General features: G+C 36.2%; 6 protein-coding genes across 6 annotated transcripts; 3 read left to right on the top strand and 3 right to left on the bottom strand.

Annotated features, from left to right (window-relative positions):
* Window positions 1–14131: 14131 nt before the first annotated feature.
* Window positions 14132–21490, top strand: LOC111022528 (uncharacterized). Its single transcript, XM_022299691.2, has 4 exons — window positions 14132–14287; window positions 14419–14669; window positions 14946–15096; window positions 21170–21490. The coding sequence occupies exons 2-3, from the start codon at window positions 14508–14510 to the stop codon at window positions 15093–15095; spliced, it is 312 nt and encodes a 103-aa protein (XP_022155383.1). The 5' UTR covers window positions 14132–14287; window positions 14419–14507; the 3' UTR covers window position 15096; window positions 21170–21490.
* Window positions 21491–26846: 5356 nt separating this feature from the next.
* LOC111022504 (transmembrane protein (Protein of unknown function DUF2359, transmembrane)) lies at window positions 26847–31471 on the top strand. The gene is made up of 10 exons (XM_022299671.2): window positions 26847–27497; window positions 27613–27750; window positions 28588–28776; window positions 29376–29513; window positions 29594–29712; window positions 29836–29968; window positions 30049–30178; window positions 30277–30356; window positions 30461–30595; window positions 30697–31471. Exons 1-10 carry the CDS (start codon window positions 26985–26987, stop codon window positions 30928–30930), a joined length of 1809 nt encoding a protein of 602 aa, XP_022155363.1. The 5' UTR covers window positions 26847–26984; the 3' UTR covers window positions 30931–31471.
* Window positions 31472–40599: 9128 nt separating this feature from the next.
* Window positions 40600–41394, bottom strand: LOC148209221 (protein FAR-RED IMPAIRED RESPONSE 1-like). The gene has a single exon (XM_088117457.1). The coding sequence runs from the start codon at window positions 41392–41394 to the stop codon at window positions 40600–40602; it is 795 nt and encodes a 264-aa protein (XP_087973583.1).
* Window positions 41395–43670: 2276 nt separating this feature from the next.
* Window positions 43671–44129, bottom strand: LOC111022515 (uncharacterized). The gene has a single exon (XM_022299679.2). The coding sequence runs from the start codon at window positions 44127–44129 to the stop codon at window positions 43671–43673; it is 459 nt and encodes a 152-aa protein (XP_022155371.2).
* Window positions 44130–49580: 5451 nt separating this feature from the next.
* On the bottom strand, window positions 49581–50756 carry LOC111022516 (F-box protein SKIP23-like). Its single transcript, XM_022299680.1, has one exon. It carries the CDS (start codon window positions 50754–50756, stop codon window positions 49581–49583), a length of 1176 nt encoding a protein of 391 aa, XP_022155372.1.
* A 6830-nt stretch (window positions 50757–57586) lies between these two features.
* Window positions 57587–70569, top strand: CPSF73-II (cleavage and polyadenylation specificity factor 73 kDa subunit-II). The gene is made up of 14 exons (XM_022299666.2): window positions 57587–57753; window positions 57857–57933; window positions 58021–58198; window positions 58292–58364; window positions 58608–58725; window positions 60395–60468; window positions 61660–61796; window positions 64548–64611; window positions 65180–65245; window positions 65374–65443; window positions 67455–67559; window positions 68239–68380; window positions 68664–68760; window positions 69339–70569. The coding sequence occupies exons 2-14, from the start codon at window positions 57909–57911 to the stop codon at window positions 70218–70220; spliced, it is 2031 nt and encodes a 676-aa protein (XP_022155358.1). The 5' UTR covers window positions 57587–57753; window positions 57857–57908; the 3' UTR covers window positions 70221–70569.
* The last annotated feature ends 1520 nt before the right edge of the window (window positions 70570–72089 follow it).

The raw sequence follows: 72089 nt of genomic DNA, 5'->3' as shown, positions 1-72089 counted from the left end.
AAGGAAACAAAACTAAAGAAGGAAAAACAATAAAGTACGATAATGTACGATAATGTACAATATAAAATCATACCAGGGTTTGAATCACCACTCTCAAATGTTATTATACTAAAAGATAATAAATTTATATTTAAAATTTGGTTAAAATATTAGTTTGGTCCCTAGCTCATTTTGGTCCTTTGACTTTTAATTTTAGTTCGTTTTAGTCCTTGTACTTTCAAAATGTTCATTTTGATCCCTTAATTTTATTCTCGATCTCATTTTTTTCTATCACAATTTCAACATGACACTAGCATCAATATATTTCTTAAAATGTAAACATTATTTTAAACTAAAGAGTTTTCGTTATGTGTAAAATTTGTGTTAAAATTTTGCAAAAAGAGTGACTAAAATGATTATTTTTTAAAAGTACAGGGACCAAAATGAACATTTTCAAAGTATCGAGACTAAAATAAATCAAAGTTTAAAGTACATTGATCAAAATTAACATTTTAAAAGTACAAGACTTAAATGAACTAGACCAAAATAGTATTTTAACTTTAAATTTTTATAGAATTTATAGATCTTATTCGGGGATAAAATATCTGATTGCCACGTGGAGGACAGAGATTGACTGTCAGAAGAGATGGTTTGAAAGAATTATTCTCCTCCTCGGAAAATTCATTACCCCTAATTGTACTACAACCTCGAAAGTATCCGAGTTTGATCTACTCGAACTCGACATGTCCGACCTCAAAACCGACCAGATCGTGACCCCTATCGGGACCTAAACCTATAAATAGAGGGCCTCATTTCACCATCAGGTATCGATTTTCTCCTCGAACTTAATATTGAGTTCGAGCTGCTTACTGACTTGAGCGTTGGAGATTTTGCAATCTTGTGCAGGTCTTCCCTTCGTCTTTCAGGTCGGAGCGACGACTGGGTTCGAGCTCAAGAACCGTTGTGCAAATTCTTGCATAAACATTTGGCGTCGTCTGTGGGAAGGACATTTCAAGTCATCCCAACAACTAAAAAGTGATCCTAGAATGGTGCAGCCAGCGAACTCTGCCAGTACGACAGAACGGAGAGGTTTGCACGCTGACAATGGCATTGAGCGTGACCTCGACGCCAGAATAGTCGAGGACCAAGTCCGAGCAGGGCAAGAGGGAGATCTGCTACGAAGATCTACTCGCCATGCGAATCATGAATTACCTCTTGCTCACCCTAGACTTCCAAAAGCCAACCGAGGTTGAGGTGGGACCTCAAAAAAGACCTCTCGAAGGGCGGCCCCAGGCGCGGACCCTGAAGTTCTGGCTACCCTTCAGCGGGAGTTGGACGACATGCGCAATCAAGTGCGCACCATGGAGGAGATCTATACCGAGATGACACGGGCCAACCAAACAGGATCTCCCTCCAAAGTCCCAAGCGGGGACGACATGCCTGAAGATGGAGGGGATCATGATCCGGCTCTCCACCCTGATTATCGTGAGCCCATTGCCAATAACGAAGGGATTGACTATAGCCTGAGAGATCACGATTTCAGGAAGCACCTCGTCGACAAGAAGAGGAAGGCATCAAGAGGTCCCGGGGTGTCTCTGTCCTGCTCTTGAGGATACTCAAACTCTGACCTCAAAGCTCAGTCGAAGTACACACCTGTGACACTGGAGGCCGTGATTACGAGGGAAGAGTTTGACCTGATGAAGCACAGGTTTGATGAGCAGGTCGAGGCATTGAAGGCTAAATGCGAGAGAAAGGAGAGTCCATTCGATGATGGCGAGATAGGCGAGTCGCCATTCACCTCAGACGTCTTGGAGGCCCCTATTCCTCCAAAGTTCAAAACGCCCACTATGAAGCCTTATGACGAGTCTAAGGATCAAAAGGACTATGTACACTTCGAAGGCCTCATGGATTTTCAAGCAGCCTCAGACGCCATTAAGTGTCGAGCTTTCCAGATCGCTCTCATAGGGAGCACTCGAATCTGGTATCGAAGGCTGCCGGTAAGGTCGATCTCAACCTACAGTCAGCTGAGGAAAGAGTTCATCAGTCAATTCTCTTCTCGTTACTATGACAGGAAAACAACCACTCATCTCGCCACCATCCGACAGAAAGAAGGCAAGACTCTAAGAGAATACGTGACTCGTTTCCAAGAGGAGCAGCTCAAGGTCGCGCATTACTCCAATGATTCGGCCATGTGCTACTTCCTCACTAGGCTGGCCGACGAGACTCTGACGGTCAAGTTGGGCGAGGAAGCACCATCAACCTTCGCTGAGGTCTTGCAGAAGGCTAAGAAGGTTATAGACGGGCAGGAACTGCTCAGAACCAAGCTAGCACTATAACAAATCTGCTATTACATGACGGGCATTGCCCGCCATTAAAAGGTAATCATGACGGTCGCTGACCGACATCTATACGAGTGTCCTTGTTTCTCTTTCATGTCGGACAGTTTTAAGGTCGGGCATTGCCCGTCATGTATATTCTCTTTCCATCCGGACATGGCCGTCATGAAACGACCCTTTTAAGGTCGGGCAGTGCCCGTCATGTATAACATTTTACATGACGGACATGTCCGTCATGAAAGAATAACCATGTCGGTTGACAACCGACATCTTTACGATTGTCTTTGTTTTGTGGCTGTCATTGTATGTGCGTCATTGTTTGTACGCCATTGTTTGTACACCATTGTTTGTTCGTCATCTTTTGTGTGACATTCTTTGTACGTCATTGTATCTACATCGAAATGCGGGTCATGGAATGACTATATTTCGTGACAGATATTGACCGTCATTATTTTGTGAATAAATTAATTAAAAAAATAGTTGATTGCCCAGACGTGGCTAACCAACTATATATATTTCCTTCAAACCTATGATAATATCTCAATATGCAACTAAAACTTTTAACACATTCATCCATTATAAAACAATATCTATTCTAAAACTTAACTAAAAAACTAACCTTAGACTCAAAACACAAATAATCAAAAGTACAAATTTCAACATAACCTCTCCACTTTTAGAATAACTCAAAACTAGCCAACAACATATCTCTCCCTTCCAACCTATTCTATAAAAGCTTAACAAAAACACAAACAATCAAGAGTAAGTACAAATTTCATCATGACCTCTCCTCTCCACTTTAGAATATATAACTCAAAACTAACCAACTAATATATCTCCTTCCAACCTATTCTCACAAAATAATTCTCAATATTATTGAAACTCAAAAGTTATTATGCAAGTAAAACTAATTTCAAACATTATGATATTCTAAAACTTAACTCAAGAACTAACCTTAAACTCAAAACACAGATAATCAAAAAGTACAAATTTCAACATAACCTCTCCACTTTTAGAATAACTCAAAACTAGCCAACAACATATCTCTCCCTTCCAACCTATCTAATATTCAATTCGACCAAATCTAGACGAGCTTGTAATCCATCCTTTGATTTTCCTGGAATATCAAGTAATGTGCAAATAAGATTTGAGCACACATTCTTTTCAATGTGCATCACATCTAAACAATGCCGCACATGAAGATGCTTCCAGTACTCCAACTCAAAAAAAATAGACTTATTCTTCCAATAACTATATGAAAGATCTCCATCATTTTTTTCCTTTTTTCCTTCCTTTTTTCCTTTCTTACCAAATGAATATTGGAGTCCATTTGCTTTTGCAAGAATTTCTACTCCACTTAATGGTTCAGGAGCGAATCCCAATTCTGGTTTACCATTAAATGCTTTCTTCTGCTTCCTATATGGATGATTACGAGGTAAAAACTTACGATGCCCGAGATACGCCATCTTCCTCCCTTTTGGCAAATAAATGGATGAAGTTTTCTCCCCACAAATTGGACATGCGTGATATCCTTTTACCGTACAACCACACAAATTTCCATACGCAGGAAAATCATTAATAGTCCACAGTAAAATAGCTTTAAGTGTAAAACACCGCTCTTGATATGCATCAAAACATTCAACTCCATCATTCCAAAGCTTCTTCAAATCATCAACTAATGGAGCTAAATAAACATCTATGTCATTTCCTGGTTGTTTGGGACCAGATATTAATGCAGTCAACATCAGAAATTTTCGTTTCATGCACAACCACGGGGGTAGATTGTACGTCACCAACATAACTGGCCAACAACTATATTTACTATTTTGTTCACCATGTGGATTGACCCCATCTGTTGAAAGAGCAAGACGAAGGTTTCTAGGCTCTAGACCAAACTCTGGCCACAATTTGTCTACTTCTTTCCACGAAATTGAGTCTGCTGGATGTCGTATATATCCATCACTTACTCTTTTTTGGCATGCCAAGTCAATAAACTTGATATTTCTTTACTTCGAAACATTCGTTCAAATCTTGGAATTGGAGAGAAGTACCACATGACTTTGGCCGGAACATTTTTCATTGCTTCCTTTGAATCTTTACGAAGCTTCCATCTTGATGTTCCGCAAATGGGGCATTCATCTTCATCTGAGAGTTCTTTTCTAAACAAGCAACAATCCTTGCGGCAAGCATGAATCTTTTCATACTTCATCCCAAGAATACATAAAGTTTTTTTTGCTTGATACATAGAATTTGGAATTTCATTAGGACTTGGTAACATATCACGAACTAATGCCAACAACTCAGTAAAACTTCTATCGCTCCATCCAAATTTCGCTTTCAAATTATATAACTTCAATAATGCAGATATTTTGGTAAAGTTCTTACAATTTGGATATAATGGTTTCTTCGCATCACCTAGTAGCTCCTCGAAATTTTGTGGATTATCGTCAAAGTAATCATATGCAGCCTCAAACATCCCGATTGTGTCATCAAAATCGTCATCATCAACTTCTTCTTGTGCACTAGTAGACATACTTTCGATGTTTCTCTTAATCGATATTGATTCACCATGTCAAATCCATGTCTTATAGCTTTGATCAATACCATAAACAAATAAGTGATCTCTTACTACATTCAAATGTTGAGACTTTGCATTTACACACTTTAAACATGGGCAACAAATGACATTTGATCTTTTTGAATGTCGTAATCCATTTTCAATGAACATCACAACCCCTAAACTATACTCGGTTGACATTCTATTTTTTGTCATCCACGACTTATCACTAATTAAATCCCCACAGAGACCTTCAATATTCTCCATCAATTTGCTTTCAGAAAACTATAAACCTGTGAGTCCGCAGAGTTAAAGAGAATAATCAAAATTAGATGGACAGTCTGCAGCTTGGCCTCAAGAGTCAGTAACCGTTAATATCAGAACAAATCAGAATCCCCAGCCAACATTATAAGTAAAAATATATTTCCTAACATGCCTAAACACTAGGTAAGCTCTCTTTGGAGGATTTGTTGGGTCTTAATTTCCTGTTTCTTGGCAATTAAAAGGCTTTTTGGAAAATGAAACAAATGTATTTAAGAACCTGTGTATTTTCTTGACCAAAACTCGACGGTGTAAGACAAATGTCTATTCCTCCAACATGTTCCCAAAAGTCTCTTTCGCCTAAAAGATGCCTCCACCTATTTCCAAATATTATCTGTAGTACAAGTAAAACTGAATTCATTCAATAAAGGAAAAACTTGTCGACTATGAAGCGAACTTAGCAGTGAATGAGATAGATAAACAAGTATTTATCATTCAGGCTCTTACAATTATGAAACTTACATTGTTAGTTAATGTTTGAAAATTTGCCCACACAGAATGAACTAGATGAGGGCTACTTCGTGCGCCACCATTTTTCCATAAAAACTGTCATTCGGCACATTAAAGTAAAACGTAAATAGAAATCTTACTAATGCTATCTGTATCTTACCTGAAAACATATATAACTAAATCAATTGCAGTTTCTCTAGGACCTTAGGCAATGGACTAACTTAACACCAATCGAGTAGTTAGCTTGTAACCATTTCTGTATCTTTCTGAGGAAGGAAGCGACGTGCTATATGTCGTTACAGCCATCTGCACAAAAATCATTTTTGAATTTTCCATTAGCATCACCATTAAACAAAAAAATTTGACTGCCCTATATTAATTTGAGGATCATTGTACTAGTAACCTGAACATATCGGAGATCACCACTCCCCTGATCTTCATCATAAGGCTCTATGTTTAATTCAGTGATACCTACACATAACAACGAAAAAAATATTCAAATAATTCGGCCCCCATATGAAAGCCCCTAACTCCATCAATGTGATGTGAGATGATTCGCTCCCTGCCACCGAATCGAAGCTCATCGCTGCTGATTTTGTCGCTCTCTGCCGCCGGAACTTACTCCTAATCGTTTGGTCTCGCTCGCGCCTCTTGTACGTGGTCGTCTGCTCCCCTTCCCCCGACAATGGAGCAAGGTTTGCGCCGGTTTCACGAGAGGGTAGAGAGGGTTCGCGCGGCAAAGAGAACTGGGGGGGCAAAAAAATTTCGTGTGTAAAAATTTTGGGTGAAATTTTTAATTTAGGGTTAAAATTGGGCACTTTTCATGGCAGGCCTGGCCCGCCACTAAAACTAAAACTACAATGGCGGGCTAGGCCCGACATGGATACTTAAAAAAAATAAAATAAAAAATTCGGCGTGTTTTTTAGCGTGTCCGACATGGTTGCCTCCGTGTTTTTCTTGTCCGACATCGTTTCCTCCGTATTTTTTTTGTCTGACATTGAAACTAAGATTTGTTGTAGCGTAGACCAAACCGACAAGCGGTCCGACCAGAAAAAGTTAGGAGCCCAAGAGAAGGGGAAGTTCGACTCTAAGTCTAAGGACAAGGGGTCATCTTCTTAAGGACGAACTGACTACAGGAGGTCTGATTCGGATTCGAGCCAGAGGGGGCCGTATGAGCGGTACACCCCAACCACCATTTCGATCTCCAAGATTTTAACCAATATCGAGGAGAATGGTTTGGAGAAACTTCTCAAGCGGCTTGATAAACTCAGAGGAGACCCGAAAAAGCACAATAAGGACAGGTACTGCCGTTTTCATCGCGATCACGGCCATGATACCTCGAATTGCTGGGAGTTAAAGCGTCAAATTGAAGACCTGATTCAAGATGGCTACTTCAAAAAGTACATCGTCAAGTCAGGCTTGAGCTCGGCAGGCAAAAAAGAAGAGAGGAAGCGTTCAAGAACGCCACCTCAGCGAGATGACCGACCTGCGTCATCAACACCATTTTTGGCTGTTCTAGTGGGGCCAGTATGGAAACAAAAGGAAGGAGCTTGCTAGGGAGGCTCGTTGGGAAGCTTGTGCCATTCAGGAGTAGAAGCCGACCTGCCTTATCTCTTTCTCCGATTCCGATCTCGAAGGGGTACACTTGCCCCACAACGATGCCTTGGTAATAGCACCACTCATAGACCATGTTCAGGTCAGAAGAGTGCTAGTGGATGAGGGTGCTTCTGCCAACATTTTGTCTCTCACTACTTACCTGGCGTTGGGATGGACCATGGCACAGTTGAAAAAGAGCCCAACCTCCTTAGTGGGATTTGCGGGTGAATCTGTCACCCCAGAAGGTTGCACAGATCTTCTAATCACCATTAGTCAAGGCGACACTCAAATCACTCAGATGGCCGAGTTCGTGGTAATAGATGGTAGGTTGGCCTACAACGCCATATTCGGACGACCTATCATCCATTCACTGCGTGCCATCCCGTCGACCTTGCACCAAGTCATGAAATACTCTACGATCAATGGGGTTGGCATAATCCGAGGTGAACAGAAAGCATCCTGGGAGTGCTATACCTCGGCTTTAATAGGATCAGCAGTCTGCGCCCAGGAAGAAGTGGAAAAACTTCCAGGTCCGGTAACTCAAGCTTCCGAAGACGAGCAGCCCAAGACCAACCAGTGCGAAGTAGCTGCGCCCACTGAAGAGTTGGAGCTTGTCCCCTTGCTCAGCCCAGAGAAACAAGTGAGCATAGGCACCAAGCTGGGCGCTGCGGACAGGGAGGAGTTCATCTCCTTCCTTAGGGCGAATTCCGACGTGTTCGCGTGGTCGCACGAGGACATGTCGGGCGTTGATCCAAAAATAATGGTTCACCGCCTCAACATAGATCCGTCATTCCGACCTGTCAAGCAAAAAAGAACACTTGTAAATAGGGAAATGAGTGATGTAATTGTTGAGGAAGTAAGCAAACTCTTAAAAGCCGAATATATAAAAGAAATTTTGTATCCTGAGTGGCTCTCTAACGTCGTCCTAGTTAAAAAATCTAACGAAAAGTGGAGAATGTGCGTAGATTTCACCAATCTTAACAAGGCATGTCCAAAAGATTGTTTTCCACTACCGAGGATTGACTAGCTCGTGGACGCTACGGACAGGCACGAGCTGCTCACATTTATGGATGTTTACTCAAGGTACAACCAAATCAAGATGCATGAGCCAGATCAAGCCCACACTTCTTTCATAACCGATCAAGGTTTATACTGTTACAAGGTTATGCCCTTCGGATTGAAAAATGCAGGGGCAACTGACCAAAGAATGGTGAATAAGATGTTTGCTAGCCAGATCGAACGAAATATGGAAGTCTATGTGGATGACATGCTTGTCAAAAGCAAGCAGTCCAGGTCGCACCTGGCTGACCTGACTGAAACCCAGATGAAGCTGAATCCCGCCAAGTATGCCTTTGGAGTTTCATCTGGCAAGTTCCTTGGATTCATGGTTAATAACCGTGGAATTGAGGCCAACCCAGAGAAGATAAAGGTCGTTCTCGAGATGCAGGCGCCGAGGACCCTCAAGCAGCTACAATGCCTTAATGGGAGAATCGCCGCTCTCAACCGGTTCGTCTCTAGGTCTACCGACAAATGCATTCCCTTCTTCAAAGTGTTAAGGACGAAGGGGCCATTCGAGTGGGCAGGCGAGTGTGAGGCCACTTTTGAAAGACTCAAAGGCTACTCCTTGGCACCATTGCTTGCAAAGCCAACGCCAGAAGACAAACTACACTTGTACTTGGCTGTTTCAAAGAACGCGGTAAGCTCGGTCCTGATTAGACAAGATGGAGTACAGCAGAGCCCTATCTATTACACGAGTAAAGCCATGACCGAGGCCGAAACGAGGTATCCCCAGATGGAGAAGCTTGCCCTCGCCTTGGTCACCTCGGCACGGAGACTAAGACCATACTTCTAATCCGATACCGTGACCGTACTCACTAACTTGCCTTTAAAGGAGGTTTTTCACAAACCAGAAACGTCTGGACGATTAATGAAGTGGGCGGTGGAATTTAGCAAGTACGACATCCAGTTCGAGCCCCGAACGGCTGTAAAGAGACAAGTCGTCGCGGACTTTATAGCCTAACTCACTCCTCCACTAGCTCGAACCTCCGGGCCCGACCAGTCGTGGACGATGTACGTGGATGGATCTTCGAATGAGGAAGGGTGCGGAGCAGGTGTGCTTCTCCTCGCCCCGGATGGCATGCTTTTTGAGTACGCCCTGCGCTTCAACTTTCGCACTTCGAACAATGAGGCCGAGTACGAAGCCTTGTTGGCCGGACTGCGCATGGCAAGAGGGCTAGGGGCCACCCATCTTCTAATTTTCAGTGATTCACAATTGATAGTGAATCAGATCAAAGAAGAATATCAGACGAAAGACCCTCGGATGGAGAAATATCTGGAAAAGGTCAGGTCGCACCTCGCCTACTTCCAAGCCTGTGAAATTAGTCAGATTCTGAGGTCACAAAACTCCAATGCAGACGTCTTGGCCAAATTAGCGTCAGCATACGAGACCGATATGGCGAGGTCGGTCCCCGTGGAGATTTTGGACAATCCTTCTATCTTGGAGCCAGACATGATGGAGGTCGACTCTCACCCCCCGTCGTGGATGGATCCGATAAAGGATTTCCTGGAGGGAAAGGTCTCGACAGACTCAAAGGAGACCAAGAGGATGACAAGGAAAGCAGCTCGGTACGTGCTCCGAGATGAAACACTATACCGGCGTTGTTTTTCCCTACCCTCCTTAAGTGTATTTCCAAGGAGGATGAAGAATATGTTCTTAGGGAAGTTCATGAAGGCATCTGCGATAACCATTCAGGAGCTAGGTCTTTGTCAGTGAAAGTCGTTCGTCAAGGATACTACTGGCCCACGATTGATCGAGATGAAAAGGAATTTGTGAAAGCATGTGACAACTGTCAGCGCTTTGCAAACCTCGTCCACCAACCTGTCGAGCTGCTGACTCCGATCTCGGCACCATGACCCTTTGTGCAATGGGGAGTTAACCTTATTGGACCTTTCCCGTTGGGCAAGGGACAGACCAAGTACGCAGTCGTTACAGTAGATTACTTCACCAAATAGGTTGAGGCTGAAGCACTTTCAACAATCACGGAGGCTAGGGTCACAAGCTTTATTTGGACAAACATTATGTGTCGCTTCGGCATACCCAACGCCATTGTGACAGATAATGGCAAACAATTCGACAACGCCAAGTTTAAAGACTTTTGCCGCAAGCTCAGAATTAGTCACCTCTGCTTATCCCCAACTCATCCCAAGGTCAACGGACAAGTAGAGGCAATCAACAAAATCATCAAGCGCGGGCTTAAGCTAAGGTTAGACGCAAGGAAATGACGGTGGGCGGAGGAGCTACCTGAAGTACTCTGGTCCTATCAGACTACGCCGCAGGAGTCAACTGGCGAAACCCCATTCGGTATGGCCTTTGGCTTCGAGGCCATAGTGCTCGTCGAGATTGGTATGCCAATCGAAAGGGTTGAGTACTACGAACATGTTAGGAACAAAGAGGAGCTACTCTTGAACCTCGACCTCGTCGAGGAGAAAAGGGAAGTAGCCCAGCTACGCTTGGCCGAGTACCAAAACCGAATGGCAAGGCATTATAACTCGAGAGTTCGACCTCGGAGTTTCCAGATCGGACATCTAGTCCTTCGCAAGGTACAGAAGCACGTCGAGGTGTTGGAACCGAGCTAGGAGGGGCCATTCAAAGTCAAAGGCATTGTCCGACCTGGAACATACATGCTTGCCGACTTCGAAGGAAAGTTACTGTCGCATCCATGGAATGCAGAACACTTGAAGAGATATTACCCTTGAAATGTAAAATGGTCTAAAGATGAATTGAACTCGTAAAAATTTTCAAGGGCTAATCCCAGTAAAAGACTCCGTATTATTAATTTCATGTCTCCTAAAGGATCAAGTTCGATGTGAAATTAAATGGGGGTTAGAGGTGAGGATTAAAACTTAGTAAGACTTAAAATCTCTAGAAAGAACTTACGAGTTCGAGGTAAGAGACGAGCTAAAATAATTCAATAATTATTTTGTTATTAAGAATTTATCTGAACCCTAATAGATTCGCAAGTACGGAATGAGTAACATAGTCAAAAATTGATTCGAAATTGTATTAGCAAAGAGAAGTGTTGGCCGAGGTGTATAGGCCTCGCGACCAAGTACAAAAAGAAAAAAAATTAAAAATAACACAAGAAAGGCTGTGAAAGAGGAGGAGCTTTAGCTGCTTCCGAGGTGTGATCCGAGCTTTCCCTGGGACCCAAGGATGTCAACCTCCTGGGAGTCTATCACCCCAGCTTCTTAGGAGGAGTTTACACCGGCAGCAGAAGGAATAGTCTCGTCAGCGTCTTGGGAAGAAGAGTCATCGGCCTCTTCCTCGTCGAGCTCGGCATCGGAATCAAGCTTCTTCAAGCATTGATCGACGCGGTGCTGGGAGCCAGGGGTCCATTAGGACTCGAAGCCCACTTCTCTGCATATCGCAGTTTGATGGGTGTAAGGTCGAGCTCGGGGGCCACTTTTTGGACTCCCTTCATCAGGAATTTGAAGCTAGCCTCGCTAAAATCCTTGGCAAACCCATCAAAATCAGGATTCAGGCGAAAAGCTTCCTCCAGCAGAACTCTGTTGCTAAGCTTGGACTCTGATAGCTCAAGCTTGGCCTTCAGATCTACCATCTCGAGCCTTCAGTTTGCCCTCCAGGTCATCTCGGAGGCGTTCGAGGTTGTCGTTATGCTTCATCAGCACGAACTTCTCCTTCTCCAGGCACTTGGCCACGGTGTGCGTGCCTCTCAAGTTCTCCAGGTGTCGAGCAACTTCTACTTGAGCACTTTTGAGCTTAGCCTTATCGGCATCAGAAGTAGATTTCCACACCTGAGCCTCAGCACGAGCCTCTTTGAGTTCCCCCTCCAGGGCAGCAGCAGCCTCCAAAGCAGTAGAGGAGACCTCTCGCTCCTTCACAGTGAGCAGGTCGCACCTTTCTAGTTCGGCTTTCACCATGAGGGCTGTCTGGCAAGCTACAGCGTGAGTCTGCCGGAGTGGGCAAACAAACAAAAAAAAAAAGAAAGTTAAAAGGATAGCTTCTAGGGTAAGGCCATAAAAGCTTAAAGAAAAGAAAGAAGCAAGTTCGTACCTCGGTAGTGTAATCCAACAATCGTTGGATGGCTGATCCCGGACAGCTTACAAACTTAGAAGCTCTCCTCCAGCAGCAGTCGAAGCAAGAGCCTGAAATCTCCATGGCTCTCTCCCTCACCCCAACACTGGATGGTTCGATCTTGAACCTCATCTTGAGGTCGGAGGTGCCACCCATCCTGGCCTGAAGATCATCCACCAGGTCCTCAAAGGGACTGACCCGCCGGCCAGCACCCATCTCCCTCACTTCATCCCCAGAGTGGTGGGTCATTCTCTTCTTCTTCTTGGACTTCTTGGGAGAAGCCCTCTTCCTAATCTCCCTAAAGGGAGAGACCTCAAGGATCTCCTGATCCTGCGAGGTCCCAGCCGCAACTGCTCCCTAAAGATGAAGCAGCAGCAAGGCCATCCTCGACCACCTCAACCTCGGCAGGAAGGTCGGCTACCATAGGGTTGGGCGCCTCAATGTTTTTAGCAGATTTTTTAACGCTCGAGCGTTTGTGCTTCACGCTTTGAGAAAAGCCACAAACCATCGTTGCAAAGGGAAACAATCACGAGTTAGAACCGAAGGGTGCAAAAAGTGTCTGATAAGGACATCAAGCAAAGGCGACTCATCTAGTTCGGAGTTCGGCCTCTGAGCTTCAGGCGGAGATAAGCGAGGGTTGTAGTCTAGGAGTCTCGAGGCAAGGAGAATTTTATCTGTTATAAGGGTGCTGATCTGCTTTCCACTCTTGAATTTACCTTTGAAAAATTTCAAGGCGTTGAAGGTCGGCTTAGAGAGTAGAGGAATCCGCCGAATAGCAACTGAAAGTGACAAGGATATAGGTTAGACCATGAAGAAAAGAAACTAAAAACGAGGAAAGACTCAACCCTTTACCTAAGTTCCCGAACCTACAGGGGACGCTGTGGAAGGGCAAGTTGAACTCGTTCTTAGCCAGCCACGATCCGGAGGCGAATAACCACTTCCCAACCCACTTCTTTATGGAGTTTGGTCCTTTCAAAATGCCTCCTACGCCCTTCCTAGCGCACATATAGTATCTTCCTGGCTTTCTAAAAATTCGCTTAACTTCGAAGCAAGCCAAAAGTTGATCAACTCCGAGGAGGTCCAGGTCGTCCACTTCTCTGCATCTAAGCCAGAATAACACGGCGAGACCAAAGACAACTCCCCATCCGTTGGGGGCCACTTGCGTAGGAGCTAGTCCGGTTCGGAACAAAAACTCCTACACTAAAGGGTGGACGGGAAGACGGAACCCATACTCGAACATTTTCAAGTAAAGGGTTACGCACCCATCTGGAGGATTATCAGCTCTCTCTCCTTCCCTAGGAAGCCTAAGGGTTATGTCATCCGGTATGCTATATCTCCTACGAAGAGGGCCAAGGTAGTTCCCAGGCATCTGGGAAGGATATTCTAAACCTTGACCTGAGGTGGACGTGTAACTATCATCCCCGTCATCATCAGAAAACCTAAAGTTTTCTATCTCTTCCTCCTCCAGTTCGGAATCTAACCTACTAGCGAACTCTTCTACGGAATCGGCTTTCTTAGGCGAAGAAAAAATTCTATCACTTTCAAACTTCGCTAATGAGAAGAAAAAATTTTGGTTGGATTCGAAAGAGAAAGAATTAGAGATCGAGTCTTCTTTTTAGACAATAAAAAAAGACTTAAATAACAAACTCGAGTAGACTTATTAAACACAAAATTAAAAGTTAAAAAATTTATTAAACACTTCTTAATAATAACATTTCTTATTTTTATCAAAATAATAATAATAATATTAATAATAATGACAACAACATTTCTACTGAATATGTAATTAAACTAATTTAGAATTACATCCCCAGCCCTCACGGCTCACAGTCACGGTGAGGCTTTGAATTTCATATTGTTCTTCAGCCGCCCGCCCCTCTCACAGTCACCATCTCCATTCTCCTCCGATTCTCCACTCTACGCTCGCTTTCTATCTCTTTAATCAGAATCACTGTAAGTTCCATTTCACTCTTTAGCGAATTTTTTTCTTCATAATTTTAGCAACCCAATTGGTTCAATTGGCTGTTGCATTCGGTTTGAATTTGGTCCACAAAATGTCTCTGAACCGACCCAATCCTGTACAGCCCTTGTCAAAACCTCGGGTTTTGGCAAAGTTTGTAGCAGCTTAAAGGGTTTTTGTATTGGGGGTTTTTGGATCGAAGGAGGGGGTGAGATGAAGCAGGTAGTGGGAATGGTGGTCTCGAACAAAATGCAGAAATCGGTGGTAGTTGCGGTGGATAGGTTGTTCTATCACAAACTCTACAATCGCTACGTCAAGCGCACTTCCAAGTTCATGGCTCATGATGAGAACAACCAGTGCAATATTGGTGATCGAGTGAGAAATCCATCTTTACCCCCACTCAGTTTTTTTGCTCTCGATTTAATCACTCTGGCTGTGTAATTTTTTTCTTTTCAAGTATTACTGTTTACCAGAAATCTGGGGACTCGAGTTTCAATGGAAATTTGTTCGAGAAAAATGTAATATTGGACGAAGTGATCGCTTAGGAAATGGCAAATATTATTTGTATTTCGAAAAATCGCATGTTTCTTTAATGTATTTACGTCTATCGTTTCTAATTCACAGATGGAAATTGAATTTTCTTTTATTCAGGTTAAATTAGACCCGTCTAGGCCATTAAGCAAGCATAAACATTGGATGGTTGCTGAAATTTTGAGGAAAGCACGAATTTACGTACCACCATCACAAGATAGCCAGACTTCTTCAGACAAAAGCAAAGCAGCAGCTCCTTCAACCACTTAAGGTTTGTTTGAGATATAATCTGCTCTTTGCTTTACAGTAAGCAAAACTTGTAATACTCATTGATTTTTTCTAGTCATGCCTCATGGGCAATCATAATCACTTGAATTCCATGATTATTTGTATGATCTTGTGGTTTAGACTTTAAACATTGTTTTGCTTCCATTTAGAGCATGTTGGGGACTTGGAGTTGATTTTCATTTATAATAAACTTTGAAAGAGTAACGTCTTTATTGTTTTGTGAACAATATTTGAAACTTAACGCTTTTCTATCTTCCTTGATGGCTTGATAGGTGCACTGAGTAGTTCATGCTTTTGCTATGATATCATTGTGCACATCATGCTGACAAGAATAAGAGTAACAAAAATTAAAAGGATGTATCTTGATATTTTTTAAACCAGTGTGTTCGTGCTTTTCTGTCTCCTTGAATTGGTGGCGCAATCATGCTCTTCCCGAGTTCAATTCCTACAATGGGCAATTCTCTATGTGAAAATGGTTTTATGTGCTACATTGACACATAAGGTTTTACCCCCTATTGTTTTATGGGAATTCAAGATGCCCTTCCCATGGTATTTGGATTCCCTTATTTGGCATTAGATGTTTATTTTATCTTATTTTTGTTAAATGTTAATGACTTAATGTTCGTAGTGAACTATGAAGTACCTTGAGTTTCGAGAAGTGAAAACAATAGATAAGAAAATTTGCTAGAGAAAAAGAGAGCAAAGGGTTCGTATTTCCCTAAAGCAAAGGTTATTTTGTTAATGGGAGGCCTTTGAAAACAAACGTAAAAGATAAAGATGGCTTAATGGAGCTAGGAGAGGGTGATGAGGAACAAATAAATTGGAACGTAATGATAATAGTCCACAGGAGGTTCTTTCATAATGATTGATTTTATGTTTCATTCTGTCCTCCAAGAGGAGTTGATCATTTTTGTTCTTTGACCCCCTTTTATCTAGAATATGCATTGCTTAGAGTTCAGGATTTAAATTAGCCAGATTGGTCTGCCTCTGTCTTTAAACCTTTTTTGGGTTGGTGTTCAATATTTTTATTTGAAGTTTGAGAGATGGGGGATACTTTGTCTCACAGAAAGTCCTATTTTGTTCCTAACTATGGTGGTTGGATTAAGGTTCGATACATTCTCTTACACTTTTAGTTTTAGGATACTAAAATATTTAATACCAATGGGGAATTCTTGTGGAGGTTTTAAGGGTGTGGCAATCAAAATTGTGAGAAGGCTTGATCTTGTGGTGGAAGTCAAAGTTAAGGGAAGCTGTAGTGACTTTCTTTTAGTGGAAATAGGCTTTACGAGGGTGCTGGTCCCAGTCACAGTGTCCTTTAATCTAGAGACTACATGGCTAGTATTAGGCGATGGATCTTTCTTAACAGATACAACCTTATTGTTTAATGAGTTCAATATGCTCAGGAGACCTTTCAAAGGCATAGAAGAAAGTTTCTTGGTCACCAAAAGTTTCTTGAAAAAATAAGAAAAAGGAAATTATTGATTCTATGAAGTCGAGTAAGTTAGCAGACTCCTCAACTTTTTACCATGTTTTCGTGAAGGAAGGGATGCAAGCACCTGTAGCACCTTGAATTCTAAAAATTTGGAGGGTACAAACATTTTTTATCAAATGAGGCTAAGAGGTACTGATGAAGATATTTTCCAAATCATGGGACATCTACTCAACATACCAATAGTGACCCATTTTCTTCCTCTCTTTTATAGATAACAGTGTGATATAAATGGCATAAAGGTCTTTTTCAAGAAAGTGTTGCTCATCAACTCCTTTCTTGAAAAAAGTCCAATTTTGGGTCTAGTAGAATAGTCAAATATTGATTATCGGTTATTATCATAAACCTTTGAGGGAAGTTGCTTTAACCAGCCGGCCCAACTGTATATTTAAGACTCGGGTCCTATAGAAGATAATCATTTCCTGATAAGGCTTCTTTAAGCACGGATGAAGTTGGAGGTTTGGTTCAGCTTTCTTGAAGAAGATTATAATTCAAATATTATGATGGATTGAGTTTTAAATCAACCCGATGTGTCAAATGGAAACTTGAATACATACAGGACAAGAGGTTTTGGTCTTGAATGGATTACAGGAAATTGTTGCAAGTAATGAGGAGGTATATGGTGCCTAAGGGGGTTTCATTTGGACCTGGATTAATGATTTTGTTGAATACCTACATCAATGTAATTTTTGCTTGGCTCCAATTCTTGTTAAATCACGAACGGAAAGTAAGCGCTCTATTGGTGTGATTTGTGAAACCCTATCTTCTTTTTCTTTTCTTTTATTTTTTTTCTTGTTTGATAGGAAAGAAAACAAAAATTCATTAAAAGTGAAGAAGATATACAAAAAGGGAGACCAAGGTATCCCAACCCGCCAAGGGGATCAGAAAAAAGATACCCAATTGGCAATAATTTGTGTTAAGCTATAATTATAACTAGAAAAGTCAATATGAGGGGAGCACCAAATAGAAGAAAACAATCTGACTTTATCCCAAAAATCATCGCAACAAGTTTTTGTTAGATAAGAAACCTTGTATTAGAGCAACTCAAAAGAGGAACAACCTAAGGGCTGGGGTAGAGGAAACCCCACCCAAAGAAGATATACAAAAGCTTTCCAATTGTGTAAGAACATGGAAAGATTGTAATTACAAAAAAATTGACTATAGCTAAGACACCACCAAAAAGTAGTGTGCTGTACACATCTACAAAAATAATCAAAAGTGGAGCTTTTATCTTCAAAAATACGACGATTTCGTTCTCCCCATAAGTGCCATAGAAGAGTCCTTGTAGCATAATTCCAAATTACCCTGGCTTTTTTGGGCAGAAACCAACCCGTGAGTAATTCATGGAGCCATCCATCAATCTGCTGAGGAAAGCAAAGAGAAATGCCAAAAGATTCCAGAATAAAAGAGCAACATCTTGTTGCAAAAGGACAGTGAATGAAAAGGTGGTCAATGGTCTCATCACTGCTAAGGCAGAGGCTGCAAACCGAAGGGGAGAGTGTCCAGCTTGTGCATTTTTTTTGGATAACCACAACAAGAACAAGAATCACTCCCCTGAAACAGCCTCTTGTTCCTTTCATGACAAAGTTTCCACAAAAGCACCACACAGACACCTAGCTTTTTCCAAAGAGAGTTCTGAAATAAGCTGGGTGAAGGTCTCCAAGCAGCAGCTCGTAGGGAACACCCAGCAAAGATTGAAAGTTCTGAAAATCCTAGACCAACTAGAAGCTGCAAAAGTGCAAAGAAAGAACGAATGTAGTGTGAAACCTTATCTCTTCCCTTAATTGTGACACAAGTGTTCTCGTGTGCTTTCTATGGGTAACAACGTTAAATGAAAGATTTGGAACTGGAATACGAGATGATGGTTGAGGGATACAACTAAACATGGTTTGGTCAAACACTCTATTTTGAAGTCTAATCCTAATATTATGATTATTCAAGAAACAAGAAAGTTAATAGAAGGCTGGTTAGATCTTTACGGAGTTCCAAGAACATTGAAATGGCTTCTTTGGATGAATTGGGATCTTTCTGAGGCATTCTGGTCTTATTGAATTACCGGTATTTATGTTTTAATAAGATGGCTTCCCCCTTGATCAAGGTGATTTGGAAATTTAATGTTCCAAAGAAGACAAAAGTTTTCTTATAGGTCTTGCGTGTAGAAGTCTCAACACACATGAAAATTTGCAAAAAAAAAAAATTAGTTCAGTGGTTGGTCTTGGTCCTTATCTCCTTCGATTTGCTGTCTGTGCTATAAGGATGAAGAAAGCCTCAACTACAATTTTTTGCACGGTAAGTTTACTACAAAATTCTGGATTTTTCTGTATGACATCTTTGATTTTCATTGTTGTAAGCCAAAGTCTATAGATGGTTGGCTTAACAAAGTTCTGAACGGATGGCCACTTAAAGGAAAAGCTAGAATCCTTTGGGGATATACTGTGAGGGCTTTTTTGTGGATTCTCTGGAGAGAAAGGAACAATAGTCTTGATTTTCTTCTGACGTAGGTTCTTTTACTAATGGTGTACAGTTTACGACTTGGTGGCTCGATCACAAGAAATTCTTTTGTAATTATAGCTTATTATCGATCCTTCGAGATTCGAAGCGATAATGCATGAGGGGGTTTTCTCTACTCTGCCCTTAGGTTGTTGTGCCTGTTTAATATATTTGTCTCTTATGATCTTATCCAAAATTGGATAAGAAAGTAATTGGGCCATTGGGAGTAATTTTAATGTGATAAGATGATCGAGATAATAATCTCTAGTAGTAACAGATTTACTTCCAGCACGAAGAACTTAATACACTTGTTCAAGATATCTCGCTCTCTTTGACCCTCTACAAAATGGACCCTTCACATGGTCAAACATGAGAGAAAGATTGTCTTCCTTGTTTGGTTAGATTCTTTTTCCTATTCTTGTTGTGAAAATTTCAAGACTTCGTACAAGAGGGTTCAATAGGCTCACATCTGACCATTTGTCCAATTCTCCTTGAAGCTGGCAATTTGCACCGGGGGCCAACTCCCTTTTTCCTTTCATTTTGATTACATTTGGTAGGTCCATCATGAATTCCTTCATGTATGAAAAACTCGGTGGAACTTTTTATTAGATGTAGGTTATTTGGGCCATTCTTTTATCTTGAAGCTGAAAGAATTAAGAGGAAAAATTAGAATTTTTTTGGAAATGTATATTGTCTTGCTACTCTGGATGCATTAGATGAGGAAAGATGCTTATCTCAAAATAGAAGGAGCTCGAGAACATCAACGAAAACAAATTTCAGGAGATTATCCTTGAAGTGGATATGTTATGGAGATCAACGTGTCAATTAAAGTGGCATGAGGAGGGTGATGAAAACTCTAACTTCTTTTGCACAACAACTTGGCTTGAAATAAAAAGGGTTCTCTTTTGGAAATTCTTTTGGAGGATGGAACTTCCTGTAGGTGGATTTGTTGGTTTTGTTCCACAACTTTATGCCTAAAGGTATTATAAACTCTAGCAATAATGTGACTTTTGTCGCTTTAATTCCTACAAATCTAATGGCAAGGGTGTTTGAACTCGAGTCAATTAGCCTCATTTTTTGTTCAGGAAATTTTGGCTAGTAGACGTTAAAGAAGGTACTTTCAGTTACCTTTTGTGGAACACAAGTGGCTTTTATTGAGGGAAGATATTTAGTCATGGGTTGGAGTTGGGTGGAGCGGGGTGAACACAAATTGTTTGATCCAGAAAAGACGCCTCCAAGCCGATATACCTTGGCCTAAAATTAGGGAGGTTACTTTTCCCAGTGGGGACCCGCCTTAAATGGGGTCTCCCCCGTTTAGGCTCCCCGTGGGGTAGGGGTGGGGGACAATTTGTCCCTGGCATCTGGGGGGGGATGCATTCCATATTCCTGCCCTGCTTAGGTAGAGTTAGGAGAAAAGCCTCACTAGAGACTTTTTAATATATATATATATATATATATAAAGGTCTCTAATGAAGGTCTTGTCCTATATTTTCTTCACATCCTTCACAGTTCTCTGTCCTCGCCCGTTTCTTTTTTATAATTTATCTTCTGAATTATGAGACGTATCTAGGAAATTTAACAATTTTCCTTTTCAAATGGAAAATCCTCACAGAAATTAATCATTCAAATGAAGATTTACCCCGAAGAATTAACTTTTGATTTAGAATTTCTTAAAAAATAATAAATAGAGAATAATTCACTAGGGGAAACCCAATCCCAATAACAGTCCTACCTAGAATGTTACATCTTGTCAAGAAAAAACGTGGAATTCCAGACTTCCTGTAATGCAGAATCTTTGCAGAAATTATAGGTTCAAATGGAAAAACCTAAGATACTTTGCATCAGTGGTTTTTGTGTTATCCTGAATGAAATAGGAGAATCTTTAAAGATGTGGAGAGATGGTTGGATGATCGTGTAGTACGTTATTATTTGTCTCTTCTGGCTCTTTGTCATTCTCTTTCGATAATTTTTCGGTTTTTATGATTTGATCTAATAGGAGATGCATATATTATGATAAAATAAAAAACATGAATCTGTCTCGTGTTTATGTAAAGACTCTTACAATGATTGAATATAGGGGTAACTACTCCAGACCACATCCGAGAAGATACAAGATCAAGCAGTTTGCTACACATTGGAAACCGAAGACCGAAAGCTCTCGAAAAACGACTATTGTAAACAGTATGTTTCTCTTGTCAAGGATTTGAATTTGAAGTAGTTGCATTACCATTATGTTTTATTCTGTTTAGTGTAAACCTTTTTGTTCCTATGAGCACAATCTTTTGTGAGCTGGGAAGTGCACAATAACATATCCAAAAGCTTTCTTCCACAAGTAGGTATAGGCACTCAGAATATATTATTTAAGATTCTGTTATATAAAGATTTTATTTTTAGTTTATTTTTTGTGATTATATTTTCTTCCTGACTATTTCTTTGTTTCTTTTTAAATACTTGTGGTGTTAGCCAAATTTATTTTTAAACTAAGCAAAAAAAAAATTATTGTTAAATAAGTACAACTTTTATTATTTAAAATTATGATCAAATATGGCCTAATTTCTAATATGTTCAAACATATCGAAGGCCAAATATTTTGGTGTAAATACTATTTTGGTTTCTGCATTGTTAAAATGTCTAGGTTGGTTTATTTACTTTCAACTTTTGTTTATTTAAATCAATGTATTTTCAAAATGTATGTTCTATTTTTTACTTTAAAAAAGTGATTACTTTAGTTTCTATTTCTAAAATTCTATACCTAATGAAACTATTTTAACACAAAACTATGATTACATTTCAAGAAATTTATTGAGTTAGTGTCGCAATGAAATTTTGATTGAAAAATAATGGATCAATATAAAATAATCAAAATGAACAAAACTAGACTAAAATAGTATTGAAATCTAATATTTTCATAATTTTAATTTTATGATGGTTAGTCTATAGCAAGAATAAAATTATGAAAATGTAAGCCATCTAGATCATAATAAAACTAAATATAAATATGCTCATTTTTCTTACTAAAATTTTGCATCATTATTTTGCACTCATTTGCTCATTTTTCTTTTTCTATGTCAAATCACTTGGCATTTTTGGCAGAAGTACCTAATTTAGAAAAATAAATACATTAGTGACAGAGATTGAAAATTTTAAGGAAAAATTATAAAAATCACTCCTATATAAAGAGTTGTTATAGTCACACTATCTAATTTTTTTACTTGATAAATATCTCTAAATTATGTGTTATTATAATCAAACTCTTGAATTATATAGCGTTACAACCAAATTCAAGTCTTTTACATCAAATTTTCATTTTCTTCAATCAAAATGTTGGCTAATCATTGGTCTACAAATAAATTTTTTTATGGTCAATATTATAATTTCAAATTTTATAGAATTAAAAAATTGGATAAAATTGTAACAATTTTATGGTTCAAGAGTTTAATTGTATTAACCTTGTCGCCCTCAGGTAGCTGTCATGGTTTTGAGTCTCTTGGTCATAGCGATTGTCTAGGTATAAGTTCCCAGTTATTAAAAAAAAAAATTAATCGTAACAATTTTGTAAGTTTATGAAGTGATAGGTCAAATTGAAATGTAACAACCCAGGATTTTATGGGTGGTTTTCACAATTTTCTCACGTCTCAAGGTAATAAAGATAAAGTTGAAAGAGTTTTAAATCATTAAAATGTATAATTGAGAATTGACTAAAATATTTTGTACTATTTAGTATTTTTATCTCTTTTTTAGTATTATAAAATCAGTTTAAATCTCATTTTAGTCTAAGTTTGATCTATCAGCTTTCAATGTTTAATAAAAAAGATTTAAAAAGTTTTTCAGTACAACAAGTGTAGGTGACCTCTAGGTCGGAGACATGTACTAATTAAATAATTTTAGGCCATAAAAGCATGAAGAAATATATCAAATTTTAAATGTCAATGTTGATGGAAACCTTGAAACCTTAATTTTCTTGAAATATTAAAATTTTTTTTTTGATGTGAATGATATTTCTATAAAAATTATAAAAATAAAAAGATTCATTTTTAGATAAGTTAAAATTTATTAATATTAATATTATGGTCCATAATAGTGATATTTTTTTAACTATTTTTTTAATAAATCAATTCATCTCTCACGTAGATGTCGAACCTATGAAGTTATAGAATTATCGACGAAAATTTAATACCCGAATAAATTAGAAAACTCCAAAATCAAATTTGTTTCACTTTCTCACATATTTCAAAGCCAAGGGAAAGAACAGAAACCCCAAAAATCAAAAGTCATGTGAATTAGAACAAACAAAATTTTCTTGTAGATTTGGATTTGAGTTGCCTCAAAAATTGAAATGATTTTGGATTTGCTTTTGGTTGAAGAATTTCTACCGCCGAACTTCTCCACAATGTCCACTACCACTTGGCCTTCCAAATAAGCAATTGATCTACACACGTAATACACCTTTTTTTTTTTAATCTTTTAGGACATTGGAAAATCCACCCACTCCTCTTGGTGTCCGTGTTAGAGTGTGTTTGACATGTCTTTTAAAAGTATCTAGAAAAGTTTTAAAATCTTCCAACTAAAATTACAAATATATGTTCACTATGATTTGGGTGTTTCAAAATGGATTATTTTTTTACTCATTCGAAAAACCCATCTATTTTCTTCTAACTAATAAGGTTAGCTTAATAGAAAACGCTAACTCATTGTCACGTAACAAAATGTGTCAATATTTGGTGATGACATGAGCGATTTGTGAGGTTGGACTAAACTATAGAGACTAAATTAAAAATTTTGAAATCATAAAGACCCAAATAAAAGTAAGAGCCAGCGATAAGAATAGATTGATTAACTTTTAAAACTAATAACCTAATTGAAACTAAGGCCAAAGACTAAATTGAAACTTTGACTAAATTGATAATTTAACCAAATTTAAAAAGAGATAAAAAGGAAATATGTGAATTTAGATGAGTATTGTTAAGAACTATTTCTTTTTAATGGTAAGAATATAATAGTTTTCAAACTATTTGTAATTGAAAGGTAAATTTTAAAACTATTTTGTAAATTTGTGGTAGTTTTTGTGCATTTCACAATGGAAAATAGTAGATTGGTGAGGACCAATATTGTGCTACATTGGTGAAGACCAATATTGTGTTGACCACCCTATTTTGACCATGAGAGAGAAATTAAAAAAATATAAAATTAAAAAAAATGGTCATTTTTTCAATCATGGTCCAAATTATCATTATTTTTTTAATTACCTTCTCCAAAATTTTTAAAAATCTTATTAAAATATAAAATATTAATTAAAAAAAATCTGAATTGGGATTGCCACTCAAGTCTAAAGTTTGAGAAGACTTGCAAAATCCAAACAATAAGGTTAAAATAGTGGGAAAGATTTTCTTAATAATGATTGTGCTCAATTTTTTTTTATTGATAATCTCAATGGAGTGATTAAATTTTTTTTTTTTTTCAATTTGATTCTTCAATTTTATTGAATATTTTTTAAGAGGTAACCTATTCAAATATTTATAAAATTTGTTTGTGACTACATTGAAAAATAGAAAGTGAGAAATACTTTTGGATTTAAATTTCATTTTAGTCGGATGTGTTCTACTTCTCCTTACACTTTTAAAATAATCATTTTGGTCTTTTAACTTTCAAAATTTCTATTTTAATACCTAAAAAATCATTAACTAGAGGTAATTTTTTTTTTACACGACTCACTATTTTTTTTCTTTTTTCTTTATTAATATAATAATATATTTTTTTTACAACATGGGGTGGGGAATTGAACTTAAACCTTTGGTTGGAGATATATGTCAATTACCGCTTTCAGGATTATCCATATTAATAACCGATATACATATAAAGAAACTATACATATAAAGAAACTGCTCCACATTAAATTAAAAAGAAAAAGACTGCTTTTCCTTTCATTAATTTATTACATATTTTCCTAAATTTCAAAACCATCCCTTTTTATTTCTTTTGGGAAGATATTCAGTTTTGGTATTTGAATTTTCATATTTTCAATTCTAGTCCCCGAACTTTTAAAAAATAATTTTTAAGAGGTTCATTTATCTTTAAATTTTCAACCTAGTTGTTTTAGTCCGTTCTTATTATTATTACATGTCGTATATTTGATTTCAACTTTCAAAAGATTTGTTTTGATGCGTTGTTATCATTATTTTGTTCTGTATACATGTTCATCAACTCTCATACTTGTTCAAGTTAAGACACTAATACACATTTTTTAAACTCGAAATAATGACCATAATAGAGACAGTTTTTTTTAGGACTAAAATAGAACAAATATTAAAGTTAAAAGATTAAAATACACTTTTTCAGTTCAAAATCTTGAAAGTGAAAATACAAAACAATATATATATATATATATATTTTTTTTTAATCAAACCAATTCTTATTGGAATTTGTTGGCATCTACTAGACTATTAAAATTTTAAATTATTTTACAAAGGGAAATCATTATTAGTTGAAAGTAGTTTTTAAATTGAAATATAGCAAAATCCACTAATTTTAAAAAGTAAAAAGTTAAATCAATGAATCCATCTATTTTTAAAAATTGAAGCCAACAAATTAGAAAATAAGAACTACCAAATTAGAAGATTGTCCGGCGGATATCTTTCATTGAAAGTTCATCTTTTATGGTTGTTTGTTTCTTGTTTAGGATTTTGACTTACGAAAATTACTAATTAGCCTTATCATATTTTAATATTTTATTACTAGATCATAACTATTATACTGGTAAATTGTTTTTTCCCAAATGTGAATGGGCAATTTATAAAAAATAACTTCATTCATTTTAAATTAGAAAAAAAAAATTAAACCATTGAATTGCTACGTTGAACAAGATACATATTACTATTTCAAAAGTCGATAATTTTATTTCTATGGTTGAAGTAAATAAACTTAAAACCGTTATTCTAATTATTTATTCAACTTAATTTGTTGCAAATCAGGAGAAAGGGAATATTGTCTTTCAATTTCAAAATCAAAATAAAAAAAGTTTAAATGCTATTTTGGTTGCTGTATTTTTCAACTTGTGTTTATTTTAATCTATGTACAACATCTGTTATAGTTCTTATATTTCTAAAAAGTTGTCACTTTGGTTCTTATGTGCAAAGTTTAAAAAAAAAAATTATACATAATGAAAACACTTTAATACAAATTTATGACTACATTTTAAAAAATTTAACGACTTAAGTCCTATGTAAAGATTTTGATTAAAATAAACAAGATAAAAAATAAAAATAAAATATTAAAATAATCACTTTCTTTTTAAGTTCAACAACCACCCAAATAAATTTGGAATACCTAAAGCCTGCTTGTTGTACTACAAACAAACTTGAAATAAATAAAAGTTAAAAGTATAAGAGGTAAGACAAATGAATTTTCAAATAAAAGATTTTTAACTTTAAAAAAATAATTATTTAAATCCTTTACTGATTAAAAAAGATATAGGAACATTATCTTTTAATTGAAAAAAACGATGCAAAAAAAGAGAAAAAAAAAATCAGAGGATTTGGGTGGAGGAAGAGGAATACGGTTAAAGATAAAAAAGAAAAAAAGAGAGAAAAATTGAAAATTGTGTGGATCCCAGTGGTGGGCCCCACCAGGTGGTAAACGTGTGAAGTATTCACTCGCCGGAACCCGAAATATCGGCGTGGCAATCCTGTAAATTCGGCGATACACAAAGGGCATTTCCCGCAAGTCAACGCCCTTTATAATTGTTTTTCTTCCCCCACTCCCAAATTCCCCGACTTTGAATCCCGTTTGTCGATTCAATCCATCTCCCTCTCCCTCTCCGCAGAAATTCAATTCTTTCTTTTGGATTCCCACTCGAATTTCAAGCCCTTAATCTTCTTCTAAATCCACCGCCGGCCATGGAGGACAATCACCACCTACCTCTCGATTCCACTGCTGGTACTGAAGATCACCACACCACCGCCATTTCTCACCCCACCAACGGCCATGTCGACCACGGATGGCAGAAGGTTACCTACGCCAAGCGCCAGAGGAAGACATCCAAACCCTTGCCCTCGCAGGCCGATGCAGGGGTTAACAAGATCGTCGCTAATGGTGCGGTCTCCGGCGGGGACAATGTTTTCCGCTCCTTGGAGCAGAAATCCGAGGAGCGCCGCCGCAGAATTGAGGAGCAGAAGGCGGCGGCGGCGGCAGCTTATGACGCCGATGAAGCTGTGCCGGTTAGATCCAAGATCAGGTCCGACGATGAGGATGGCGAGGATAGTGATGGAGATGTTGCGGAGAATGGGAAGCATAACGAGGAGGCCAAGAAGGTGAAGCAGAAGAAGCCGAAGAAGCCTAAGATTTCGGTGGCCGAGGCGGCCGCGAAGATTGACGTCAACGATCTGTTGGCATTTTTGGACGATGTATCGGTAGGGCTTTGTGTTTTATTGATGCATTCTTGGTTTTTATCTGATCTGTTTTGATCTGCTTGTTTGTTAGATAAGAATCGGCTGTCGATTGATCGCTATTTGCGTTTGGTGATAGGACTCGTACGAGACTCAGCAGGATATACAGCTGATGAGATTTGCAGATTATTTTGGACGAGCATTCTCGGGCGTGATTGCTTCTCAATTTCCTTGGGTGAGAATGTTTAGGGAATCTCCCGTCGCGAAGATTGTTGATGTGAGTTTGACGATCTTTTCTTTGTTATATTTCTCTGAAATTTGCCTTTTTGCGGAGAAAATGAATTGTTTTCCTCTGAATTCTCTTAGATCTGTGCATGCCTTTTTCTGGTAGGCTGTGCTTAATCCTTCAGGTCCCTTGTTCTGGTGAAGAATGATCTTTAGGCAAAATGTTGTATGTTTTGTAGATGCATGTTTGGCGTTTTCAATTATCATGCTCTGATTGTCTGTGATTTTTCTGTTATTGTTTATGGATTTAGAGTGTGTTTGGATTAACCTTCTGGGTGATTTTGAAAATTCTTAAGTGTTTGGTAACTAATAAAAATCACTTTTTGCAATAATCAAATTGGTTTAAAATCATTTTTTCAAAAATCACTTTATGGTAATTTGTCATTTGTAGAATGACTTTTAGAAATGAACTTGTGATTAAAATTTCTTTTAAGAAAATGTAACCAAACACACCGAGTATTTTGTAAGTATTTTAAGAAAGAAATATTTTTTAAAAAGTAATTAAGTTAGAAGGTATGCCAAACTCACCCTTAATTGGATTGGAAGGACTGAAATTTGGGGTGAAAAATAACCTTGAACCTCTTCTGTGTTCCATTGATTTTGGGTAGGTCTATTCTTGCAAGTTAGCAATTGAAAATGTTTAATGTGCTCGAGACTGTCATTTGTGTTACCCTTATTTGTGCACGAAGATTTCTTTTTGATATTTCAAGCTAAATATTTTCATAATTAGCTGCTTGCTTGACCTCTAACCTCTAATCCTTGCGTTCCTTTGAAGTTCTTTAGAAAATGGTGCCTTCAGTGATTTAACCGTTGCATTACTTTTTTGCAGATCCCTCTTTCTCATATTTCCGAGGATGTTTACAAGACATCAGTTGACTGGCTGAATAAACGTTCTCTTGAAGCACTAAGCTCTTTTGTTTTATGGTCATTAGATAGCATTCTTGTTGACTTAGCAAGCCAAAATGCTAGTGCCAAAGGCTCTAAAAAAGGTGTCCAACATGCATCTTCAAAATCTCAGGTACCTTATTGTGATCATGATAGAATTTTAAGACAATTTTGTGTTCTTAACCTTGTTTGCTTTCTGATGATTTTTTAAAGCTAAAATAAACTGCAAGAGCTGCTCTAGAAGAGACTGAAAATCCTAGGAAATCTACTGCTACCATCATTTTAGTAAAATTGGAAGTTCTGTAATAAAAGAACTTGTACATAGACTCATACTATAAATCTTGATAAGAAAATTCAACTAGGATAACTATATCCATAACCAAACGACCTACTTGCTTTTTGATTGGATTGAAGAGATGGATCATGATATGCATCTCTTTTATCCATCTCAAATTTCTTTTTACTCGTTCTAGTCTGTGTTCTCCCTTTTGTGTCTTTCATTTTATTTCACTCATTATATATTACTTGCTCTTACACGTTTGTTCTTCTGGAAAATGTTTGACCTTCATAAACTTTGCATATCAATGGTTTTCTAGTTATTTATAGCAATCAGTTGAACAGGTGCACATGTAATTATTACTTCTCATTTTTTTTTGTGTGTGGGAGTGGGGGGAGGGTATGGTTAAATATTTTTCTGCATGATTCACGACTTAACACAGTATTGCATAGCAGGTTGCCATATTTGTAGTCCTTGCAATGGTATTACGAAGAAAACCTGATGTCTTAATTCACGTATTGCCAACGATAAGGGAAAACTCAAAGTATCAGGGACAAGATAAGCTTCCAGTAATTGTATGGATGATTGTTCAGGTAAATCGATAATAATGATGGTCAATAATTTATTTAAGTTTTGATTTCTATTTTTGCGAATCTTATATGGGTTTTTCCAGGCCTGTCAAGGAGATCTCGCAATAGGGCTTTTTGCATGGGCACATAATCTCTTGCCCATAGTTAGTGGTAGAAGTTGTAATCCTCAGTCTAGAGATCTAATTTTGCAGCTAGTGGAGAGGTGAGAATACATGGATGTTCTCCCAATAGATCTAATATCTCATCCTTCCCTTCCCTTCCCTTCCCTTCCCTTCCCTTCCCCTTCAGTTTTTCTTTTCTGACAGTGAGAGATTGTTTTCTGCAGAATTTTGTCTTCTCCAAAAGCTCGTATTATTTTAGTAAATGGTGCAGTCAGAAAGGGGGAGCGTTTGATCCCACCCTCTTCACTTGAAACACTTCTACGGGTTACTTTCCCTGCATCTTCAGCTAGAGTGAAGGTAAGAGTACTGTTGTTAGTTGTTACTTTGACATAACGCAATATGGTATGTATTTTTTACACTGTACTATTTTCTTTCAGGCTACTGAAAGGTTTGAAGCTATCTATCCAACATTGAAGGAGGTTGCGCTTGCTGGCTCTCCTGGCAGTAAAGCAATGAAACAAGTTTCACAGCAGATATTCAGTTTTGTTGCCAAAGCAGCGGGAGAGAGTATGATACTTGTTTTTAATCTTTTAAGCTTTTGCATATCAAGAAAACCGTTGTGTCGTCGTTCATGAAACGGTAACTGATAGAAGATTCATTAACAGGAGTTCCAGAGCTATCCGGAGAAGCAACAAATATTTTCGTTTGGTGTTTGACTCAAAATGTTGATTGCTACAAGCAGTGGGTGAGCTATTCTAGTTCTAGTTCTTTCTACCATGGCTCTGTTTTATACATTTAACTTAATATTTCCTGTTACATTCTCAATCTAATGTGGAAAGCTTTCTGCAGGACAAGATTTACCAGGATAACCTGGAATCTAGTGTCTCTGTTTTGAAACAACTCTCCGACGACTGGAAAACGCAGTCTTTAAAACTAGCTCCTTATGATGCTCTAAGGGAAACTCTAAAAAGTTTCAGAATCAAGGTAGTTGTTGTTACTATTCTCTTGTGCAAAACCAGCACATACTTGGAAGAACTGAACTAATAGTTAACCCTTTTTTTGCATATGATATTCGTCGCGGATAGAACGAGAAGGCATTGAATAGTGAAGAAGAAGAGGCCGCTCGCCAATCTAAATATAAGGAGGCAGATAAGTATGTCAAGGCAATACTGAGCAGGGTTTCGCGAGGCCATGGATGTCTGAAAAGCATGGCCCTTCTAGTCATTGCTCTAGGTGTTGGCGCTGCAGTCATGTCCCCAAACATGGAGTCCCTGGATTGGGAGAAACTCACCTCTTTCATTCCACAACACTCTTTCTGAGTGAGCTTCCCTTCATTGTCGGCCAACATTTCGAATCTCGACCCCGTCCCCCCCCTCCCAGGCAGCAGTCGACAATGTTGTCAAGCCAACCCAACCCTGGTTCCGAAACCGAAACCAGCAACTAGTCAGTGAGTCCTTTTACATCCATCCTTTTTTTGTGTTCCTTGTGGGATACAGTGGTAGTGGTAGTGGTAAGTTTCTAAGTTAATACTGCTGCTCAAAAAGGCTCAATAGCCATTTTTAGCACCTTTTGATTTCGTTTTCGACTATTTTTTTTCCTTTTTTTTTTGGTTAGATTTGTTTATGTTATTTGGCAGCCCTAACCTCCACAGTCTCGGCAATAGATCTGAAAAAGGGAGATGGATACACATGTAGTTTCTTTGTTCAATCGAATTTTGTAACTTATGTTTTTTTTTTTTTTTTGAAGTCTTTTGTTTTGTGTTTAATAAGGTGATGCCATTAACTAGATTACAAGTTCTTTTTAATTATTTTGGTTTTGTATTTTTTGTTGGATTTTGGCTATAGGACATCAAGTTTAGTAGCTCGTGTTTTTTATAGGTTGAATTCTCATATGCACCTTTTCCATATTTGATTGAGGTAGGTGGTTCTTTGAAACAATTTCTTCTGCTTTTTGTTATCAACTTTCCATACTTCTCTCTTGATAATGTTTTAATTAATTTATCTCATTTTTAAAAAATTTACAAAATTTTGTTTTGTTTTTCTAATCTTTCGAATTAGGGCTAAATTTTAATTTTTGGTTATGGGTTTAATTTAGAAGTGTTTCTAAAGAGTGAAAAACGAAACAATTTGTGGTCAAGTATAATTAGTTACTAAAGGTTAGGATAGGAATTAATAGATCCCATCATAGTCACCTACTTTAAGAATTAGTAATTCTTATGCATTTTTCGACACCAAATATTAGGGTCAAGCCGCCTTTTTTTCCAAGAGTGGAGATACATTCTTATTTAAAATTGACACTTTAGTCCTCTTACCTTAAAAAATAGTTCTAAATGGTAATGCAGAACAAATTAACATTAACATTATTTAAAATTGACACTTTAGTCCTCTGACTGAAAATTCATGCGGTAGTTAGTTTGGAGAGTAGACTATGCTTGATTGTTGACAATCAAGCATTCCCTCTCATTCCTTCTCAACAATTTATATCATTTTAATTTAAAAACACAATTTGTTTATTTTGGTCCAACATGATCTCCCTACAAATCACTTAATAGATAATTTTAGTAAATGGATTTCCAGTTAAAACAAAATTACCTGTAAATCTGAACTTAGCTCAGTATTGTTGTATTAAAAAAAAAGTTAAAACAAAATTATTTGCTCTCATTATTTGAATGTACATATAATTACAAATAAATAATTATTTAATTAAAATAAATTAACAAATTATTATTATTAAACAATTATTTAGTTAGAATGAATTAATATGTATTAATTAATTTTTGCTGATAAAAATTTACTATAGGAACGTCATTACTTATTTTCTGAAATGGTTAATTAATTAATTAACAATATTTTAAATATATTTAATTAATTAGTTTAAATTAGTTAAATTAAATTTGCTATAAACAATTATTTTTCCATAATTATATTTTACTTATAATTAATATATATAGATCAATTTTGATTAACTCATTCATTGATATATCAATAATTATAAAATATTTTGAGATTAATTTCGTAAATATACATAAATATTATTTATTCCCATAAAAGTCCGATAGCATTTCTATGCATAACCAACATCAATAATTTTTTATTTCCAAAATTTTAATTACAATTATGAAATGTAACATTTATCCGTCACTCTTCAGGTTAATTATTGTACTCATGGATTACAATTAGAAGTTCATATAATTTTATTAAATACATTTCTTTTGAAATTTCTTAATAAAAATAAATTAACTAACAACAATTAATTATTTAAAGTTAACTTACTAACATGAACATTAATTAACACCTACTCATTTCCTTTCTATTCAAACCCCAGTACTAAAAAAAGATATTTAAAATTAATTCATATAAATTAATGGTTGGAAATTAATTTTGATTAATCTTAATACTCTAAATTAACTAACAATTAGTGAAATTATGATAACATTCTCATACACAACCAAACGTAGTTATTTTTTATTTAGAGACATCTTAACATCCTCATCATCGAACCAATTTCAAAATATTATTAAAGATACTAAAAAAAGTACAATTTGTCTAATTCGTGGGTAAAAAACTTATCCCTGAGAGATTATATTATCAGAATCAAAGGAAAACTACAAACATCAAGTAATGTCTAACAATCTGAAATTTGAAGCAAATTTCACTTAATTGAAGGTTCCATATGTTGGGTGTGTGCCCAATCCTTCCCATTAAGCCATTCTCCAACTCGAAGATGATTGGAGTAAATCGAAACTTTTCTCATTTCAAATAGTTATTATGGTTTAGACTAAGTTTCGAAATTTGGTCTTCAACTTGATTAAGTTGGTTTAAATTTTACAAATGGTCTCTAAATTGTTTTTTATCAAAGGGAAAAATCTACTCATTTTCCTCTTAATTCTTATTTAGATCTAATCTCCTAATATAAGGAGCTACTTTCACAATTTGCCAAATTGTAAAACACAAGCTCATTAATAAGTAAATAGAGACTTGTATTCACTATGATAATGGTCACATAAATGATTCATGAAGTTAGGCCAAATTAAAAAATTTCAAAACTACTGGGACCTTATTGAAAAACTAAAGCATAAAGATCAAATTTAAACCTCCGTCCACCTAACACTTACATCAAATCAATCTATGTAGTTGAATACATATTTATGTTACCACGTTAATATACATATTTGAAGTTAGATTGTTTATTAATAAAAAGTAAAATAAAAATAAATACCAAAATGACTATTTTCTTAGAGTTTCAAAGATTATAATATACATTATAAGGAGACTAAAATAGAAGGAAGACCCAAATGAAATTTAAAATTAAAATATTTACTATATTAACTTTAAATTAGAAAATATTTTTAAAATTAAAAAAAGGCGGGAAGGAGGAACCAGGAAGAACGGCAATATAGAAAACGACAGCGTTTCAGCATAGCGACACAAATCTTTCTGCGTCGCGTCCATTGAAGAACAAAATGAGAGCATTTTGGGCATTGCGACGCAAAATATTTTCGCCCCCAAAAAGCTTGCATAAATATGCCCTTCTTTCTTCCTCTTCGCCACTGTTATCGCCTTCCGCCGCTGTTCTTCACCATTTTTCGCCATAGGTTAGAAGGAATTCGTCCGCCGAGGTAATCTTCTTCCTCTTTAGTCTTCCTTTTTGTGGGTAACGGTATTTGTTAAGCCTATTAAATAATTTACCATTTGCAATGTTGGTTGCTTGTTAAGATAAAAGATTGAGTGTTTGTGCTTTCAAATTTTAGTTGTGTTTGGTTTTCATTTAATTGCCTTCAGATTAGTTGCTAGTTGAGATAAAAGATGAGGTGTTTATGCTTTTTTATGTTTAAGTTCGTTACTATGCTTTTTATGTTAATGATGAATTGTATTATATATCTTTTTATAGGATGCATATAGATAAAAGTTGGATAAAAAACCCGGATAGGTTAAAGCAAAGAATATACCGATGGAATTAGATGGTTCGTTCAATTGTCAAAAAAAACATCTTGATGAGAAAGGGTTTACACGTTGTCCATGCAAGAAATGTCAAAATTTAGTAAAGAAACGACCCTGTGATGTTGAAGGTCATTTATAGGTACATGGAATGTCTCTATTTTATAATAGATGGGTATTTCATGGAAAAACTCGAGATGGTTCTCCTTATCTGAAAACTCCAAATACCACCAAAATTTAGAGAATGGAGATAAGATGCGTAAAATGCGAAATAATTTGATAAGCGAATGAGACACTGAATATTGTGGTCAAAAGCACTCAATTAAGGTCGAATCAAGTGAAACACATTGTACTGATCTAGAGGGTTGGATAGACAAAGTTGACCACTCAATTAAGGTTGAATCAAGTGAAACATATTGTACTACTCCAGATGATTGGATAGGCGAAGCTGACCACCCAATTTAGATTGAATCAAGTGAAACACATTGTATTGCTCCAGAGGGTTGGATTGGCGAAGCAACAAAGACAGCAAATGTAAGTATTCATTTAATGTTCCAATAGATATATTAATCTAACTAAATCATATAATTGTTTTGTGTAGGAAAATATGTTAATCTTAAAACAAGTAGAAGAAGATGAAGGCACTTCAAAAACTGATAAAGTTATGGGTATGGTCCTTGAAAAAAGATCCTCGTACACGAAAAAAATGAGATATGGACCAAAACCACAACAAAGTCAAGAATCAGCACCTTGCTCACAAAAGTATCTTCAAACCCTAGAGGCACGTCTTGCAAAGGTAGAAGCTTTATGTAAGGTTTCCCTTACTAACTGATGGTCAAAATACAGAAACAGCCCTAAGGCTTACACTACAACAACCAGTTCGAGAGGGTTGAAGACTCTCCAGCACTCTAATCCACCACTTACAACAAAACAGGCATCACAAGATAATTCCATCCCAAAACTATTTAAGGGAACAGACTAATTATAAAACAAACCATAGTTAATTAACTAACCCATACTAGGGGGAATTTACCCCTTTGCCCTTCCTCACATATGTGTTTACTATTGGAGGTCTACACTTTATTAGAGAGTCAACGTGAAGAACAGCGAAAAGAAATACAAGAATTGTTGGAATGTCAGCACCAGATATTTGAAAGAAGATTTAGTCAAATCAATGACATTCCAGAGAGATTTATTGGAGGAGGGAGTTCATCACTCAAGTATATAATGTTTATGTTTGAGATGGTGGATTGTGACTTTAGTCTTGAGATTGGTGTTGTGGTTTTGACTTATGATATTTTGATTTTGATGTATGCTTATATTATGGCTTATGTTTAAGATGATGGGGAGGGGAGAGGAGATGTGGGGGTGGGGTGGGGGCTGGGGATTATGACTTAGCCTCGAGCTTGATATTATGGTTCGGACTGATGTTGGAAATTTTTAATTTTGACGTATACTTAGATTACGACTTATGTTTGTGATGGTAGGGTGTATATTGGATTGTGACTTTAGTTTAGAGGTTGGTTTGCAACTTTAGCTCATGTTTGAGATTTTAATTTTGACGTATTGTTGAGGTTAACTTATGACGGAGGGGGGTTGATTGTTACTTTAGTTTGATATTTTTATTTTGACATATGATTGAGATGATTGCATGACCATGTTTTGATATTAGATTTATGCTTGAGTTTGGTGTTGTGGTTCTGATTTATTTTCGAGATTTTGATTGATGTATGCTTAGATCACTTATGTTTTAGATGAAGGGGAGGGGAGGGGAGGCGTGGGGTGAGTTTGGTGTTATGGTTTTCTAATGTTGGAAACTTTGATTTTGACGTATACTTGGTGTCTTGACGAGTGTTTGACGAGTGTTTGCCATGCCCAAACCACCCTCCATCCTCATACTTTAATGTCATGTTTTTAGTTTTGATGTTTAGTTTTGTTTGTATAGAGTTTTGAGGGCGAGTGACTCCTCGCTATGGACATTCATGTCTGCCATACCGAATTTGTTTTATAATATATTATAGGGGGACCAAGTAGTCATCAGACCTCCCTCAACTAAGTGTTGTATACTTTCTTGCAATCAATTTTTCTTGCTTCTAACGTCTACCATGCTTGTTTTAAGATATTTTTAAATGTTCTCTCTCATGCTTTATAAAACCATTTTTTGCTAAAATGTGAGGGAGGCTAGACCTTTGATTGAATTGTCCATAATTTTCTATTTTTCTCGGCTAACTTGCTAAATTGAGCTAGGCAAATGCCACACAATCATTTGGCACATTCTAAAGAAGTGAAATTGTGACACTTGGCTTATTACTTATGTTTAGGATGGTTGGTGGGGTGGATTGTGAGTTTAGTCTTGAGTTTGGTGTGTGGTTCTGGCTTAGGTTTGAAGTTTTGATTTCGAAAGATGCTTGAGATTATGGCTTATGTTTTAGATTACAGAGACACAGGTGACTTTAGTTTGAGACTTTAGTTTGAGATATTAATTTTGAGGTATGCTTAAGATTGTTACTTAAGTTTGAGATGGAGGAGGAGATGGGAGTTCTTACATGATCATGTGTTTTGATGTTAGACTTATGCTTAGTTTGTTGTTTTCTATTTTGATTTACATGGAAGGTTTTTATTTTGACGCATGCTTGAGATATTATGACTCATGTTTGAGATTATTCAACGAGTCAAATAAGATGGTTCTATTTCTCAATTTTTCTGACTTGCTCCTACGGAACTAAGGTTGAAAAGATTGAGAAAAATCAGTCATTCACAACCACTAATTAAGGACTCCTCGAAAAGTTAAGGATTAGTAATCCTTTTTAGAAATCGAATGGATTCGGTCTTTTACATACCCGAGGAAGGTAGCAGCGTGTCGGCTATAATCGGACAATTCTATCGTGCTATGAGCGAACAATTTCGAAGAAATGGTAAAATATGGAAAATAGTTCTCGCAGTCGCACATGTTATCCAATTTTAAAATTGGTTTATTCGGTAGCAAGTAATACAGAGGATGCAAGCGCTATCCGAAATGATTGCGCGTAAAGCGTATGTAAGTGGCTTTTTAAGTCTGCCGTCAAATCCCAAGACTCAACCCTGGACAGGCGGTGGAAACTAGCAAAGATGGTTTGAAATTCTTGTTTGAGATTTTGATTTTGATGCATGCTCGAGATTAAAGATAGTGACTTTATTTTCATATTTGGTTTGTGATTGTACCCTCATAATTCTTAACTCGAACTTTTGAAGACATGGATGCGCAACGGCCTTAGCAACATAATAATATTTGGGAAAATTGACAAAATAAGCCTCCTGCAGGGACCTTTTAAGTTTTTTAATCGTCCTTCTCAAAACACAAGTTTTCTAATCATTTGCTGACATCACCTACTTTGCCAAATGACCTCCAATGCCCCTCTTAGGGTACCAAATTTTAGTTTTCCTCCTCCCCTTCTTGGGGCCTAATATACCAAATTTTTATTTTCCCTCCTCCCTTACTTGAAAACACTCCATTTCTCTCTCATTATTTTTTTCCCTTGTTTTGCTTCTCTCATCTACAGGCAACTCTCGATGCTTGAACTCCAGCATCTATCAGTCTTCCATTTCTCTCTCAGTATTAGGGTTGTTTTGCTTCTGTCATCTACAGGCCACTGACTGTCGATGCTCAAACTTCATTATCCATCGGTCTTTGTTTTGAAATGTTTCGTTGGGCTTGTTCGCATATAAGTTATTTATTTGTTTGTTTACTGGGTTGTTGATTTTTAGACGTGGAGGGAGAGAAGCTGACGGACAGGGCGTGAAGGCAAGAAGAAGGAGATCGTTAGCGCGTTAAATGGATATGGATAGCTACTTGGAGTATGTTATAGATCGAGATCGTTCATTAGCGAGAGGGAGATCAAAAGCGTTCATGAGCGAGAGCGAGATCTGATCGAGATCGAGAGCGTGCATGAGCTTGATCGTGATCGAGATCGAGAGCGTACATTTAGAGCGTGCATGGGCTTGATCGAGAGCGTGCATGAACGAGAGCGAGAGAGATGAAAAGACGTGAAATTTAATTCTTTCAATTGTTGGTTGATGTTTTTTAAATTAAAGGCTGCATCTATTTATTTTTTTTATACTTATTCGATTTCAGTCTATTGAGAATAAATGGGTGCAGTGGAAAATAGCAGCGAGAGTGCAAAACAGATAACGAAAGAGATCGTGAATAAGCTTGAACGAGAATGAGCTTGAACGAAAATGAGACGTCATCGTGAACGATTAACAGCACCATATAAGTGGATATATAATAATGTGGAAGAAATAGTAATAAGTAAGCGATCGTGATGACAATAAGGATAAATAAATTTTAGAAGTACAACGAAAATCAACGAAAATTATCACGAACGAAAATGAGCGTGTAAGAGAAAGAAGATTGTAGGATATTGAGAAAGTAAGCAGTAACAACAAAAATAATAATTGATTCATTAAAGTAGCAAACAGGGGTTCCATCCATCCATCCCATTACAAAAAGTTTTTTTTAGTAGCTTAAACAAAACAACCACCATAAGCTACTACTATTGGGATTTTAAAAATTATTATTATTATTACGGTATCGACGTAGACGGGCCAGTAACAGATCCACCCTGTCCTCCAGACGAAGTCGTTCCTCCTTCTCCTCGTTCAGCAGTCCCTCCAGCAAGTCCCGCGTTTCTTCAACCCGGGCTAACTTATACCTCGTGTTGTTGAGCTCGTGTTGCGTTCGACGTAGCTCTCTCCTGAGTTGGTCGTTTTCTTCCCGTGCTTGTTGAAGAGGACCGTTACTTGGCACTCCGTTCTCCGCGAAGGAGGAGGGATGGTTTGAGATAGGACTGGTTGCTCCGTCGGAAGAGGAACCGTCCGACTCGTAAGATGTTGACATGTTTGCTTCTAATAAATGTTAGATAGATAGATACTTCTAATCTGGATGTCGTTGTTGTGTACTTTGTGGTATCTATATATAGAGAAATTCTTGGTTGGTTTCATGTGAAGACAGGGGAAAATTGAAAAAATAATTAAATCGATAATGGGTAGGAAGAATAATTAATTACTGCATTGGAAAGGTGGAAAGACAACTGGGACTGAGGATTTGAAAGGGCGTATTAATTAACCACCCTCCCTCTTACTAACCTCTTAATTATAAGATAAGTGGGTATGGATACATACGTCTAGAACGCGAGATAGCGAGAAAGAGAGAAATCGAGAAATTTAGAAAGCGAGATAGCGAGAAAGAGAGAAGTCGAGAAATTTAGAAAGCGAGATAGCGAGAAAGATAGGTTATCTTTGCGATATTATAAATATACATGGAGAAGAACGATAGCGAATGAGATCGAGAACATAACATCGAGACAACGAGAGCAAGAAAGCGAGAGCGAGACATCGAGATCGAGACAACGAGATCAGGTCAACGAGAGCGAGACAGCGAGATCGAGTCAACGAGAGCGAGACAAAATAAGCCATAAAGCGAGACAGATTCCAGATACTGAAGAACAAATATATATACTACTACAGAAGTTAGGTGTTCTCATAGAGGAGGAACTGCCCTATCTGATTGACTTACACCGTCCTCCCATATATGCATCCAGATGTCCGTGCCTGCGTAATTGGGTTAGTACATGTCTGTCTATTGTGACCCGATGTACCGCATCGAGAACACTTGTTCACAACACGACGCTCACCGGTTGAGGCGATCCGTTGCGTTCTACGCCGGCCTGCACGTTTAACAAGTCGTGGTGGTTGGATGGGAATAGGCTGGTAATCAGCTGGCCTTTTCCATTCCGACATGTGGCCTACCGGTAAGATTGGTTCAGCGTAGGCACCAATTAGGGAGTCCACACTGTAGCATGGATCGATCAACGTGTGGCAATTTATATTCTTGTGTCTCGCTACTGCAATTGCGTGCGAACATGGAATGCCCATGTACTGGAACTCCATGCATGTACATGTACGGGCATTCAAATCAACCGTCTCGTTCAAGCCACCGTCCTCAACATGAAACATGCACCAGTCGACTGGTTTGACTGTGTAGCGACGAGACTTCTCAAACTGTAGTGCAAGTCACTCTTCTGCATAGTCTGAATGAGAGGTGTTTTGGGTGGACCAGTGAGTCCTTTCGTGGAACCATCTCTGTAGCAATTCGCGGATGAATTCGACAATCTTAGTGATAGGTAACTCTCTAGCCTCTCGAAGGAGGGCATTTACCGACACAGCGCTGTTTGTCGTCATGTTTTCATATCTTCTACCAACTTGGTAGCATCGGGCCCACCGTTCTACCCCAATTTCTTGTAAGTATTTGGCAAGTGAACCAGATCTAATCGATAGTATCTGGTTCCAGTAGTACGTGAACTGTGACTTCCGATACGCATACGCTGCATCCTGATACAATTTGTAAAATGCAGCATTCTTGAATCGAGACTTTATGTTGTTCCCTAGGTGATAAGTGCATATAGCATGGAATGCGTCCGGGAATATCTCACTTGTTGCATTGGTGATACTTACATGTCGATCAGATATGAATACAAGTTCTTGTGGGTCTCCGATCATGTCCTTCAAGTTCTTCATAAACCACTTCCACGATGCATCGCTTTCGTTGTCTACAATCGCGAATGCAAGTGGATATATTTGATTATTCCCGTCCATGGCGACACCCATTAGTAGCACTCCTTTGAACTTCCCCTTCAAATGTGTGCCATCAACCATAATTACACGCCTTGTGATTGACTGAAACCCTTTAATGCTGGCACCCAATGCCATGAACATGTATTTGAAGTTAAGCGAACCTTCAGTCTCGAGGTGGAAAATAGTACCTGGATTCTCTATTTTTATCGCTTCACCGTACGCATGGAGATGCATGTAGGAGTCCTCCGGTCTGCCCCTAACAATAGCGTATGCTAACTCTCGTGCTCAATGGGCCTTGTCATAACTTATGTTCATCCCGAACTCTTTACGGACATCCTCCTTAATATGCTTTATCTTGTAAATACGACCGGTTCCAGCAACTCTATCCTTAATAAGATTCGCTACGACCCAGCTGCTCGCCTGTTTGTGGTCGTGGTTCACAGTGTCAATCGTGCAGGTATGTGCATCTACATACTTTGATATACAAAATATCGAAGATTTACCGATGGATTGGGCCGCAACCCTCCAATTGCATGTATTGTCGATGCAGCGAACAGCGAACTTTGATTTCGTTGACCTGCTGACCTTGTATTCACGGTTAAATCGCATCGCTGCATTTGACAGCACCATACGCAGGTTTTGCTTTGAAACGAATATCTTCCCCACGTGCAGTTCCGATCCGCCTGGTAAAAGGTTGTACCTTGTGGCCAGTTCTATAGTCACGGTGCTTGGGGATTGAGGTACTCGTATTTGGTGATCACCAACATTACCAGGGTCACTGGATGAGGGTTTTACTGATGGGAAAACATGGTCTGTCAAAGGACTTGCATGTTGTACTTGTGATGTATTATTTAATTCATCAAATAGGAATACATGTACCGTACGAGGACTTGCATGGTGTACTTGTGCTGTATTATTTATCTCATCTGATGGGACGTGCATTACGGGAGGCATGCGTGTCGCGGGGGCGACCAATTCCGAGTTTTGAGTGTATATACAGTCTGAACTGTACATGTCCTGCATGTATACGTCGTTCAACCCCCACTCATCTACCCCCGTGGAACCTTCTTCCGGTACAGATCCTCCATTGGAAATGGACTGCTCTCCATCTTGGTTTAATCTAGATGACTGTATGTTAATGCTTTCGCGAAGGACGGTCGATACAAACAGTGGGACTTTAGAGACCTGTTCTTGGACTAATGCAAATCGGAGGTCATCGTCATCCGTTACGAACATTGGCAGTGAATCGCATGCCAAGTGGTACGGTACCCTAATTACCAGGTCGTACCATTCTGGTCGACTTTCATCACTCTGTACAACCGATTTTTCAGTTCTTTGTACGTTATTGTAAGTGGGACAATTATTCCTTTCAGCTCACTGCCGACATACGAATTTGTGTTGTCTTCCCACGTACCACCAAATCTTATGAATAAACTTTTACCAATCTCCATCCTGCATTAGAAGGGGACAAATACATACATGCATTTTAGATTATCGAACAAAACATGTAGGCCACAGAGTCCTCAAACGGTATCTATTTAAAACGTACCTGTCTAGTTCAATGAGTGTGGGATAGTTAAAAAAAAAACATGACAGGGAATGTTGGGAAAAGTCTGATGTATTAATCATCAGAATAGTTAATTTAACACGTGAATACACATTAAAGGTTGTGAGAGAGTGCTTACAGTGTGATAAGGAAGTGTAATGCAATGAATGTCCTTCTGATGCTTCAACAACCGAGCAAGGAGGAGGAGAAGAAGAAGAAGATGAACTTAATGCTAGGCAGTGGGGGAAGGGGGGGAGACATGGGTTAATGAGAACGATTTTTTTTTTCATATTGGGAAAATTGTCTGACAAAATAAAATAAAATGAATGCGAGTGGATTGGTGAATGACATGTTACCATTACACTCTGTCATGCAGTTCAATAAGCCACATCGCATTAAATGCATCTGACGACGTGTGTGAAAAGAAAAGAAGTAGAAGCGACTGTGAATAAAAAACGATATCGAGAGCGAGAATGATCGTGATCATGCGCTGTAACGACAATATCGAGAAAGCGCGCGTCGAGAGGGGACATAACGAAATCGAGATCATGTCAGATCGGGATCGAGTTAGATTGAGAGCGATAACGATTTACTTCGATATCGAGTTAAATCGAGATCGAGAGTGAATAACATCGAGAACGATTTTGATCGAGTTAGCGAGAGGGTTAGATCGAGTTAAATCGAGATCGAGAGTGAATAACATCGAGAGCGATTTTGATCGCGTTAGTTCGGGTTAGATCGAGTAAGATCGAGATTGAGAGTGGATAACATCGAGAGCGATTTTGATCGAGTTAGTTCGAGTTAGATCGAGTAAAATCGAGATTGAGAGTGGATAACATCGAGGGCGATTTTGATCGAGTTAGTTCGGGTTAGATCGAGTAAGATCGAGATCGAGAGTGGATAACATCGAGAGCGATTTACATCGAGAGCGAGCTTCTAAGGTGCAATGGAAAAAAAATTGGGTTCATTCAAAGTAAGGTTCATTATGCCAAAGTTGTGTCGCATACTGCCTTCTAATGTGCGACACTTCAGCCTGAACAAGAGTTTCTAAACTATTACCCGACACAAGATATTCCAAAAATTTACATGCAAAAATACCACAGTCTATACTACCTTTCTGCCTCGTGTCGGTCGTAGGATGGTATACACGCCACGAAGTCTTCTTCAGCTTGCAATCGGTCGTATCCATCAGCCCACATGCGTACAAAAGCGATGGTATTGTATGACTCAACGGCCGTATGTCTGTCATCAACTTCGACGTGGAAATGTGGCCTGGCAATGGGTCGTATACAAAAATCTCGGACTGGGTCATATCTATCGCAACCAGAACCCAGTGATCCCTGATACAGAGCGGGCTGTACACTACGTCGACGTCCACCCAGGATGGAATGAAATCTTCCACGTGACCCAGCACGACATCCATGCACTCCTTATACTCGTCCCAAGCATTGCTCGTGTCCTAGACGACCTTCCCCTTGATTCGTGCGTAGGGACCACCTGCTGCGGCAATAACTTGCTGCATAACAGCAACATCACACACACAACGCAATCAACATTAGATTCGTCGAAACACAAATATTATGCGTGTATGAATGAACTACCTATCTTACCATTTGTAGTGGGTCCAGGACAGAAAACTTATGAACGCACAGGTGCGGTCGACTACCGAGCTTCCTCATAATGAAATATAGAATGGCAGCAGCTTCCTGCACTCACGAGAGCAGATATGTTTGGTGAAACACAGTGCAGTAATGGGCATAGGGTAATGGGATGTGTTGTATCACTGACCCGTCTACGTCGATACCGTAATAATAATAATAATTTTTAAAATCCCAATAGTAGTAGCTTATGGTGGTTGTTTTGTTTAAGCTACTAAAAAAAACTTTTTGTAATGGGATGGATGGATGGAGCCCCTGTTTGCTACTTTAATGAATCAATTATTATTTTTGTTGTTACTGCTTTCTTTCTCAATATCCTACAGTCTTCTTTCTCTTACACGTTCATTCTCGTTCGTGATAATTTTCGTTGATTTTCGTTGTACTTCTAAAATTTATTTATCCTTATTGTCATCACGGTCGCTTACTTATTACTATTTCTTCCACATTATTATATATCCACTTATATGGTGCTGTTAATCGTTCATGATGACGTCTCATTTTCGTTCAAGCTCATTCTCGTTCAAGCTTATTCACGATCTTTTTCGTTATCTGTTTTGCACTCTCGCTGCTATTTTCCACTACACCCGTTTATTCTCAATAGACTGAAATTGAATAAGTATAAAAAAAATAAATAGATGCAGCCTTTAATTTAAAGAACATCAACCAACAATTGAAAGAATTAAATTTCACGTCTTTTCATCTCTCTCGCTCTCGTTCATGCACGCTCTCGATCAAGCCCATGCACGCTCTAGATGTACGCTCTCGATCTCGATCACGATCAACCTCATGCACGCTCTCGTTGTACGCTCTCGATCTCGATCACGATCAACCTTATTCTCGCTGTACGCTCTCGATCAAGCTCATGCACGCTCTCGATCTCGATCAGATCTCGCTCTCGCTCATGAACGCTTTTGATCTCCCTCTCGCTAATGAACGATCTCGATCTATAACATACTCCAAGTAGCTATCCATATCCATTTAACGCGCTAACGATCTCCTTCTTCTTGCCTTCACGCCCTGTCTGTCAGCTTCTCTCCCTCCACGTCTAAAAATCAACAACCCAGTAAACAAACAAATAAATAACTTATATGCGAACAAGCCCAACGAAACATTTCAAAACAAAGACCGATGGATAATGAAGTTTGAGCATCGACAGTCAGTGGCATGTAGATGACAAAAGCAAAACAACCCTAATAGTGAGAGAGAAATGGAAGACCAATAGATGCTGGAGTTTAAGCATCGAGAGTTGCCTGTAGATGAGAGAAGCAAAACAAGGGAAAAAAATAATGAGAGAGAAATGAAGCGTTTTCAAGTAAGGGAGGAGGGAAAATAAAAATTTGGTATATTAGGCCCCAAGAAGGGGGAGGAGGGAAAACTAAAATTTGGTATCCAAAGTAAGGAGGGGCATTGGAGGTCATTTGGCAAAGGGCGATTAAAAAACTTAAAAGGCCCCTGCAGAGGCTTATTTTGTCAATTTTCCCGTAGACGTTGGAGATGATTTCCACCGAAGCTAGCCACTATATGTTCTTAATTTTGAATATTTTCGATTGTTTAGATGGTTTTATTTTATCTCGTTTCAGTGACATAAAATCTTATTAACCTATACTTTTAAACTTTGCCAACTTGCATTGGATATAAGAAAAATTTTGAATTTTTTAGATTTAGCAGTAAATTTATGAAAAAATCTCTATATTATTAGTATCTCCATGATAGTATGATATTGTACGTGACTTTGCTTTTGGTTTCATCCAAAATATCTCATACCAATAAAGATAATTGTGCTGTTTTATATATCATGGATCACTTTCTTTCTTCGTCAATATGGGATTTTGTTTGTACTCTTTACAAACTCAACTCAACGTAGATTTAATAATGAGAAAAATAAGTCTCAATATCAAATAATTGATATACATGGAACGGTGGGGAGGGGTCTTGGAACATTTGTTTTTAGTCTATGAGTGTTCGGGCCAATTTACGTGTACTTAGACTAATTTCACGGACAATCCGTTGAGAGGTCTTGGAACATGTTGGCAACAAAATACATGTATGCTGCCAGAAGGAAGATGTAAATGTAGCTTTAGCAACAAAACAGGTTTAAGTTGAAATTAGTTTGTGACGTAATTGATTACTGCTGCAGAAATTGCAATGAAAGGGTGAAAATGTTAAAATTTTTGCAACACTTGTGTTTTTGTTGCTACCAAAAACGTCGCTAATTCTCACAACATTCCCTGTCTACGTTGTCATAGTTCTACAGATACTCTTATCTAGCGAACCTCGTCCCGGCGGCGAAGTTGTTTTCGTCAATAAAAAGTAAATAGCGACATTTTAAGAATTTTAGTGAAGTCACTAAAAGTGATAATTCTAATAGTGTAATAGCGATATTCCATTAGTGAAGATATGTTATTCTAATTTTTTTGTCCACTCATTTAAAAATGTCAAACAACATAATCTAATCACCCAATTAACTGTCACGTCATTTTCTCGAGTCAAATGAGCTCATTGATTATTTTGAACCATTTTTCAAACTTCAAATATTAAAATGTCCCTTTTAAAACTTCAGCAGTCAAACGAACACTAACTTTAAATCTTAGGAACCAAAAACTATATTTTACTCAAAAATATGATCAATAAATGGAATAAAAAGACTTTTAAAAAATTTTTAAAAATAAAAAGAAAAAAGGGAAATAGACTTTTAGTTCATGTTTGATTAACACGTTTCTACAAATGTAGAAAATATATTTTCCGAATCAAATTTTGGCTGAAATGGATGCAAAAAATAGTTACAGATTTTTCTGAAACATTAAAATTTAACATAATTATCTGTATGTCTTTGCTATTTTTATTATTTTAGGCTTTCAATTTATTTAATATTAATTTTGGGTTCTATTGTGAAATATTTATCAATTCTATTAGGTAAGAGGTTGGCTTTGAGACATCTTCGAGCCTAAAACAGATTTTATGAAACATATATTTTGTGACTGCAGAATGATAAAGTGGCAAATAAATATTTATATATCGTAATCTAGTTCAATTGGTTAAGGCATGCATTTCCAACCAAAAGATCGTGTGTTCAAACTCTCACTATATATGTATATTAAAAGTCGTGACAATTTGATAATGTAGCAAAATATATGTTTAGTCATAGTGCGAACCTGAGTCTATCTTCGACCAAAAGGTCGTTTGTTCAAACTCCCACCCATCTGTCATTACGATAACTCTTCCTATTATTCTATTCTTCGACGGGTTGTAAATTTTATAATTATTAGTACTTTATAGGACAAATCCTCAATTATATACTTTCGGGACAGTAGCTCTTACACAACTATTATATATTTTTTTCAAAATTCAAATACAAGCCCTGAATTTCTTGCCTTGAGAAATTAAGTGTTCATTTTGTAACTTTTCCGATTATTGTTTCATTTTTCTCGTTTCTCTTTTTTTTTTCTTATTTAATAAATAGAAACTAAAGTGTGTTTGGTAATTATTTATTGTTTCTTGTTATTTCTCTATTATTACTGAACAAAAAAAACATAAACATTTCTTCTTTTTCCTTCTTTAAATTTTTAAATTAAAAAAATAAGTAAATTTTTTTATATGAAAACTAATTTTTAAAATTAAATATTCAAAACTGTTTTTATCTTACATTTATTTTTAATATTTATTATGTTTTTGTAAAGAAAGAAAATTGAAACCATATCAGAAACATGATTTTGTTGTTTCCAAAATTTGTACGTTACTTAAAATGAGAAACAAGAATAAATAACTACCAAATGCTTATGAGCAATGAAATATTACCAAATGAATCCAAAAAGTCCATAACTTCTAACAATTACCTAAAAATGTCATTAAAATTTTTTTTTAAGATGTGGAGCTACGAATTTGAACTCACAGACAGTTTAGTCGAAGATAGGTACCTTAACTAGTTGATCTATGCTCATGTTGACATTAAAAGACTAATTTACTACTTGGACAATATTAACATGTGTAATAAATATAAACCTATAAATTGCATAGAATTACCGTAACTTTAAAATTTTGGTGCTAGAATATATGTTTGTTTTATAAATTTCATGGTAATACAATTTGACTGGAAACTTTGGTGCACAGTAGAGTTAATATAAGTATTTTTAGAAAAGAAAAAAAAAAGAAGTTAAATGCTAAATATAAAAATACTTTTTAAGTACTAATTTTTATCTGTTTTTATAGTTACTCAAATAACTTTTGGTTATCTGAAATATTTTAAAAATACTATTAATGGGTCCAAAGCACTTTTTTTATCTTTCAAAAAAAAATAAAAAAACACTTTATACTCTTACTTTTCTTTAATAATAATAATAAAATAATGATAATAATAATATTGGGTAAATTGTTACACGAGGATCCATATTTAATTATGACGAACCCCAAGCGAGTCTTTTCATCTCGTTCGGGGCGGTAGTATGTTTGGGCCTCGGGCGTCGGCGTCGGTCGTGGGCAGGATGGGCAGTTGGCAGAGCGCACGTCGGAATGCACGATGCCGATTGTCGATGCCTCCCACGCCCCAACGGCTTCCAACCGGATCGGAACGGATTTGGCACACACTGGCCTTCCGTGCACACCGTCGTGCAGATGGCTTAAATCCAAGTCCTTGGCATCTATCGTCGCGACGCTACGGTTGTTGATAAACATCGGGGCCGCGAGTTTCTTTTTATGTTAGAGACTACATCGTTATACATAATTAAAGTATTATATAATAAAGTTGGAAAATAAATATAGTTCCAAAATTTGGACTCATTGTTACTAAAATTCGGCTCAAATTTTAAGCTGACGATTTAAAACTAAATTCTAACCATTTTTGCTTTTCTTAATAGATACATTTTCTTGTAATACACAAATTTGCCTTGAATATTTGTACTGAACTAATATATTTTTTGTTTATTAATAGTTTCAGTTTTTTAATTAAAAAAAAAAAAACTAATAGTGTAACTACTCCCATATATATGTTTTGGTTTGGAAGGATCAATTTTTTAAACTAGTGATCTGTATGTAATGGATATGCAAAATTTGAATTCATTCTCCTGAAATGAATAATAACAATCTCACCATTAAAACAATTTACAATATAATTAACCAAAATAATGTGATTAAAAAACTAACCTAGTACTACTTTTGCCAATAAATCTATGTAATGACACAAAATATATATGTATATATATTTGTGAATAAACAGCATAAGATTAATAAGAATTAAGCACAACCCATATTGGATGAGGCCAAACAAATGGATCTGAAGGATCATCATGCCATAAACATCGACGACTTCTATCTGTCATGTCAAAAACACCAAAATCGTAGCAAGCATGGGAACCTATAACTTGAGCTGGTTCCTTTTCGTGATCAAATGTATAATAAATATGATTACCTCTTAACTTGGGACAACTTTTGGATGAGATACAGATGGAAGTATTTAACCCCAAAAAAATAGTACAACCATCCAAGTTCTCAATCTTGAGCCATCCCTCGGAATCAAACTTGAATAAATTGAATCCAATTGTCTTGTAACCGTAGCATCTCCGACCTCTATTAAAAAGAGCCATGTACTTTGAAAGCCTTTCAACCATCAACATATCACCATTTGTTTCAACCAAATACAACTTAGATGTCACCTCCAACTTAGGTCGTTTTAAGGGCAAATTTACTAGCTGGGTCGGAGTGCCGTCGATGGAACAAACCCCTAGGTCTCCAAGAACATTTACTGCATAAATTTTTCCGTCAAAATATATGCAATCATGAAAATTATTCAATGATGTAGAAATTGCAGTCCATTTATCATCGCCAAACTTCGTAAAAGCCAACTTGTCGGATGAATCATATATGGCGACAGCCATAAAATCATTTGAAGGGGCGAGAGAGGACAAAACAATTTTCCTTATATATTCACCATGGACACGAGCTCGACTTTTGGTATTGATCTTATCCATAGGACGAAGAAGAGTATACTCTTCTCCTTGATTATTAGGGTCATACCCTATGATGCCAGGAAATGAAGATATGGGAGGGAGTTGGAGTTGAGACTTGGTAAGAGGATTCAAGAGTTGCAATGTCAAACCATTGTCCAAAGTCACTAACCAACCTTTGGAAGAGCCAATGTATTTTTGATTGGTAAGTTGAGGCAACTCCAAGTAGTAAACTTGTTGGTTTAAAACATTGTAGAAACCTCGAAGGTTGTCATTGTGAGGATGGTAGGGAATCATGAGGCATGGGATGTTGTAGTACGAGTGTCGGGGTTGCCTCGGCAAAACGCGCCCCCACGATCGACGAACTGCTCGAAATCGAACGTAATCGGTGTACGCATCTAAATAATGTGCAACTTGGAGTAGGAGATCAGTAGGAAGATCGGTCCAATCGGCCATGTCTTAGTTCAAAGGGGGAGAAGATTGTGTGAGGAACGGAGAGGGAGAGGGAAAAGTAAAAGAAAGAAGAAAAAACAAACCATTAAATAAGAATCCAATTACAAATCCTCTACCAATTACGACTCTCAATTAACAATTCCTTCCCCCACTCGAATTCCGATGGATTGCAGATTTTATCTTTAAATTTTATTTTAAAAGTTGTATTTCATAAATCTCAATTTAAAAAAGTGTTCGATAAATCGATACTTTTCCATAATTATTCACAAACTTTTGAATTTTTGGCCAAATTTCAAAAACAAATAAAACAATTATTTTTAGTTTTCAAAATTTTGTTTAAATTTTAAGAACCTTTTTAATGGGAAAAAACAAGGAAATAAATGGTTAAAATAATATTTACAAACTTAATTTAAAAAAAAATGCATATCCAAGGAATTGGAAATCAGAGAGATAGTTTCCCATAAACATTTATGTAAAAAATTTTGATGTTACACGACTAATAGGTAAACTCTAAAAATTTTCAATATTTCATGTAATAGATTTTTGACTTATGCCAAAGCGAGCATAGTTAAATTTGGACATAAATTTAATGAAGAAACTTTTTAAAATTTAGAAATCTATTATACAATATTTATAATGGTAATTGTAGTTGGTAGCAAAAATAATTCATATATTTCAAAAAATGTCACTAACTTTTCAAAATTTCAAATATAGCAAAATACTTGAATTTTTATTTTCGGAATTTTTATTATTTCGATTTTACCCTTACGATATATGATATAAATTCAACTATATGTATATCTGATATAAATCCAATGTACATCTGTATCTGATATGCACCCAATATATATCCGACGATAGGGATGTATTTCTGATATACATCGATGTACCACCTGATAATCCTGATATACATTATCAGATGTACCCATGATATACATCATCAGATGTATTTATTATACCTCTAATTATATATATATATGATGCACCTCTAATTTACAATAACTAAATATATTTGCAACTGATATACTAAATAAAAGGTATATCAAATGTTTAATTTTTAATGGTATATCAACTATTATTTTTAGTGGTATTTCAAATGTTAAATTCTAGTTTACCATTGCAATTTATTGATTAATATACTAATATTATCAATAATGTTGATTAATTACTATATCACTACTAGTTATTTTATATTAATATTAATTAGATACTAAATATAAATGATATCAACAATTTAAATTTATAAAATATATCAGATTTCTAACTCAGTTTGTTTTTTTGCTGTGCATGATCCACATAAACCTTTTAACAATAACTTTATGTTGAAATTTTGCACCATTTTTTCATATGGAAAAACAATTGGATATAATTGTAACGCTCAGGGCTGGAATCCTGATCCACATAAACCTTTTAACAATAACTTTATATTAAAAAAAAATTTGCACCATTATTTTCATATGAAAAAACAATTGGATATAATTGTAACGCTCCAGGCCCGGAATCCTGATCCACATAAACCTTTTAACAATAACTTTATGTTTAAATTTTTTTTTGCACCATTGGATATAATTGTAACGCTCCGGCCCGAGATCCTAATCCACATAAACCTTTTAACAATAACTTTATATTAAATTTTTTTTTTTCACCATTGTTTTCATATGAAAAAAACAATCGAATAAAATTATATCGCCCTAGGCCCTGAATCCTGATCCACATAAACCTTTTAACAATAACTTTATATTAAAAAAAAAAAATTTTTTGCACCATTGTTTTCATATGAAACAAACAATTAGATATAATTGTAACGCTCCAGGTCCGAAATCCTAATCCACATAAATCTTTTATAACTTTATATTTAATTTTTTTTTGCACCATTGTTTTCATATGAAAAAAACAATTGGATAAAATTGTAACGCCCAGGCCCTGAATCCAGATTCGTCACCTCTTTACACCGGCATTCCCCTACATCGTCTGGGACCTGACCGCGCCACTATCTTGTCCCCACTCACATGTTTGCATTCTTAACTTTGGAGTTCTTACGATTGAGTTACCGAAAAAGAATGTGCACTTTGTTAGTATAAACAGTGACTATCAATTCTTTTAAACCTTTCTTGATCATTTTTTCATGATCTCAGGATCCATCTCATTCGGAAATGGTTGCTATTTTGCTTATTTTACTAAATATTCTTGTCATATTTACGACTGCCCCTATTTATAAAGTTAAAGACTCTTGATTTTCGAAATCCAAAGATGACACTTAGAATTTAACCTATTTTATTTAAACCATTCAACATGATTTGAATTCCGTCTAAAAAACATAATTTGAATTCGTTGGATCATTTGTAATGTTTTATAAATGCAATAGAATCATGGTGGGCAATTTGACCTTAAATTGGGGGTTTTTGGGCTGAATAGCCTTTCTAATGCTAGTATAAAATGTGGTCGCTCTCTCCATTTTTATGTTTTGTAAACATTTGCTGGTATCATCCAATAAATCAAATGACCATTATGCCCCTCCACTACTTGAGTTAAATTTTACTTTCTCTCCCTCATTTTCATTTAATCTGATTTTCTTTCTCCTTCTCTTTCTTCTCATTCTTCATCTTCTTCTCTCCCTCATCTCTCTTCGTGTTTCTTATCTCTCTCCCCTCTCCCTCAAACTTTCTCTATCTTCAACGAAAAAATGAAAGAAACGGTCGGGCTTTTTCCGTCATTCAAAGAATATCGCAAGCATAAAGTAAATCTTGTTCACAATCTAGGATCGAAAAAGAGGAGGTGGTTTCCCGATGCAAGTATAGAACATTATTGTTTATGAAAGACGTTGTTGCCGCCCGGAATGCCTTCGTGGAGAGAACAACAAAACGAGAAGGGAGAGAACAACAAAACGAGAAGAGAGAGAGGGAGAAAAGCGAGAAAGAGAACAAGAGAGGAGAGAGAGCGAGAAAGAGAACGAGAGGAAGAGGAGAGAGAGCGACAAAGAGAGCATACAAGCGGGAGAAAAAAATCCAAATTTTGAAATGATGAATCTTTTTAATGTGAGAATCAATTACCAAATCAACAAAAATCCTCCTAGCTTAATCTTCCAATAAGAGAATCCACGCAAATATTTTCAAAAAAGGAAAAAAATTCACGTATATCAACTTAAATACTCCACATAAATGCACTGATTTAAAAAAAAAAACTGAAATTGCTATCCCCACTAATTAAAAAAAAACTGAAACTGAAACTGTAATCCCGGTCTGAGATAGCACAATCCCGGACCGGGATTGGACTGGGATTGCAGTTTCAGTTTCAGTTTTTTTTAATTAGTGGGGATAGCAGTTTCAGTATTTTTTTTTTGAAAGAAAAGACGAAGAAGAAGAGGTCAAACCCATCTGGAATACGTGAAATTAATTTCTATTTTCATTATGGATTTTCTTCAATATTATAGATTTTTTAAGAAAATAAAAGATTGGGAAAATGAAGTAGTTTGCAAAACTTTTTTTCTTTTTAAAAGAGAATTTTCAAATGAATCCCCCCAAATCAACCTTTATTTTCTCATTTTTTATATATAATTTATTAAATCTAACCTACTAAAATGATTTGCCTTTTGTGTAACTCTAATGGTAGACCTCACAAAATCATCTTTCCATTTTTTTTTAATTTTACAAAATATTTCTAAAATATTAAAATTTTAAAGTAAATAGTTTCAGTTTTTTTTTTTAAATGTCTGTATTTATGTGTAGCATTTAAGTTGATTTACGAGAATTTTTTTTCCCTTTTTTGAAAAGATTTGCATAAATTCTGTTATTGGAAGATTAAAGGATTTTTATTGATTTGATAATTGATTCTCACATTAAAAAGTATTATTTCAGTTTTGAAAACTTTGAAAACTCATTTCAAACGTTTTCAAAATTAAGCAGTCACATTTGTATGTTTTCCCTCTCTCGCCTCTCTTTCTCCTCCCTCGTTTTCATTTTCTCGCTCTCTCTCCTCTCTCGTTCTCTTTCTCCTCTCTCGTTTTTGTTTTCTCTCTCCTCTCTCGTTCTCTTTCTGGTTTTTCTCCCTCTCCCTCTTCTCGTTTTCTTGTTCTCTCCCTTCTCGTTTTGTTGTTCTCTCTGCGAAGGCATTCCGGGCGGCAACGATCTCTTTCATAAACAATTTTCTATCCTTACATGGGGAAACCACCTCCACTTTACGTTTGCGATGTTCTTCGAATGACGGAAAAAGCGAGACGGTTTCTTTCATTTCTTCGTTGAAGATAGAGAAAGTTTGAGGAGAGAGAAGAGAGAGAAGGAACACGAAGAGAGATGAAGGAGAGAAGGAGATGAAGAACAAAAAGAAAGAGAAGGAGAGAGAAAATCATATTCAAATGAAAAAGAGGGAGGGAAAGTAAAAATTTAAGTGGGGGGCATGATTTATTGGATGGTGTCAGCAAATGTCTACAAAACATAAAAATAAGGAGAGAGGCCACATTTCATAATTGTGTAATAAAATCATTAAAATAATGTAAATAAAATAAATCATTAGAAAACTAATGATGACCAAAATTAAGGGTAAAACCTCAGCGATAATTGACATAGATTTGTTTAGAGGTGTTCAAGGAACTCGACAACCCGACGAACCCAACCCAACCCGACCGGGTTGGGTTGAGTCTCGAGTTACCCTTGAAAATCTCGGGTCAACCCGATCCTGTTGGATCGTTATGACAACCCTAGAGGGGTGAATAGGGTTTAATGAAACTTTTTACTACGGTGGGCCAAAATTAAACAATTATGTAAATTTTTTAGAAACAATTAATTTTAACACAAAATTAAACAACAAATTAGAAATACAAACACCTTAATTAATTTCATCACCCAAATAATTCAAATATAAATATTGACCATTAAACATGATTAACAAATTCGAACAATTAATTTCATGCAATTTATAATAAAGAAAATTAATTGCAAAAATTAGAAACTTTGACTCTTTCCATGGTAGGAGTCAAACCAATATAAAGCCTTTTTTTTCGGTAGCAAGAAGAAACCCGATCATTTCCACGGTTCAGGATCAAACCGTTACAACGCTCTTTTTCGGGCTCAGCAACCCTTACAAAAGATATGGAAATCTAAGAACAATCTCACAAACTCTCTAAAAAGAGTGGATACACACATTTTCGTTCACAATTTTATGTAAGAAAAATTCTTACAAAATAAAGTCCACAAATGACTTAGAGAAAATAAAATTAGAATCATAAATATCTCTCAAATAAAATCTCCCTCAATAATATAAAACAAAAATTGAAGCTTCGAGGAGAGATTAACAATGTAGAAATTGGAGAGAAAATTGGGAGAGAATAAGTTGTTCAAAAATTTGGAAGAAAGAATAGTTTAAATAGAAGGAAAAAGTTGGGAAGAAATTTGAAATCCAAATTAAATTTGGACAATTGAATTTGAAATGATTAGGGATGAAAGGTTGAGATTTAATATAATAATAATAATAATAATAAATTTATATATATCTCCGACGCTCTTTTCTTTCATTTCATTTTTTTTTAATCAGTTAGATTTGACTTATTTTTTTATTTAATATATGTATATATATTATTTTTACATGTTACATCAAGAGTAACATTTGTTTGTTTTTCTTTTTTCCATTTCTTCTCTTCTTTTCTTTTTATTTCCCATTTCTTTTAAGTAAATACATCACGCCACGTATCATTATTTCATTGGTTCGCTTCGTTAATTTAGCCGCCACGTCATCCTCTCGAAAATTTATCATTTCAACCTCATTTGACTGTAACTCCTCCGTTAGAGCTCTAATTTGAGTAATCTAATAGTCGTTGGAATCGTTGTTTCGATCTCTATGCTGTGGATACTTCAAAACACTAAAATTGTCAAATAACAAAATTGAGTTCGTTATCATCAAAACATTAATTAATTAATTAATTAAAATTAATTAATTTGAGATTAAGGGTCAAAAAGCCAACAGACCTGACCCGAGATTATAGTTTTTTTTACTAATATTACACATATATAATAAATTAATAATTATTAACTAAAATCTTATTTTTTATATTCAATCTCATCTATCCATTTCATTAAATCTCAACCATGGAGTTTAGGTTTCAATTCAATCCTCTCCATTTTGAATATTTGATTCTCTCTCTTTTCTAACATTTTTAATTTCATCTTGTTGAATTAGGGCTTACATGTTGGTTTCAATTTGAATTTGGACTTTAGATAAACTTTGGATAATATAAAATTTTAAAATTTGTATTAAATTAAGACTTACATGTTAATTTCAATTAGGATTTGAATTTGTGCTTAAATTAAGATTTTAATTTTTCTATATTTTTCTTGGTCAATGTTATAAACAAAACAAAAGTAAATTAATTAATCAATTAAAAAAAAAAGCCCGGCAACCCAACCCGACCCAACTCGAATTTATTGGGTTGGGTTGGGTTGGATTGACCATCGTTTTACAACTCGACGGTTCCCGTAAATTCCCAACCCGTAATTCGGGTTGGTCCCAAAAATACCCGTCAACCCGACCCAATCCAACCCGTGAACACCCTTGGATTTGTTTCCATTTTAAAATAATATACAAATATGACTTTTGATTTACTTTTTTAAGAGAGAAACTTTTAATTATATTTTCAAAAATTTTTTTGAAATAAAATTTAATCTGACTTCTTATATTTAAATTATAAATAGTTAATGGGCGTTCTTCAAACATATTCCACATAAAGTTAATAGAAGTAATTATATAAATAGCACAAAATAACTATCTTGTGCTATACATAAATAAAATTATATATTTTCTTGTAGGAGACAAAAAAATTATATATCATTTTAAATATTAGCAATATTTAAGAAAATACCAAGTCTGCTTTCTCTATTTCCAGCACCACCGTGCCGCCCCGACGCCACCTCCCTCGCCCTCACCGCCGCCGCTCCAACCGTCGCGCCGCCATTACCTCTTCTCGTCGAAATTTTCGCGTCGCTCCCAAATCTTCTACATCTCTCGATTTCAGGTTAGTAAAGTTGAGTTCAGTGCTACTTTTTTCATTAATTCACGCTGCAGAGTTCAGACGTCTAGAAGCCGATTATCTTAATCCAACAATATCGATTCCGCAGGCATTGTTGAGAAGTTGTCTGAGTTGAAGTTGAAGGATTAGACTACAGTGCCATGGCCATCGACTGCCTTGTCCTTGGTAATCCACTTGTTCATCATCATGATCATATTTATTCTTTTTCTAATTCCGTTTTCCAATTCTGTTCTTAATCTTCTTCTTCTTTAGGCGCTGGGCAAGAAGTTGGGAAGAGTTGTGTGGTCGTGACAATCAATGGGAAGCGGATTATGTTCGATTGCGGCATGCACATGGGCTATCTTGACCATCGTCGATATCCCGATTTCTCTCGCATCTCTACTTCATGCGACTTCAATACTGCTCTCTCTTGTGTCATCATCACACACTTGTATGTATATTTCCTTCCGTAGTTATCGACAAATTTGTGTTACATTACATTACGTTACTGTCTTTTTATTTGCTTTTCTCTGCTATTTTGCAGTCATTTGGACCATATAGGTGCTCTTCCATACTTCACTGAAGTTTGCGGCTATAATGGACCCATTTACATGACGGTTAAGTTCATATAATACCCATGCGTACAAAGTGTTTGTCTTTTGGGGTTTTACCATGCTTCACGTGGGATTGTTTCTTCAAAGTTTTGAATTGATTTATTGCTTTCTTTCGTAGATCTAAATTTAAAGTTAGCAAAAATCTTTGGACTCTTTAGTCCTACAATTGAAGTATATTGTCTATTTTGTTTTCTTTCATGTTGATATTGGTATTAAAGCTGTCTATCTACTTCCCTTTGGCTGCAGTATCCAACAATGGCATTGGCTCCTTTAATGTTGGAGGACTATCGAAAAGTGATGGTTGACCGAAGGGGTGAAGCGGAGCAATTTACTAACGATCATATTATAGAGTGCATGAAAAAAGGTATCTGAATTATGTCAAGAACTTCAGCAGTATGCAACTCATCCCTAAAAATTACATATTACTTGCTTTTTGTCCTAGCTTCTTCTTCTTCTTCTTCTTCTTCTTCTTTGTCCTATCTTCTCATCCTAGCTGTTTCTTCTTCTTCTTTATAGTTTCTCACCCTAGCTTCTTCTTCTTAATTTGTCAAAAGGGTTGATGAGAGAGATCCACTCTTGAACTTCAAGGTCATTAAGAAGAGATATCTTCTAAAGTTATGATTTTGAGCGCTTGTGGGAGTTGTTCCACTTGGTTGATGGTGTGATTCAAGTATCATTAAAGGGAGTGGGATTTGATTGGATAGTTTAGACGGTATAAGTCCTTAAATCTTTTTAAAAGTTCATAAATAACTAGGAGAATAGGTTTTAACCAATTCATTGTGTCATTCAATTATTTATCTTTTTTTTTAATATCCGTGAGTGTTCGGGTTAGCTTATCCTAATCTTGAGGGACAGTTACTTGACTCTACAACATTAGTTGTCAGAAAACTCGATAGAATTTTGATACTGTAGCCTGTAGGTAGGTGGTCACCATGGGGGTTTGAACCCATTTGCCCGTAGTCTATTTACTCATTTCACTTGCTCCAATGACTACTAGACCTAACCTATGGTGGTCATTAAGCCCATTGGTACTACTAGACCTAACCTATGGTGGTCATTAAGCCCATTGGTACGCCCTTCAATTATTAAAGCTATTCCGTGCTTTTTGTGTTCATTCATAAACTCACAAGGAGACATATAAAGTTGGGAGGACTTACATGAAGTGCTTACTTATGTATGATAGTGATGTTGTAGGATGATCTTTTTTCCTTGCCAACTGAATTCATAAGTGTTATCTCTACTTCTGTGAATGACTGAAACATCAACGATCAAAGTGCCATGGTTCACGGAGGGGGATGTTACACACATCCATGTCGATTATCTCACATACAATTTGATCTTTGTAATGTCTTCTGATGGACAATAGGATAATAAATATGTGATAGTTACTTCATTTCCTTTCTTTTCCCATCCAATTTTGTAGGGATTTGGGTGAGGTTCCATTTTTAACTCAAGTGCCTTCACCAATGGCTTGGATACTATGCTCTTACAACTTCTGGTTCCATATAAATGAGAATTGTCACATACCTCATTGAGTTGTATAGTTAGCTGTTTTTAGGGGTATGATTTCTGGTCTTGGTTTATTTGACCTTGCTTTGGATCTTCTGCCTGATCCCTAATACTTTCAGATTTAGATTTCTTGTCCAACCCTCAGTTTTGCGTTTATTTCTTTATTTGGCAAAACTTTTTATTTTTCTTGATTTCTTTCTACCTAGCAAACATGATGTAGAAAGAGAAACCACTAACTGAATATGGCAAAATGCTAATTTATGAGATCTTCACTCTTCGTGCTGAATTACTTGTTCATCATTTATGTGAGCACCCATTTGCATCATTTGATGAATTGTACTTGCTCAGATTGAGTTTTAGGCTGCATCATTGGTAGTTGTGTATGGCTTAACAATTGGGTACAATTTTTATGTATATGACATGCATAAATTGTTCTGTCATTCCTTTTCATGCATAAATTGTTCTGTCATTCCTTTTCTTTTGTATCTTAAGATTTGCCATTGTTGATTTTGATTCACCTGCAGTTATACCTGTGGATTTGAAGCAGACTATACAGGTCGATGAAGATCTTCAAATTCGTGCTTTCTATGCTGGACATGTAAAGCCTGGTTTGATATATCTAGTATTCTTATTTTGCATCTCCTAGTATAACTTCGTTTGGAGCTGGCTGACAGTCTTCCTCAATCCTCATGGGTGGTAGTCACTAGTCATGTTGTAGGTGTTGTTGCTAAATTTCATTCTTGTTTCAATATTAAACTTGACTTTCATATTGTTGTTAAGTCTCTCTCTCTCTCCCCGACGATCTATACACTAATTTACATGCTGTACAGTAACTTTAGCAACATTTTGATTGATTTAGATTGGAGGGTATTTGTCTAACCTCCTAGGTAGAGGACACCTCTCCCCTCTGCCCTTAAGCTGTATTCCCTTTTTGGTTTTAATTGATATTCTCAAATTTTTATTTAAAAAAAAAAATTCAAATGCACGAGCTTCAAAATTCTCCTGTGTTCCGATTTGAAATGGGTCAATGATGAATTTTTTTCTCTGCTGGTTTCTTTCTTTGTTTTTTTTTTCCCCTCAAGTTTCTTTTTCTCAAGCTTTCCTTTCCATTATTTTTTTCCTCCGGTTAGCATGAAGATCAAGATGCTCAATGAACTATTTCAAATCAAACAAAATACGTAATCCTGAAGCCTGCGCTTTCTTAGGAATTCTATTCAGTTTCCTAGAATTTTTATAGGTGAATGTAAGCTCATATGTTGGACATAAGGTATTCATTTAACAAGAAGTAAATAGACATAAATGAGAGGGATAACATTGCTAAGGACGTGGTATTTTGAGTTTGACATATCAACATACCAAATTTCGGCCAATGTGACAAACAGGTGATAGTTTGGATTAGAAATCATAACTTATTAGTTTTCTCTGCTTTTTAAATGGAAAAGTCTTTACATATCAGTTTTTTTTAATAAAATATGGGCATGCAGGAATCCAGTTATTAGTTGCTATATATATGCATCTAATATCAATCTTCTATTTTGCAAATCGTGGACCCCCATACTTTGTCATTCCTCTATCCCCAGCTTAAATGTAATTCACCTGCATACACATTTACTATGGCCTAGAGTTGTAAACATAGTTCTTAATATTGCTGTCAATTGTGTCTTCTATTGGTGTTTGCTTCAATTCTGCTTAAAGCTCTTTCTTATTGCTTATCCTGAAATTTTCTCCATCAACACTTCAACCAGTAACTGTGGAATGTGCATATTTATATTTTTATCATGTTCTTAAGGTTTTAGGAGCTGCCATGTTTTATGCTAAAGTTGGAGATGCTGCTATGGTATACACAGGAGACTATAATATGACACCTGATAGACATCTTGGAGCAGCTCAAATCGATCGAATGCAATTAGACCTTCTAATAACAGAGTAAGAAGTGCGAGAAAATATTTTACATGTTATTGTTTAGACTGTTAGTTGGTTATATATTAGCTATTCAAATCAATTTATCTTCCAACTCTTGGTTTTCCTCTCTCAGAAGAAAATTGTATGGTAACATTGAAGCCATTATCTATTTTTTGCGAGAAGTAATGGTTTTCCGTTTTGATCTTTGACCCTTTGCTTGATTCTTTAGAAAATATTGTATTTTCCTTTTATTGGTGTTTAATTGGGTTGGAAAATCTTTTATTCTATATATTTTTCAACTTACAGAGAACACGGTTGATGTGCGATCGGAATTTTAAATAATCCCTAGGCCACAGTGAATGTAAGGAAATAAATGACCATTAAAGGAAAGAAGAATATTTTAATATACACATACACCTATTTGCATACGGTACATAGAAAAAGAATAACAGTCAGATTGAAGTATGGTATGCTAAATGGGTTGAGATTGGGCTTAAAATAAATGTGTTTTAATACTCCCTTTAAGTTGGGTTGTAAAATTTGATTAAACTCAACTGGTCCTTTAGTTCCCTAATTTGCTCTATGATGTGCCTTTTGAGTTATTAGTGTTGGTAATGGGAGAATTCTTCTGGAATGGTACTTGGGTTGATAACAGCCTTTAGCGCTTGAATTCCCTTGCAATTTCTCAACAAAAAGATTCCTCCTTTCTTTTCTTTTCCTTTCCTTTTTTCCTTTTCTTTTTTTTGGTTGTATAGGAAACAATTTCACTGATGATATGAAATGTTACAAAAGGGGGAAAAATCCATACAAAGAGATTACAGAGCATTCCAATTTTTAGTGCTTGGGAAGAAGAAACTTATTCTTGGAGAGATGTAGTGAGAAGAAATTTACGGGAGGCAAGTAGAGGAGATTTTGGTAACTTCCTGGAAGGAGAGATGAGAAAAGAGTTTGGAAGTTGGACCCATCAGGTTTGTTTCCTGTGAATCTTTGGTTAAGGTACTCGCGAATTCTCCTTGAATATTAGAAAGGTTTGCTGAAGGCTTGCTGGAAACCCAAGAGTCCAAAAAAGGTGAATGTTTTGTTGTGATTCTACAATTTCGTGGCATTAATTAAAATAAAGTGCCCTTCTCTAACTTTAAGCACAACTTGTGTTCTTTGCATGGAGGCAGGGAAGGATCAATTGCACTCTCCTCCCCCCTTCCTTTCTTTCCATTGTTCATGTTATCATATAGGAAAAACTAGTGGGAACATATCTTTATATATTTTGGTTGCTCATGGGTGTTTGATAAATGCTCTAAGGACACATCTTATGGCATGTTCAATGATGTGTTCTTTGCAAGCAGGAGGATCTCGATCACATCTTATGGCATTGTAAGTTTTTCCAGGATCTTTGGGGTTGGTTCTTTGAGATCTTTGAGGTTCGTCATAGGGATTGGGGGGCTATGGTGGGAGAAGTGCTTTTGATTCCTCATTTCCGCGAGAAAGGGAAGTTTTTGTGGCAGGCTTGTTTCTTTGTGGGGACTTTGGTTGGAGAGGAACAACATAATCTTTAGGGGTAGAGAGAGATAGGGAGTCGGTTTGGGATCTCATTAGATTTAATGTCTCTTTACGAGGTTCTGTTTTGAAGTTGTTTTGTAATTACCAGGTAGTTTCTATTCTTTTGGATTGGAAGCCCTTTCTTTAGATAGAGCTCCTCCTTCAGGGCTTTTGTTTTTGTATGCTATTGTATATGTTTTCTTTTTTTATTTGTCTCAATGAAAAGTTCGGTTTCTTAAAAAAAAAAAGGAAAAAAGCTCTAAGGACAACCTTTTACAGTTACTTTTGTGGCAAATCCCAAATTCCCTTTCTAAAGGGCATCAAGAGATAAATTGCAGAAGAAAGAAAAACATTGCAGAAGAAAGAAAAACAAGAAAGGAGAAATCACACCAGAATTTATACAAATTTTCATGAATGGATAATGTCTTGTCTTTTACTCGTGCAAGTTCCACTGTAAAGTTGAAGAAGACTATAAGAGATAGACAATAGAGTAACTCTCAGTGTCTTTCAAAACCGTACCTTATTGTCAAGAAACCACTCCATGGATTTTCCCCCTCTACCTTCTCTCATCTTAAGCCTTAAACCCTTTATAAAATGCTTCGAACGTGCCCTTGTTTGAATTACTGTGGATTTTCCTATAAGTGTTGGGATTGTGCCCTATGACTCGTGATTTAGAAAATATTTTATAACTCATATTTGTAAATTAGTGCATTTATTTGCCATTCATAAAAGTATACGATAAAATCCAAGGGTACTGGGATGCGAGGTTGAATTAAGTATTTATTGACATTGTAAACTAATTATTTATTGACATTTTGGGATATGAGCATAATTCAGTTGGTGGTAATTGATATGTACTCTTCCCCTCGAGGTTAGAAGTTCGATCTCCCATATCCCAAAATTGTTGTACTAAAAAAAAAATCATAAATTAGATTGAGTGAATAATCATTATACTAAACTTTGTTTATGATCACCGATTCTGAGTGTGTATTGACTCTGTGCTCTGCTTCTTTCAAAAGTTGGTTATAGTTTATTAATGTGGATAGTGAGTAGAAGGTATTCAGATAGATGTGGATATAATTCCACTGTCTGTCCTATTTTTACTAAATCTTGTTTGTGGTCTCCTAGTTAAACATATGAGAGTTTAATGTTTCTTATACTTTTTCATACTACTCCAGCACGTGTTTTCACTGCAAAATATTACTATTGTTAATCTTCCAATGTTTATATCTTCTGCAGGTCTACATATGCAACAACTATCCGTGATTCTAAATATGGCCGTGAGAGGGAATTTCTAAAAGCTGTATGTAGAAATATAACTGTTAAAATTACTTAAGCCAGATTTACTTTTTCTGCACCTTTAATATATTCAACTATAAATTGGATTAACTGGTTTTTCATTCATTGTTATGCATACCAGCATATAAATAATTCTGGAGCCAAGAGGACATAGTGAAAGTTTAGTGAAGCCACCATCATGTCCTAATTTCAGATGGCATATTGTTGATATTAGGAATTTACTTCTGATATTTTTCAATGTCCCTCGTTTGAAGAAAACAAAATATTCTATTCTGTTGCAGGGTCTATTTTGTGATGGTTCAGAACCGTAGGTTGATGCCCGCATTACAACTTTTCATTTGCTTATTTGTGTAGGGTAATGCATGTGTGAATTGTAGACATACTAATCATGTTTAGGACCATGATATATCATATGAGGTAGAATGGGGTAAGAATTGGTTAATGGGGAATTAAACCCATCATAAGCTCATAAGTTCTTTAGTAGATGCTGAATTATTTTATCTTTAAAATTCATAATTTTTAGCAATTGAAGCTTCTGAAACAAGATGCTTTTCCTGGATCATTTGATATAGGTTCATAATTGTGTGGCTGGTGGAGGGAAGGTCCTTATTCCTACTTTTGCACTTGGACGGGCTCAGGTATTTGTTTTACTGAATATAGTTTCTCTGGTTAATCCTGCAACGTCATTAGGTGTATCTTTCACTAAATTGCTCATGTTATATAATACTAATACAATTTTTGTTATAAAAATTTCCATTATGATCAGGAACTCTGTATCTTGTTGGATGACTATTGGGAGCGAATGAATCTAAAGGTTCCAATATACTTTTCAGCCGGTACTCCATCTTTGAAGCAAATTCTCATTTCATCTATATACTAGAAGATATATATTAGTCAAATTTTCATCTCCCTGTTTCATTTCCATTTCAACTGTCTTGTAACTTCCATGGTCTGCTTCACTCTACAACAACATGCTCATGGTCTTCGTCCGGACAATCATCGCAACCCGATCCTTGAGATTGGTTGTAAGTTTTGATAGGATGACAATGAAGATGAGCTTTGAGCTATTCTTGTCCATGATTTGCTTTACTAATCTTCTACCCACAATTTGTTGATTGAATTGAGATGCATGTTAGACCATTGTTGGGAACTCAGCCGTCGAGCTGCTATGATTGATGATTGAGTGTTTAGCGCAACTACGAGCACTTAGTGAACCCTTTAAGGGGCTCATCCTTCTAGTTGGTTCACAATTTATGGCATTGATGAATCGATGAGAGGAAAAAAGTGATGGTTTGACAATGTCTTCCTTGTGGAAGGACGTTGCAAGGATTGTGCAAGCTTGGGCTTGGTTTCTAATTGTTGGGTCTATTGATACTCGAAGATAGTGCTTGTGGAGTTGGGAATGCAGACCCAAACTTTTGAACCGTTAGTCTAAAACTTACATAGGGTCATGTTGTGGAAATTGCCATTAGTCTGACTTGAGTTCCTCGATTTCCTTGGGCAAGCAGGATACCCAATCAATGATAGAAGCTAAAGGGGCTATGCGTAGCGAGGTTGTTGGGGAACTTATATTATAAATAATAGGGACTATGATCTTGAGGTAGAAGTTGGTTAGAGAGCTTTCACTTATTGCGCTGCGATCAAGCTGCCTACATCAGCCTAAGAAGCATGGATATAGACACGAGACATTGGGACATGCTGTTTTTAAAAATATAGGACATGGACAGAAACACGACAAAGACGTGTGTTATTAAGTATATATCATTTTTACACTAGAAATAAATTCAAAGTCAATAAGCTTATGCATTTATGTGCTTAAAAAAATGAGTTTGATGTTTTTCTCTCAAAATTTATTATTTTATCCTATATTACTTTTTAGGTCTATTTATTATACTTAACAAATTTTTGAATATGTGCTACAAGTGTTGGATCCATGTACATTTTGTACAACTAATGTATGACACTCTATTTGGGCTATCAAGTGTCTGATACGTGTTCAATAAATATCAGAGTGTCCGACATGTGTTTGACACAGATATGTTTCTCAAACTAAAGTGTTTGTGCTTCTTACACGAAAAAATTGGCATTCTTGGAAACCACTCTACTAAATGTGTAGGTGAAAAATTAGGGAGGTCGGGGGTGGTTGAGAAATCAATTTGATGTAGTTGCAATCCTTGTTAATGATAAGGATTGGGGGGCCCTGCCTAGTGGGTTCCTAACTATCGTTGTCACTGTTGCTGGTAGAACATGTGGACATGTGTTTGCTTTTGAAATTATATAAACGTTTTATAATAAAGATGCTGCATCATCTTTTTACGTTTATGAGTTTGAAATTATTGTCTTATCAGAAAGGGAGAATTTGAAGTTCTCTTTCCAAATTCTAAGTAATATGAATTTGAAGTTATTGTCTTATCAGAAGGGGAGAGAGCAAGAGAGCCAAATAGAAGCTAAGAATTAACTGATCTCTGAATCTGAACATATTAACTTTTATTTGTGCCCAGCAGGTTTGTATGTATTGATCCTTTTTTGAAAAATTATGTATTGGAGTTTTCATGTGCCCTGTATTATTCTTTATACTATACTTCGTAAAATTTTAATTTTCACTGAATCAAAACTTGTGCATGAATTGACTCTGTATGCTTAGTCAAAAAGGAGGACCAGGCTGAATCGGACTTCAGCATCATCCTGTAGACCACCATGAGAAACAGTTCATAGCTACTGAATGCGTTTCTTTTAAAATTGTTAGCTATTGCTCTGTTTCATATATAGTTCTTCTCACTCCATTCTCTGCTATAAGTAATGCCTTTCTAGACTTATAAGTGCTCGTGTCCATATTTATGCTTTCAGGTTTGACAGTACAAGCCAATATGTACTATAAAATGCTCATCAGTTGGACCAGCCAGAAGATTAAAGAGACGTACTCTACTAGGAATGCATTTGACTTTAAAAATGGTATTGTTTCGTTGACATTTTTTATGGGTGGGAAACAATTGTTCCTCAAAAAACTGCAATAAAATAACTGTTATTAAGTTGGACTTGTTTGCTTACCAGTGAGGTGAGGAAGCCACCCTTGTTCAAGTGGCAGCCTAGGTGTTGACACTTACCAAGGCATCTTACATGAAAAATGGGTGAAGGGGGAAGAAATTAAAGGCATGTTTGGGTGTCAAATTCACTTTCTGACATTATCAACAGCACTGATGTTTTGCTTGGTGTAGAAGTAATTTTGGTAAAATCTAAAAGTGATTTTAGGAGCAGTAGAATCACTTATCAAATGTAATTACCTTCTTAGAATTTTGATGATTTTAAAATCACTTTTGAAATCAAATTAATAATTCAAAAACACTTCTAAATATATGAAAATAAATTTTGGATGTGTAGAACAAAACATTAAAATGACCTAGTATTAAGTGCCTTTTAAAAAATCACTTATAATTAAACCACTCTTGCTAAAAACATTTATTCTAAAGTCACTCCCAAACATGACCTAAAATCATTTTTTACAAAATCACTTATACCTAAATCACTCTTGCTCTATGTTAATGTGATTCTTCTTGCATTTAAGGTTTGACAACACATTGAAATTGCCACATTTTAACTGCTAATGAAGTGCTTGTATAAACTTGGGTTGCAGTTCAAAACTTTGACCGGTCTATGATTGATGCACCTGGACCCTGTGTTCTCTTTGCTACACCAGGGATGATCAGTGGTGGGTTCTCTCTTGAGGTTTTTAAGCGCTGGGCACCTTCTAAATTGAACCTCATCACATTACCTGGGTAATGACAATGGCTACTCTCCTTTGGCTGACAATTTTATCTCTATTATTCAAGTGTAGTGTAGTTTTGCAGGCTGCTTCTTTGATAACCCATAAAGTCATCCAACTTCTGTGATTGTTCTTTTGCTTTCACGTTTGCAACCTTTTTTTTTTGTATAATAATCATCCCAATTTTTCTTATGCTCTTCATAGTTTGTGTTTGAACATGTATATGGCCTATATATTCAAGCGTAATGTGAATTTAAAATTCCCATCTGAAAGCCATCTTATTTTATCCTCTGTAGGTATTGTGTGGCTGGAACTATTGGACACAAGTTGATGTCAGGTAAACCCACCAAAATTGATCTGGATAAGGACACTCAAATCCATGTGCAATGCCAGGCTAGTATCTTTCATACATTACCTTGTTGCATTTTCCCTTTTTGAATATCATTGTTAGGATCATTATTTCCAGCTTTTGAGTCAATTAAGAATATATTAAGGGCCGGTTCATTAACATTCCTATTTCTTGTTTTATGTTTTTCATTTCTTGCTTTGTACTATACCTCAAATAAATAATATATTATATATAAACTAAAAATTACAGCTACCAATTAACTATTAATGCACTTGATGGATTGAGGTTTTCATTGACTCTGATGCTGAGAAAGACTGATAAAAGACCTCTTTTTATGTGTGGGCATGAGAATGAAATATAGAGATGGTTGTGGTACATGGCAAGTGAATCAGTATTTTATTTACAATAAGACAAGTACTTTTGAGGGATAGGATGAATTCAGAATTGTGAATGAAAATGGAACTAAAACCTGAACTTCAGGGAATATTTCTGCATTTACACATTATTTAAGTACCACGGTTAAAGTTTTGAAAATTTCAAAGGGTGTGGGTGGACTTCTTTTTCCTTGTAATGTAATCATTCTATTAAAATTTCCTGATTCTTTATGTTTGTTTCATCTCAGATTCACCAACTGTCATTCAGTCCACATACTGATGCCAAAGGTATTATGGATCTGGTGAAGTTCCTTAGCCCTAAGCACGTGATACTTGTACACGGAGAGAAGCCTAAAATGGCTACTTTAAAGGAGAGGATTCATTCTGAATTGGGAATCCCTTGTCATGACCCTGCTAATAACGAGACCGTATCCATTTCTTCAACTCTTTTTGTCAAAGCAGAAGCCTCAAGCATGTTCATCCACAGTTGTTCCGCTCCTAATTTCAAGTTTTCAAAAAGAAACTTGGATTACAAGATTGATCCTAACTTAAAAGATTTAAGTTGGAAAGCAGGAGTTTCAAACATGTTTATTCGCAGATGCTCAGATCCCAATTTCAAGTATTTGAAAAGTATGAATGACAAGTCTGATTCTGACATAAATTGTATTCCACAGCTACAGGTAAGTGATGATAGGGTAAATGAAGGGATCTTGGTGATGGAAAAAGGTGAAAAAGCCAAAGTGTTACACCAGGATGAACTACTGCTTCTCTTGGGAGAACAACAACATGAGGTTAGATTTGCTAATTGTAGCCCAATATGTTTTGGAAACTTAGATGAGATCCATGGTTTGGATTACTTATCTAGCAAATCTTCATGGCTTTCCCAGCTATGTTCTAAGCTTTCAAGTGAACTTACAGATAAGAATGTTCAAAATCTTGGAGAGTATCTTCAAGTTGAATCATTTACACTGTCCATTTGCTTGAAAGAAAATTGCCCTTACAGAACTAAAAATAGAATTGAAAATGAATCTGCTCTAGTATTCTGTTGCTGTAGTTGGCTAGTTGCAGATGAAATCCTTGCCTGGAAAATCATTTCAATCTTGGAGAAACTTGATCTTAGTTCATCATGAAGGCCCTATTATGTTTGGTTCTTTGTAGTTTTAATTCCACATGGTGAAGAAGAACCATTCTGAGGTAAGCTCAATTCATGAATTGTTTGGTGAATGAACTAATCTACTTCTGGAGTACTCAGTTTCGATATCGATAGTCTGCTGCCAAATCTGGATGACGTAATCATGAATTGTTGTTTTTGGAAGCTTGAATATGGTTGGAATTTGAACAGCTCTCGCGGTGAGGTTGCGACCAGATTTGAATCTGAGTGGCGATTTGCGATTTTGGAGTTCTTTGGTTAATTGGTTTAGTTACTTGTTTTTGTTGCATAACAGTTATATCATCTATGAAGAAAAGAGTTCACAGTAATTTATGTTTTGAAAACTGGCCATTCTCTTATGGTTATTATTATTATTCCCCAAATTGTTTTATTTACATTGTATTTGTGGCTTCTGCTTTTGTACAGGTGGAGTTGTAAGAAACCTAGAACAGGGTCATTCTAAAAATTAACCCCAAAATTTAGGGTTTAGAAAATGGACCCAAACCTTATATATAAAAAAAGAAAAGTTTGTCTGACACTTTTTTAATGTTTTTCTATAATTTCTTTTAACCTTTTCGTGAAGGTGTGATTACGAAACTACCCTCACGTTTTAAAAATAATGGTAGAACATTGTGATTTATTTTATTTTTTTAAAAGTAAACATCATGAGGTGATCTTAGGTAAAAAAAATTATTAAAGGGTTTCCATTTTAAAACATAAACTTTGTAAAACTTGAAGAATTGCATTGATCTCCATAAATCTTTCTTACTTTTGTTAATTTTTAAATTATTTTATGGAGTTGTAACAGTTTTCACAAAGATACCCTTCCAAAATTGAGAAGAAAGATGAACTCCAACTCTACGTTGTTCTCATTAAATTTCAAAATTTTCACATTATCACAAATTTTATATTATTTTTAGAAAAAATAAAATAATTTTTGTCTCTAGCAATATTTTTATTTTTAAGTTATGCATATTTGATCTAGTACTTTAAAAATATTTTAATAATTTGTCTATTTAGCCACTCTATCTTGTTTAGTTTAATTTTTTTTTTGTCACAGGCTAACTAGACGATTTAAGGATTTTGTAACAAGTTGATTTTGAGTAGGTTTGGACGTTTGGTGATGTATTGTCAAACTGATCGAGTTAACATGTGAACCTACACGACACGACTCAAAATTTAGAGACAAAAAAAAAATTCTTTTTAAAATAAAGGGACTAAATAGACACGGCCTAAATTTAAAGACTTATTTGAAAATTTTTAAAATATAAATTAAAGAATAAATAAATAGAACTTTTATAAGTTTTGGGAGTTTAAACTTATAATTTAATCTTTAAAATATTAATAAATAAGAAAATTCACTTTCAACTTATCCACCTCAAGTTTTTAGATTGAATAGTGGTTAATTAGGTATCAAAATTAGAAGTGCATCAAAAGCTCTTGTAATAGCATTCGCTCTCCAAGATGAAGATCCACCATCCTAACCTAGACTATTACGAGCTTAAGTACAACTATGTGGATATGTGAACCATGGTTATTGATGATGGTACTAAGACATTTGAAGAGGTGATCCATACCTGTATGGAGCTCGGTCAGGTCGAGATTCTGAAGAACGGGCAAGCCTAGGGTGACTTCCTTCATCTGTCTTTTTTTTAAAAAAAAAAAAAAAAATTCTCAAGTTTTTTTAATCATCTGATTTTTGCACTATTGAAGGTCATAGCATATACACCTCAACCTTTATATGGATCCAAGACCTTCTCCAATTGAGTCCCTTTTCATTGTACTTCAAGTTTTAGTCTAAGTTTTAATTGCCTAACTTCAAATTTGATTGCGGAGCGCCTTTAACTTA

Source organism: Momordica charantia (genome assembly GCF_013281855.1).
Source record: "Momordica charantia cultivar OHB3-1 chromosome 9 unlocalized genomic scaffold, Mcharantia_2.0 BLBB01000009.1, whole genome shotgun sequence".
NCBI lineage: Eukaryota > Viridiplantae > Streptophyta > Magnoliopsida > Cucurbitales > Cucurbitaceae > Momordica > Momordica charantia.
This window is presented reverse-complemented; position numbering and strand designations above follow the sequence as displayed.

What these genes read in the sequence shown, in the direction of transcription:
- LOC111022528 (XM_022299691.2), top strand. Translation starts at nt 14,508, where the DNA reads ATGAAGCAGGTAGTGGGAATGGTGGTCTCGAACAAAATGCAGAAATCG. An exon ending in AGTGCAATATTGGTGATCGA is followed by an intron (nt 14,670 to 14,945) that starts GTGAGAAATCCA and finishes TCTTTTATTCAG; the next exon opens with GTTAAATTAGACCCGTCTAG.
- LOC111022504 (XM_022299671.2), top strand. Translation starts at nt 26,985, where the DNA reads ATGGAGGACAATCACCACCTACCTCTCGATTCCACTGCTGGTACTGAA. An exon ending in CATTTTTGGACGATGTATCG is followed by an intron (nt 27,498 to 27,612) that starts GTAGGGCTTTGT and finishes GTTTGGTGATAG; the next exon opens with GACTCGTACGAGACTCAGCA. An exon ending in TTGATTGCTACAAGCAGTGG is followed by an intron (nt 30,357 to 30,460) that starts GTGAGCTATTCT and finishes AGCTTTCTGCAG; the next exon opens with GACAAGATTTACCAGGATAA.
- LOC148209221 (XM_088117457.1), bottom strand. Translation starts at nt 41,394, where the DNA reads ATGCATCTCCATGCGTACGGTGAAGCGATAAAAATAGAGAATCCAGGT.
- LOC111022515 (XM_022299679.2), bottom strand. Translation starts at nt 44,129, where the DNA reads ATGGATGTCGTGCTGGGTCACGTGGAAGATTTCATTCCATCCTGGGTG.
- LOC111022516 (XM_022299680.1), bottom strand. Translation starts at nt 50,756, where the DNA reads ATGGCCGATTGGACCGATCTTCCTACTGATCTCCTACTCCAAGTTGCA.
- CPSF73-II (XM_022299666.2), top strand. Translation starts at nt 57,909, where the DNA reads ATGGCCATCGACTGCCTTGTCCTTG. An exon ending in CATCGACTGCCTTGTCCTTG is followed by an intron (nt 57,934 to 58,020) that starts GTAATCCACTTG and finishes CTTCTTCTTTAG; the next exon opens with GCGCTGGGCAAGAAGTTGGG. An exon ending in AGAGGGAATTTCTAAAAGCT is followed by an intron (nt 64,612 to 65,179) that starts GTATGTAGAAAT and finishes CATTTGATATAG; the next exon opens with GTTCATAATTGTGTGGCTGG.